The sequence below is a fragment of the Triticum aestivum genome, chromosome 7A, assembly GCF_018294505.1.
Source record: "Triticum aestivum cultivar Chinese Spring chromosome 7A, IWGSC CS RefSeq v2.1, whole genome shotgun sequence".
Classification (NCBI taxonomy): Eukaryota; Viridiplantae; Streptophyta; class Magnoliopsida; order Poales; family Poaceae; genus Triticum; species Triticum aestivum.
In genome coordinates, this window is record NC_057812.1 from 163834278 (window position 1) to 163906366 (window position 72089).

Below are 72089 nucleotides of genomic sequence, written 5' to 3' on the forward strand. Positions count from 1 at the left end.
TCCGTGTTACTCCTCACTTCGGATTATGGCTCAAGACTTTTGGAGTGGAGCCGAAGATGATCGAGGGACGGCACGCAGAGTGCGGAGGTGCTGTCATAAGTAAGAATGCCGATGCTCCATGGCCCGAGGGCTCCTTTCAAGAGGAGCTCGGCTTGTGGCAACGAGAGTGGTTCTATATCACCGCTCCCAGGAGTGCCAAGTGGGTGGCACCTCCTGCCTTTCGCTCGGGTCCCCCACCACGGCTAGCGTCATGGGTCAACAAAGGATTAGATTGGGGGTTATCCAAAGACGTGCCCTTGTTGCAGGGCCGCATTAGGGATCTCTTAGAAAGAGACCTCAACCTGGTCAAGGTGACGCAGGTCATGCTGATCCGCCGAACATTGCCCGGCAAACATCGCTCCCTTCGTGTGTGGGAGTTTAATCTGGAGGGACCACGAGCTCTCCAGCAATTTATGGGTGCAACGCCCGTGGAGATGTATAAAATGTTCTTCGGATCACAAGCAATGTGTCCGGATTTGACCGAGGACGCAGGTTTAAGCTGCAATCGCCCGGATACTCAAGTAAGTAACCTTGTGCCCGGACTCGCTATCCGTAAAATTGTCATAAATTCGCCCCTAAAAGAGCTGTCCTTTTAAACAGGAGTGGATAGCGAAGGCGAAGCTGATCAGGTGTCCGGCTCCCCTTCCTGAGACCAGGCCGGATCCCGTGCTAGTCAGGATGTTGAAGATCGTGCCTTTGGAGGGAAGTGAGGGGGAGGACAAGGAAACTATGGCCTCCTCGAAGGAGGCTGCTCCGAAGGGAGGAACCGACAATTCCTCTCCTAAGGGGAAGAAGAGGGCCGCCTCTGACGACCCGGAGACCATGGCCTCAAAGCGGGGGAAAAGTCCTCGTCAGAGGGTCCGACGCCGGGGAGATCCTCGGCCGAACTACGCCCTCAAAGGGATCAGCCCTCCAGCGAGCCGTAAGTAGAGAAAGATTTTCCTTTAGAGGGATGAGAGAAATCCTTGCTTTTTATCTGAGAAGATTAACCGAAATTTTACTTTGTAGCTCGGACCTCAGCCCTTCTCAGCAGAGCTCGTCTTCGGGGGATCTTCTTCCGGAGATGATGGAGAGTGGAACGCCTCCCCCTGCCGTACCGCCTGGCGAGGCGGGCGACCCTGAGGTGTCGTCGCGGAGGGTTTCTCCGAATCCGGCAGGGGTGGAAGGTAGCCATATGTCCCCCCAAGGTTCTCCGCGTCCGGCCTTCGATGGAGGTCATAGGACGAGTCCGGCACCGTCCGATGCGCGGTCGGAGGAGCTGATGATTCTGCTGGGGCGAGCTTCTATCTCAGAGGAGCACCGTGCATTGATGGGTACGGTGATTGGAAGGATTTCGTCCGCGGAAAGCGGATTGCATGAGGCCGTCAGAAGTTTGCTGACGGGTTTTGAGGTACGTTTGATAATGTACTTCTTTGTCAGTTGCGCATAAACAAGATGCGCCCTGTGTAGATAGTAGCCCCTGAGACTCTGTGCGTTGTCAAAATTGACGGCGCGCAGAGGATCATAATCCCAGGTCTAAAATGTCGCCTTTGTATACAGGTGGCGAAGTGTCCGGAATCGAGCCGAACTGATGATTTTGCCGAACTAAAGCGGCAACTTGACGTGGCAGATGCCGACATCGCGCTCGTCAACGAGCGGCTTGATGAGGCTCAAGGTATGCAATTCCTCGGGCGGCATCTGGTAAGAGGAGCTTTATGCCAGTATCTTACAATGTGTGTGCTTGACGCAGATGGTGCGGCCGCCGTGGAGAGTCTTCGGGCGGAACTTGCCCGAGCTAAGGAACAAGCCAGGAAAAGTGATGCGGCTGCCGAGAAGGCCCTTGAAGAGCTGAGAGCCGAACAGGCTGCTCACTGCCGAAGCAAGAAGGAGATGGCCGGATGGCCGTGAAGTTAAAAAGTGCTGCTGACCGTTGCAAGTTTCTTGAGAAAGAAGACCGGGCGAGACAGACGGACTTAGAGAAGGCCGTTGCTGATGCCAAGGACGCTCGCTCTGCGATGAGAGCTGCGAAGGAGGAGCTGCGTCAGGCCGGACAGATTGCGGCTGGAAAGCCCTTTATGCTGCGGAGGAAGTTTTGCGATCCGAAGTTTGCTCCGTTGGACCGGATGTGGAGTGCGGAGGACACCTATCTGGATTTGGCAGCGAGTGCTGCTGATGCGACCGAATACTTTCGAGATCAAGAAGATCGCGAAGTGGAAAGGCTTTTCTGGTCGCAGTTCCAGAATCCAGAGCGTCCACTGGCAGTGGACGATCGTCTGGCTCAATGGGCCGAACTGAATAGATTGTCCGGACTCGCCATGAAGTACGTCATGGGTCATCTGTGGCCGGGGAGATCGGAGCCGAAGAGTTATTTCAGCTTGGTGCAGCAATTCCTTGACGCGGTGCCACGTATCAATGCGATGAAGAGGTCAGCATGCATAGAGGGCGCACGGATGGCTCTTGCCCGTGTCAAGACATACTGGGCAGAGATGGAGACCACCGTTGTTGCATCCCGAGATTCGGACAAAAGCCGAGTACCCTCCGAGCACTATTTTCAGGAAGTCCTTGAAGGCGCTCGTGTAATAGAGACGCAGTGCTCGAAGGATGCTATGTTCTGATAGCATATGTAATTATAAAGCAATATTTTGATGAATTGTAGTAGCCTTTTATACTTGTGCCTTCAAGTATTTGGAACACCTCCTGTGCGGCCGTTTTAAGATATATATACAAAATCTGAAAGATTGCAGTCGTTGGCTTCAGCCCCCACGCACATAGTGCGGGGGTGCTCGCAGAAGGCGCATTTTCACACTTAATCCAACGTCTTGGTCCTACAAAGGAGGTGATAGCGCAGCGAGCTAGGCAACCGGACTATAATGCTTTAACACTTTCACTTAGCCATAGGAGCTTGACAATGGGACTATTTAGGTAGCCCCTGGTGGCGACTGCGCTCGCCCGAATTCGGGGCGCGTATGTGCCTGGCCGGGAAACGGCCCTTCGTTAATGCGGAGGAATCCTACAGATTCCGGAGAGTCATCGAGTGGTTGACCAGTCTCACGCCATATCATGACAGTCGGTTTTCGGCTTTCTCTACTGAGGTGCTCGCCTGGCCGAACCAGGGCACAATCGTAGTAGTTCTCCTGGTGCCGCCTTAGCCGATAGAGCGGAACGTAAGGCGGCCGAACACAGGAGCTGGGAAACCCAACATTTGACCAAAATCATGACTCGGAGCTGATGCATATAAGGCCAAACTCGCGACGCCGAACACTCCCTAAGGTATTCGGTCTTTATGAGAGCGGGCAAGGTAACGCTCTGAGGTATAAGCCCCTAGTGTCCAGGTACGCGCAAGAATTCTGACGTGGCCACATGCCAAGACGCCAGCCTCCTCCTTGGTCATAGAACCAGGGGATGTGTATCAACAAGAGATAGTAAAAAAGGTTTACGCAGGGTCTTAATCCGAAAAGAATCCTTGGAACGGGTCCCTACTGCACGTCTGCGCCTGTGTCTCCGTTGTGCCGTATCCTGGACGGGCGCAGCACGACGTTCATCTGTAAAAAGAGAGCAACTAAGTTGAAAAAGGGGCGTGCCGAACAAAAGTTATATGAAATAAACAAAGTGTAAAGTAAAATATGAAAATTGAGCTTTATTGTCTCTTATTTTATACGTGTGAAGCCCCTAGTGCAGGGGTATATGGCCACTAAGCCTTTATCAACGATACTTTTGTGCCGGACTCGTCTATCCGTGTCCGTGGTCTTAATGACCTGTTCCGATGTTCTGGCTGGTGAAGCCATTGTATTGTGGGGCTGTTAAAGCGGCCGCACAATCCTCCGCTTGGGGGAGGTGTCTTCACTGCTTCCCCTTTAAGGAGATGATGCCGCGTGGACCGGGCATCTTAAGCGTAAGAGATGCATAATGCGGTATTGCGTTAAAGCGGGCGAAAGCTTCGCGTCCCAGTAGTGCTTGATAGCGACTTGAGAATGGGACGATGTGGAAAGTCAGCTTTTCGCGATGGAAGTTATCGGCAGAGCCGAAAATAACCTCGAGCCGGAGAAAACCCATGCAATGGGTGTCCGGACCTGGCGTTACTCCTTGAAAGGAGGTTTTGCTGTGGCGAATTCTTTTTGGGTCGATCCCCATGTGGCGGATTGAGTCCTGATATATCAGGTTGAGTCCGCTGCCACCGTCCATAAGGACATTTGAAAACTGGAGTCCGCCAATTATTGGATCGAGTACCAGGGCAGTCCAGCCTGGGTTCCTGATACTTCTAGAATAATCCAGATGATCGAAGATGATTGGTTTTGACAACCAGTGGCGGGATTCCTTTGGGATAGGCCGTGGGGCGCGTACCTTTATGGGCGCCGCACGTTTTGTTATGTGGAGTAAGTTTACTGTTTTTACTTCTTGTGGGAAATTCTTTTGTTTCCTGGTACTCTGCTTTTGGGGTTCGTCCTCGTCTTCGCTTGGTGTGTCGAGCCCCTTGTGTTCGGCGTTGAGTCTGCCGGATTGTTTGAAAACCCAACAATCTCTGTGGGTATGGTTAGCAGGCTTTCCGGGAGTGCTGTGTATTTGACATATCCTATCCAAGATTTTGTTTAGGTTGGATAGGTCGTCCCTGTTATCTTGGAGGGGCGGCTTTTTCTGATTCTGTCGTGAGCTTTTGAATCCGGCGTTGACTGCCGTGCTCTTCGGACTTTTTTCCTTAGTCCGGCGACGGTCCTTATTGCGTCGCGGTTTTCCGTTTCCATCCCTAGTTTCGGATGTACTTGGGTCACTGGTGCTGCATCTTGCCAACCAGCTGTCCTCTCCTGCGCAAAAGCGGGTCATGAGGCTTGTTAGTGCGGCCATTGTTCTTGGCTTTTCTTGGCCGAGGTGTCTGGCGAGCCATTCGTCTCGGACATTATGCCTGAAAGCCGCTAAGGCTTCAGCGTCCGGACAGTCGACTATCTGATTCTTTTTAGTAAGAAATCTATTCCAGAATTGCCGAGCTGACTCTCCGGGCTGTTGAGTTATGTGACTAAGATCGTCTGCATCCGGAGGGCGGACATAGGTCCCTTGAAAATTTGCTCGGAAAGCGTCCTCGAGCTCTTCCCAACTTCCGATTGTGTTTTCAGGAAGGCTTTTGAGCCAATGCCGGGCTGGCCCTTTAAGCTTGAGGGGTAAGTATTTTATGGCGTGGAGGTCATCTCCTCTAGCCATATGTATGTGGAGGATATAATCCTCGATCCAGACTCCAGGGTCTGTTGTTCCATCATATGCCTCTATGTTTACGGGTTTGAATCCCGCTGGAAATTCATAATCCAGGACCTCATCGGTGAAACATAGGGGGTGTGCGGCACCCCTGTATTTGGGTGTGCCGGATTCTGATAATGGCTTTATTGCATTGCTTACGAGAGCTTGCTTTCTTGGCCCGTAAATGGACCTGGCTGGGCCATGATGCGAATCCTTAAGTGGGTCGCATGCCGGCTTAAGTGCGGCGCTGCTTGCCGCTTTATGCTGGCCATGGGGTCGTCTATCCGACCGTGTGGCTTTCTCACTTTTGGAATGCGAGGGCTCTAAGGCCTCCTCGTCGAATTCAGGCAGTAGCTTTCTCTTCGGATAGCTTTTAGTGCGGCGACTGTCGCCGTATTTGTCTGCGGTATTGATTACTTTACTCCATCTGATCCTGAGTGCATCTTCCGCAGTTTTTAGCTTCCGCTTCTGCTTTTTCAGGCTGCGTGCGGTTGCAACGAGCCGTTTGTGGAGGTTCTTCTGCTTCGTGGGCTTGTCCGGCGTAGGGTCGTCCGGAATGCCATTTTCGCCGGGGGAGGATGTTCGGTTTCTCTATCCGGGTTGTCCTGTTGGGACGGTTGCTCTAAGGCATGCTCGTCGTCTACCGGCTCATCCTGCTCTATGGCTGGGTCTTTATCGAGGCGGGGCTTGGGTCGGCGTTTACGCCGACGCTTTGATTGTTTTTCGAGAGATCGATCCCTCTTCCATCCCCGTTTTCCTCGTTGTTGCTTCCTTTAGGGGTATCCACCATGTACACATCGTGAGATGAGGTGGCTGTCTAATGCCCTATAGGCGTTGGTTCTTGGTTGTCTCCTGCATCGTCGTCCATACCGTCGATGTCTTCGGAGTCGAAGTCGAGCATGTCGGTTAAGTCATCGACAGTGGCTACGAGGTGGGTGGTGGGTGGGTTTTGAATTTCTTCATTGTCTGTATCCCAACCTTGCTGACCGTAGTCCGGCTAGGGCTCTCCTGATAAAGAGAGAGACTTTAGAGAATTCAGGATGTCGCTGAAGGGCGAGTGCTGAAAGATGTCCTCGGCGGTGAACTCCATTATTGGCGCCCAATCAGATTCGATCGGCGGGGGCGTGGGGGGCACGGAGTTCGGAGAGGACGGCTCTTCGGAGTCACGGGCCATGCGGAGTGCGGGGCTGGAGTTCGGCTCGATCGCCTCTAAGATTGCAGCCCCTGAGGCGGCATCTAACCGCCGATCCTCGATCGGCGCAGTAGGCTCTGAATCAATGGTCGGAACCAGTGCGTGTGCGGCCTCCAAAATGCTGCTCGGCGGCAGAGCTATATCATGCCCATCGAGACAGTGCGGCGCGCTTGGCTGTGGCTCGAATCCGTCGAAGAGCAAGTCCCCGTAGATGTCAGCCGTGTAGTTTAGGCTTCTAAACCTGACCTGATGGCCAGGGGCGTAGCTTTTGATCTGCTCAAGGTGGCTAAGCGAGTTGGCCTGCAGTGCGAAGCCGCCGAAGACAAAGATCTGTCCGGGGAGAAAAGTCTCACCCTGGACTACATCGTTGTTGATGATCGAAGGAGCCATCGGGCCTGAAAGCGACGACACAGAGGAACTCTCAACGAAAGCACCAATGTCGGTGTCAAAACCAGCGGATCTCAGGTAGGGGGTCCCGAACTGTGCGTCTAGGCCGGATGGTAACAGGAGACAAGGGACACAATGTTTTACCCAGGTTCGGGCCCTCTTGATGAAGGTAAAACCCTACGTCCTGCTTGATTAATATTGATGATATGGGTAGTACAAGAGTATATCTACCACGAGATCAAGGAGGCTAAACCCTAGAAGCTAGCCTATGGTATGATTGTTGTATGATGAAGTTGTCCTACGGACTAAAACCCTCTGGTTTATATAGACATCGGAGAGGGTTAGGGTTACACAAAATCGGTTACAATGGTAGGAGATCTTGAATATCCGCATCTCCAAGCTTGCCTTCCACGCCAAGGAAAGTCCCATCCGGACACGGGACGGAGTCTTCAATCTTGTATCTTCATAGTCCTGGAGTTCGGCTGGAGGTATAGTCCGGCTACCCGAACACCCCCTAATCCAGGACTCCCTCAGGGGCCATCCTCCGCTTTCTCGTCGCCATTGGCTTCGCTAGGGGTGTCCACCATGTACACGTCATGTGATGAAGTAGCGGTCCAACGCCCTGTGGGCGGTGGTTCCGGTTCGTCTCCGGCTTCGTCGTCCATACCATCAAAGTCTTCGGAGCCGAAGTCGAGCATGTCGGTTAAGTCGTCAACAGTGGCTACTAAGTGGGTGGTGGGTGGGCAGCGAATTTCTTCGTCGTCCGCATCCCATTCTAGCCGGACATAGTTCGGCCAAGGTTCTCCTGACAGGGAGAGAGACTGTCGGTGTCAAAACCGGCGGATCTCGGGTAGGGGGTCCCGAACTGTGCATCTAGGCCGGATGGTAACAGGAGGTAGGGGACACAATGTTTTACCCAGGTTCGGGCCCTCTTGATGGAGGTAAAACCCTATGTCCTACTTGATTAATATTGATGATATGGGTAGTACAAGAGTAGATCTACCACGAGATCAGAGAGGCTAAACCCTAGAAGCTAGCCTATGGTCTGATTGTATGTTGTCCTGCGGACTAAAACCCTCTGGTTTATATAGACACCGGGAGGGGCTAGGGTTACACAAGGTCGGTTACAAAGGAGGAGATATGCACATCCGTATTGCCTAGCTTGCCTTCCACGCCAAGTAGAGTCCCACCCGGACACGAGACGAAGTCTTCAATCTTGTATCTTCATAGTCCAACAGTCTGGCCAAAGAATATAATCCGGCTGTCCGGAGACCCCCTAATCCAGGACTCCCTCAGTAGCCCCCGAACCAGGCTTCAATGATGACGAGTCCAGCGCGCAGATTGTCTTCGGCATTGCAAGGCGGGTTCCTCTCCAAATTCCGTGTACCTATTGAAATAGTGTCCGGCCTTTTACGAATGTTGCACTCCTTGGCTTCCATGCCCCATAATGGCTACTTTACATGTGTTGAGCGAATGTGAAGAGCCAGGGTGTTTTTACATTTACCCTCCTAGCTGTGTGAATGAGCCGCCTATTAAAAAGACGAGGATTCGGATCCAAATCACACCATCCTCCCTTGGCGAGCCTTCATCGGAGCGCATCCGACAGAGATCCATTCCATCATGGCCGGTCGAGCAGCTCCTCCTCTCGCTCCCCTAGCCCCAAGCCTAGAGATTGGGGGAGATGTTCCGTCCCGCACAACAAATTAGTGATGCTTCAGACCAAGGGATTTCTTCCCCTAGCGTACATGGTCCCGGTTCGAGCCAGGCTCGCCACCTATAATGGCGGAGAGCAAGCGGAGAGCCTTCCCAATCCCTCCAAGGGAGAGCGGGTATGCCTTGTCCCTCACTTAGTAAGAGGGCTCAGATTTCCAATTCATCCGTTTCTCCGGGGGCTCCTTGAGTTCTACGGCCTCCAGTTGCACAACCTTATGCCTGCCTCCATATTGCATATAGCGGGATTCGTAGCCCTTTGCGAGCTGTTTTTGGGCTGTGAGGCTCATTTCGCGTTGTGGAAGAAGCTGTTCTGCCTTGTGCCCCGTTCTCAGAAGGGGTCAATATATCAAGTGGGCGGAGCCGAAGTGTGGCGTATTGCCGGGACCGGATATCTGTCCGGAACCCCAAAGAAGACGTCTGAAGATTGGCCTTCAGAATGGTTTTATATAGAAGACGTCCCCCTCCTGGATACTATTCGAATCGGCCTTCCTGAGTTCGACAACGCTCCTTTGAAGAAGCACCGGAGCTTGCATCCATGGAGCTCCCTAGAGGAAGATGACATGGACGTTCTTTACCTGATGAGCCGGATAAGTTTGTTAGCTCGATCTGGATTGACCATGATCGAGGTCATGGCCACATGTATTATGCGGGGGGTGCAGCCGCTTCAGTATAGAGGCCACCCCATGTGGGATTTCAATGGGGAGGATGACACCACCCGCTACGGCCGTAAAGGGCTGGGAACGATTGATGATCTAATAAAGATCTTATCCACTTTGTACAAGGGAGAAGAGGAGGAATTCCTCCATGTCAACCCGTAGGGTGGATTTTCTATGTACAATCCTCCGAGCTGGGTAAGCGGAGACTTTTTCTCACCCATCCGTTTCATATTCCCATAGTTAAGTATTCAGCCTAGCGGTTTCAACGCAGGAGCTGCGCCAGGCTGTAAGGGAGATAAACAACCCCCCTCCACAGCCTGAGGACCCGAAACGGTCCCTTGACCCGGCCTCCCTGGAGGATCCGGACATATCTGTGGAGCTGATCGATGGGGTATTTTACCAATTGAGCAATGACAGCGCCTTGGTAGCCATTACGTCCGATTACCCTGGGCTACTTCTAGCCTCACAAGTAACTGAGACCGAAGTCCCAGCACTTTGAAAAGGGATCCGTCCTTGCGTGTTTTTGATTACCGTATAACAACCGTGTTTTGCAGGGGAGGTCCTCGAGGCGGAAGGCCGAGCCTACGGCGACTAGCCAACAAGGGGCCGCGAGGCCAGGCAGGCTGAAAAAGACCCACAGTCTAGATTGAGACACCGGCGCAGCGGTACAGCGCGTCGTCTTTATTCCAAGACATTATTCTCAGAGGCATATTAACGCCCATACCTTCTTTTTAGGAAAAAGAGCGCTCGCCGGACTATACCCGGAGAGGCTACTAATCGCGCCTCCACCAGCCAGGCTCCAAGGCCGGATTCGGAGGCGGGAACGAATACGAGGCATGCGCCGGGCGCTCCTCCGACAGAGGATGCGGATAAACTGTCCGCCACCAATTCCGATGTGGAAAGTGCCATGAACCACAGGCGTCGCCGGACTGTTCTTCGTGATGCTTGTTTCTCCCAAGAGGCATTGGATGCCTTCAACTCGGGAGATGCGTACCTCTGTGCCACTCAAAATGGTCTAGCCAGAGCCACGGAGCAGTATGTAAAAGACATACGGGTGAGAAAATTTGGTGGTTATATATATCAGTAGCCCCTGAGACTTGAAACAGTTAGAATAACTGATTTAAGGATCATTTGTTATGCAGGTTCTTACAGAAAAGAATACCCAACTGTCCCAGGAGCTGGAAGAGTGCAAAGCCCAACTTCAGGCCGCAGCAGGGGAGCCCAAAGAGACCCCCTCTGGTAATATATCCTTCAAATGATAAGTATCATATAGAATGCGGCGTATATGCAGATCTGACGATAAAATTGCAGATGACGCTGGAGTAAATCTGGATAAGCAACAGCTCCTACGCCAGCTGAAGGCCAGTGAGAGCGTGCTTACGAGGGTAAGGCAGGATAAGAATGATCTCCTAGATGCCAACACCAAGCTGGGCGTGGAACTAAAAGATGTTCATGCCCAACTGTCGAACTCTGTTAAAGAGAATCGACGGCTTCGATGCAGCATATTTAATAAGTGCTTGAACGAAATTTGAAAAAGTGTTCGGCGAGGAAGCTGGCTGACAGAGTTATGTCTGTAGGTATGCTAACAGGTCGTCCTGCCGAGGAAATGCCCCGGTTCTACGGGTGATCTTCTTCTCGAGCTCTCACAACTGCACGAACGAGTTCGGCAGGTGATGCAAGGCGTCGCCCAGGCCTTGTGGCCATCCATCTCCATGCCCGAAGGCCTTGGAGAGCTTGCGGAGAAGCTGAAGGAAGCGCGGCGGCGCTTCCGATTATGGAAGATATCGGCCTGCCGTCAGGGCGCCAGGGAAGCCTGGGCAATGGTGAAGACACGGTACACGAAGGCTGACCCGAACCACATGGCCGAAGTCAGACCTGTGGGGCCCGATGGGAAGGAGATCCCTGTGAGCTTAGTGTACGGCCAAGTAGAATTGGCCGCAAAGTATTCCCAACAGGACTGTAGACTAGACAGCCTATTGGATGGTATTGAAGAGGAATTCAACCAGTCAAATTGACTATGTAATTTAAAGTGACATGTATAATGCCTTCTAGCCGGATTGTAGATCGTTTGTCGTGGCGGACCTTTTCGCTTCAACCTTGGGACCTGACGGTCCGGAGTGTATCCGAATACCCTCTCGGTTATGTAAGAACCGGGGCATGCATGGAGACCAGGCATAGGGGTCATTAGTGCTTTAACGGACAAGTGCCCAACTAGTTATGTTATATTACATGGTTAGTAAGAAACATCTTCCAGGGAGAATAGTTCCGTTAGGGGTTCCTTTCCTTGGGAGGCATGCCCTAAAGTGCATGTCCGGACAGCGAGAAGAGACGAAGAAAAAACATCTGGGGGCGCATAAGTAAATAAGTGAAAAATAATCTTTAGTTCACCGACCGAATATTCCCTTAAGAACGCTAGCTTTCGGCTTCACCCAGTCTGAGGTACACATCCGGCTGACCCGACAGTAACAATCGCAGAGGTGCTCCCCTTATGCCCTAGCTTAATTAACGGGAACGTAGGGCATAAATACAAGAGCCAGGCAACCCAGCTTGGCCAAAACTTAAGTCATATCGATGCATATAATGGTGAATAAAGGGTACATGCGGAAGGATAACACATGTGTTGGGCATAAAGCCCGTATGAATAAGCTTCTGTTAAAGAAGCCCCCAGGTGTAATGAGCGCGGATAGCGCGTCAGTTGCGTGCAAACAAGGCACGAATGGGCCCCTAAAGGCTGTGAGAGAAAAGAAAAGGAGAAGGAGAAAAATATAAGATAGATAGTGTATAAAAAATGGACAGAGGAAGGAGACGAACACAGAGTCCGGCGTTAGGCATAGAATCTTCGAAGTCAGGCTGCGTTCCATGGGTTCGGCTCGAGTCGATTATCCGATGCATCCCGGAGACGGTACGCTCCACCAGTCAGGACTTGGTCAATGATGAAGGGACCTTCCCATTTGGGCTTGAGTTTGTCCTTTTTCTTATCCGGCAGGCGTAGAGCTAACTCGCCAATATTGTAAGTTTTGGCCCGTACTTCTCTGCTTTGGTATCTTCAAGCTTGTTGTTGATAGAATGCGGAACGGGCTTTTGCCACGTCACGCTCCTCCTCCAAGGCGTCCAAACTGTCCTGCCGATCGAGCTCGGCTTCTCTTTCTTCGTACATGCGCACTCGAGGTAAGTCATGAATAATGTCGTAGGGCAGAACCGCCTCTGCGCTGTATACCATAAAGAATGGTGTGTATCCGGTAGTGCGATTCGGCATGGTCCGCAACCCCCAGAGTATGGAGTCGAGCTCCTCTACCCAATGCGTGTTAGATTCCTTGAGGGACCGCACTAATCGGGTTTGATGCCGCTCATGATAAGACCATTTGCTCGCTCGACCTGACCGTTAGTTTGTGGGTGATAGACTGAAGCATAATCAAGCTTGATGCCCATGTTTTTGCACCAGAGTTTTACCTCGTCGGCCGTAAAGTTCGTGCCGTTATCAGTGAAGATGCTGTGGGGGACGCTGTAACGGTGTACGACCCCGGATATGAAGTCTATCACCGGTCTGGATTCGACCGTCTTAACAGGCTTGGCTTCTATCCATTTGGTGAACTTATCCACCATGACTAGTAAGTAGTTTTGCTTGTGGGTTCCTCCTTTAAGGGATCCAACCATGTCAAGCCCCCAGACCGCGAAGGGCCAGGTGATGGGGATAGTTTGGAGGGCGGTGGGTGGCATATTGCTTTGGTTAGCAAAAAGCTGGCAACCAACGCATCATTGGACTAAGTCTTGAGCGTCTGTCTGGGCCGTCGGCCAATAGAAGCCTGTATGGAAGGCCTTGCTTACAAGGGACCGGGCCGCCGCGTGGTGACCGCCGAGTCCGGCATGGATTTCAGCCAGAAGATTCCGCCCTTCCTCTTCGGAGATGCACCTTTGAAGGACTCCGGTGGTGCTTTTCTTATAAAGCTCTCCCTCATGCACTTTATAGGCTTTAGATCGCCGCACTATGCAGCGTGCCTCATTTTGGTCCACGGGAAGTTCCTGCTTAGTTAGTAGGCTAGGAATGGTTCTGTCCACGGGGCGATGACTGCCATTATTATGTGGGCTGAAGATGTTATTTCGTTGGCAGAACCTCCAATTATGTCAGAACATTCGGTGTCGGGCAGTGCGGTTTGGTCCGGGCTGTTATTTCCGGGTTCCCCTTCCCATACTATGGATGGCTTAAACAACCTCTCCAAGAAGATGCTGGGAGGGACGGCATCGTGTTTTGCGCCGATGCGTGCCAGGACGTCTGCTGCCTGATTGTTTTCCTGGGCTATATGGTGAAATTCGAGCCCCTCGAACCGAGCTGACATTTTTAGGACGGCATTGTGATAAGCTTCCATTTTCGGATCCTTGGCATCAAAGTCTCCATTTATTTGGGATATCGCGAGGTTCGAATCCCCGCGCACCTCTAGCCGTTGAATGCCCATGGATACTGCCATCCGGAGACCATGTAGAAGGGCCTCATATTCGGCTGCGTTGTTGGAGTCCGTATACATTATCTATAGTACGTATTGAACTGTATCTCCTGTTGGGGATGTCAAAATGACGCCAGCCCCCAGACCAGCCAACATTTTGGAGCCGTCGAAGTGCATGATCCAGTTTGAATATGTGCCGTACTCTTTAGGGAGTTCGGCTTCCGTCCACTCGGCGACGAAGTCGGCCAAAACTTGTGACTTAATAGCTCGCCGTGGCTTGTAAGTTATGTCGAACGAGAGGAGCTTAATGGCCCATTTGGCAATCCGGCCCATCGCGTTGCGGTTGTTTATAATATCGTTAAGTGGTACTTCTGAGGCTACCGTTATCAAACACTCTTGAAAGTAGTGTCGCAGCTTCCGGGATGCCATAAATACCGCGTACGCTATCTTTTGATAATGCGGGTACCGTGACTTGCATGGAGTAAGGACAGTGGACACATAGTAAACCGGTTTTTGAAGGGGGAATTTGTGTCCGTCCGTTTCTCATTCGACGACGAGCACTGCGCTTACTACTTGATGAGTTGTCGCAATGTATAATATCATTGGTTCGCCAATGTTTGGCGCGGCCAGGACTGGGTTTGTTGCCAATATGGCTTTTATTTCGTTGAGTCCGGCCGTGGCGGCACCCGTCCACTCGAAGTGTTCAGTGCGCCGGAGGAGGCGATAAAGGGGTAATGCCTTTTCTCCCAAGCGGGAGATAAAGCGGCTTAGAGCCGCCACGCATCCGGTCAATTTTTGTATTTGTTTGAGGTCCTTTGGGATGTCCAATTGTGATAGAGCTCGGATCTTGGCTGGATTTGCTTCAATTCCTCTACCGGATACAGTGAAGCCCAAGAGCTTTCCGACTGGTACGCTGAAAACGCATTTTTCTGGGTTGAGCTTGATGTTGTATGTTCGGAGGTTATCGAATGTGAGCCTCAAGTCGTCTACTAGAGATTCGACATGCTTGGTTTTGACGACCACGTCATCTACACATGCCTCCACTGTTTTGCCGATCTGGTTTGCCAGACATGTCTGAATCATGCGTTGATATGTTGCGCCGGCGTTTCTGAGCCCGAAGGGCATTGTGTTGAAGCAGAATGGGCCGTACGGTGTGATGAATGCCGTTGCGGCTTGGTCTGGCTCTGCCATTCTAATTTGATGGTAGCCGGAGTATGCGTCGAGGAAACACAATGAATCGTGTCCTGCGGTAGCGTCGATGATTTGATCGATGCGGGGGAGGGGGAAGGGATCCTTTGGGCAGGCCTTGTTAAGGTCCTTAAAATCGACGCACAAGTGCCAGGATTTGTCCTTCTTTGGTACCATCACCAGGTTTGCTAGCCAGTCCGAATGTTTTATGTCTTTGATGAATCCGGCCTCCAATAGCTTGGCTAGTTCCTCTCCCATGGCTTGTCTCTTAGGTTCGGAGAAACGCCGAAGAGCCTGCTTGACTGGCTTGAATCCTTTGAGGATATTTAGGCTGTGCTCGGCCAGCCTACGTGGGATTCCTGGCATGTCTGAAGGGTGCCAGGCAAAAATGTCCCAGTTCTCATGTAGGAACTCTCGTAGTGCAGCATCGACATCAGGGTTTAATTGTGCCCCGATGGAAGCTGTTTTTGTAGGGTCCGTTGGATGGACTTGGAATTTGACTATTTCATCCGCCGGTTTAAAGGGGGTGGACTTGGATCTTTTATCGAGTATCACGTCATCCCTGTTCACCATGGAGCGCAGCGCAGTCAGTTCCTCGGCCGCTAGGGCTTCGGATAGTGCCTCGAGGGCCAGTGCGGCTGTCTTATTTTCGGCGCGGAGTGCTATGTCCGGATCACTAGCAAGAGTGATGATTCCGTTGGGCCCGGGCATTTTGAGCTTCATGTACCCGTAATGGGGTATGGCTTGGAAGATTGTAAACGCCTCCCGCCCTAGTAGAGCGTGGTATCCGCTGCTGAACGGGGCCACTTGGAATGTTATTTCTTTGGACCTGTAATTATCCGGCGTGCCGAATACCACATCTAGTGTGATTTTCCCAGCACAGCGTGCTTCCCGACTGGGGATGATTCCTCTAAAGGTTGTGCTACTTTGCTCAATGCGGCTCCAGTCTATTTCCATCTTTTGAAGAGTTTCCTCATAGATGAGGTTTAATCCGCCGCCGCCGTCCATGAGTACCTTGGTGAGTCGAAAGCCGTCCACGATTGGACTGAGGACCAGTGCGGCTGGTGCTCAGGCTGTTCGGAATTTAGGTTCGTCACTGGCATTGAAGGTAATAGCCGAGTCACTCCAAGGATTTATTGCTACTACGTGGCAGATTTCAGCCATGCTGCGGAGTGTTCGCTTGCGTCTATTATTTGACGCAAAGGTCTCAAAGACCATTAACACCGTATTGTTGTCCACGAGATGGTGCTCTGTGGTATTTGGGAGGAGTAGATCCTCACCACTTTTGGCCACCTGCCGGAGTATCCAACATGCTCTAAGGCTGTGCGTTGGTATTGCATCCGTTGTACTATGAATTTTGCAGGGTCCGTTGAGCCATCCCTCCAGTACGGTTCCTTGCCCCGTAGAGGGCTTTTGCTTTTTGGTAGTTAACCCGGGTGTATTGTGATAGTGCACCCTTTTATTTCGGACTGGGTTTGTGTTCAGGGCCGGATTATCCCAAAAGTTTGTTTCGGTTTTCCAGGCACTTTCCATCACACAATACTTTCGTACTATGGACACCAAGTCAGCGAAGCGTGTTATCTCACGGTGATTTATGGTGTTAAGGATTCCCTTGTCCATGCAATTATTGCGGAAAATAAGATTGCGTCTTCCTCGCGACAGTCCTTAACCTTGCTCATCGCAAGGAGGAATCTGGCCCAGTAGTGATGTACTGTTTCCTGGGGCTCTTGCCTAATTTGGGATAGATCGCTTATGTTTGGGTGGGTGGGCGGAATTGAATCCGAATCCTCACCCAATCTGAGACTCAGGGGCAAAGGAGTTTCCGAACTCAGAAGTTTGGATTCTTGGATGTTTTCCAATAAATCTAGCCCGCTGCCTGACTCTAGGTTCAGGTCTTGAGTGACGTCCTCCCCTCCGCGGGTATCCGACTTGGAGGGATCGTGAATCCGGACATAGCTAGTCCTTAAGATAGATGAAGGGTTGCCGCATTGTTCCTCCACCACTGCAACGTGATGGGTGACCCGGGGAGAGTTGATCTCTCTCAGATCGGGTTCAGGCCCAATTTGATCGTAGTCTATAGCGACTCCCAGGGCGGCGATGCGAGCCAAGAGCTCATTTAGGGAAGAGAGCTCCATTGTATCTAACTGCTCGGCGAGTTCCGAGTCGACGTGAAGATTGCTTTCGATGACCCGAGAAGTCATCGTCGGCGCAGAGGCCGAACAAGCGGTCATAAGAAAACCACCTAGCCGGAGAGTTTGGCCGACGGCCAAAGCTCCCTTAGCAACAGTGCCGTCTTTAAAGACGGGATGAGGCATCCTTCCTGATGGCGACAGCACAGCGGAACTCTCAATGAAAGCACCAATGTCGGTGTCAAAACCGGCGGATCTCAGGTAGGGGGTCCCGAACTGTGCGTCTAGGCCGGATGGTAACATGAGGCAGGGGACACAATGTTTTACCCAGGTTCGGGCCCTCTTGATGGAGGTAAAACCCTACGTCCTGCTTGATTAATATTGATGATATGGGTAGTACAAGAGTAGATCTACCACGAGATCGGAGAGGCTAAACCCTAGAAGCTAGCCTATGGTCTGATTGTATGTTGTCCTACGGACTAAAACCCTCCGGTTTATATAGACACCGGGAGGGGCTAGGGTTACACAAGGTCGGTTACAAAGGAGGAGATATGCACATCCGTATTGCCTAGCTTGCCTTCCACGCCAAGTAGAGTCCCACCCGGACATGAGACGAAGTCTTCAATCTTGTATCTTCATAGTCCAACAGTCCGGCCAAAGAATATAATCCGACTGTCCGGAGACCCCCTAAACCGGCGGATCTCGGGTAGGGGGTCCCCAAGTCTTCAGAGCCGAAGTCGAGCATGTCGATTAAGTCGTCGATAGTGGCTACTAAGTGGGTGGTGGGTGGGCAACGAATTTCTTCATCGTTCGCATCCCATTCTAGCCGGAAATAGTTCGGCCAAGGTTCTCCTGACAGGGAGAGAGACCTTAATGAATTTAGCACATCTCCAAAAGGTGAGTGCTGAAAGATATCCGCGGAGGTGAACTCCATGATCGGCGCCCAGTCGGACTCGACGGGCACGGATACGAGCGGCTCGGAGTCCGTGGCCGAAGATGAATCCAGTGGTTCAGCAACACGGCTCTCGTAAGGGGTGAAGTCAGTATCCGGCTCTATCACTGCTGAGAGTGCGGCCTCCATGGTGGAGTCCATCCCTCCGCTCTCGGATTGCGCGACTTGTTCCAGGTTAAAAACCGGAGTAGCTACGGATGCGATCTCCCGAACACCGTCCGACGGTAGAGTTACGTCTTGCTCGTCGTGACTGCGTGGCGCCTCCGGCATGGGCTCAAATCCGTCAAAGATCAAGTCTTCGTGGACATCGGCCGTATAGTTCAAGTTTCCAGATCTGATCTGATGGCCAGGGGCGTAGCTCTCAATCTTCTCCAGATGGCCAAGCGAATTGGCCCGAAGTGCAAAGCCGCCGAATATGAAGATATGTCCGGGGAGGAAAGCCTCACCCTGGACCCCATCGCTAGCGATGATCGAAGGAGCCATTGAGCCTTGTGGTGACGACACAGTGGAACTCTCAATGAAAGCACCAATGTCGGTTTCAAAACCAGCGGATCTCGGGTAGGGGGTCCCGAACTGTGTGTCTAAGGCGAATGGTAACAGGAGGCAGGCGACACGATGTTTACCCAGGTTCGGGCCCTCTTGATAGAGGTAATACCCTACGTCCTGCTTGATTGTTCTTGATGATATGAGTATTACAAGAGTTGATCTACCACGAGATCAGAGAGGCTAAACCCTAGAAGCTAGCCTATGGTATGATTGTATGTTATCCTACGGACTAAAACCCTCCGGTTTATATAGACACCGGAGGGGGCTAGGGTTACACAAGGTCGGTTACAAAGGAGGAGATATGCATATCCGTAGTGCCTAGCTTGCCTTCCACGCCAAGTAGAGTCCCATCCAAACACGGGACGAAGTCTTCAATCTTATATCTTCATAGTCCAACAGTCCGGTCAAGGGATATAGTCCGGCTGTCCGGAGACCCCCTAATCCAAGACTCCCTCACATGCCTACATTACATCGATGAATTGGAGCTAGTTCTGTGTCACCCTAGGTTATGACTGTTACATGATAAACCACATCCGGCATAATTCTCCATCATTGATCCATTGCCTACGAGCTTTCCATATATTGTTCTTCGCTTATTTACTTTTCCGTTGCTATTGCTATCATCATTACAAAATACCAAAAACACTACTTTTGCTACTGTTACCTTTTGCTATCGTTAGCACTACTATCATATTACTTTGCTACTAAATACTTTGCTGCAGATATTAAGTTTCTAGGTGTGGTTGAATTGACAAGTCAGCTGCTCATACTTGAGAATATTCTTTGGCTCCCCTTGTGTCGAATCAATAAATTTGGGTTGAATACTCTACCCTCAAAAACTGTTGCGATCCCCTATACTTGTGGGTTATCAAGACTATTTTCTGGCGCCATTGCCGGGGAGCATAGCTCTATTCTTTGAGTCACTTGGGATTTATATCCGCTTATCATTATGAAGAACTTGAGAGATCCAAAAACCAAGATTTATCCCTCAACTACGAGGGGACGTAAGGAACTGCCATCTAGCTCTGCACTTGATTCACCTTCTGTTTTGAGTAAGCTCGCGACACCTAAACCTGCTTCTGCTATTCGTTCTGATATGTCGCATGTTATTGATGATGCCACTTCTGTTATGCATGATACTTATGATGAAACTACTTCTATGCTTGATAATATTGTGCCACTTGGTGAATTTCTTGAGGAACAACTTGCTAGGGTTAGAGAGAGTGAGAATATTGAATCTGATAATACTGATGAAAGTGATGATGAAGACTCACCTGTTATTCCTGAGGGTTATATTTTTGATAAAGAAGCTTCTTTAGCTATTTAGCTTGCAAAGATAGATACGAACTCAAGAGGTTATTAGCTAAATGGAAGCAGCAATCTCTAAATGCTAGAATGAAACCTGACCCCACTTTTGCTACTTCACCTATCTGTGTTACTGATAAGGATTATGAATTCTCTGTTGATCCTGATATAATTACTTTGGTTGAATCCGATCCTTTTCATGGCTATGAATCTGAAACTGTTGTGGCACATCTTACTAAATTAAATGATATAGCTACCCTGTTCACTAATGATGAGAGAACTCGTTACTTTTATATCCTTAAATTATTTCCGTTCTCATTAAAGGGTGATGCTAAGATATGGTTTAATTCTCTTGATCCTGGTTGTGTGCGTAGTCCCCAGGATATGATTTATTACTTCTCTGCTAAATGTTTCCCTGCTCATAAGAAACAAGCTGCTTTAAAGGAAATATACAACTTTGTGCAAATTAAAGAAGAGAGTCTCCCACAATCTTGGGGGATGCTTCTCCAATTACTTAATGCTTTGCCTGATCATCCTCTTAAGAAAAATGAAATACTTGATATCTTTTATAATGGACTAACCGATGCCTCCAGAGATTACCTGGATAGTTGTGTTGGTTCTGCTTTCGGGGAAAGAACACCGGATGAAGCTGAAATTCTATTGAATAATATGTTGACAAATGAAAATAATTGGACACCTCCCGAGCCAGTTCCTGAGCCTATTCCTAAACCAACTCCGAAGAAGAGAGGTATTCTATTTCTCAGTTCTGAAGATATGCAAGAGGCAAAGAAATCTATGAAAGAAAAAGGTATTAAAGCTGAAGATGTTAAGAATTTACCTCCTATTGAAGAAATACATGGTCTTAATTTACCGCCTGTTGAAGAAACATATGATCTTAATCCATTACCTATTGAAGAAACTCATGGTCTTGATAACCCGACACAGGTAGTAAAGGTAAATTCTCTCTATAGATATGATAAAGTTGAAATCCCATTTACTAAATTTGCTAGCCCATGCTTAGATGAGTTTTATAAATTTATGGCTAAGAAAGAAGACTTTAATGCTTATTTTGGTAGACAATTGAAATACAATTCAAATATGCTTGAACACTTGGGTGATTATATGGCTAATGTCAAAGGTGAACTTAAACTTATTAGTAAACATGCTTCTATGGTTACCACTCAAGTAGAACAAGTACTTAAAGCTCAAAATGATTTGCTCAGTGAATTGAATAGTAAGAATAATGATAATGCTATTAGAGTGGCTACTAGAACTGGTAGAATGACTCAGGAACCTTTGTATCCTGAAGGCCACCCTAAGAGAATTGAGCAAGATTCTCAGAGAAATAATGTAGATGCACCTAGTCCTTCTAATAGGAAGAAAAAGAAAATGATAGGACTTTGCATGCTTCTAGTAAACCTATTACTGAAACACCTGAGAATCCAAATGATACTTCTATCTCTAATGCTGAAACACAATCTGGTAATGAACCTGAAACTAGTGATAATGTTAACAATAATGTTCATGATGATGCTCAACCTAGTAATGATAATGATATAGAAATTGAACCTGCCGTTGATCTTGATAACCCACAATCAAAGAATCAACGTTATGATAAGAAAGACTTTGTTGCTAGGAAACACGGTAAGAAAAGAGAACCTTGGGTTCAGAAACCCATGCCTTTTCCTCCCAAACCATCCAAGAAAAAGGATGATGAGGATTTTGCGTGCTTTGCTTAAATGATTAGACCTATCTTTTTGCGTATGCGATTAACTGATATGCTTAAAATGAATCTTTATGCTAAGTACATGAAAGAAATTGTTACTAATAAAAGAAAGATACTGAAAGCTGAAATTTCCACCATGCTTGCTAATTATACTTTTAAGGGTGGAATACCAAAGAAACTTGGAGATCCAGGAGTATCCACTATACCATGTTCCATTAAAAGAAACTATGTTAAAACTGCTTTATGTGATCTTGGAGCCGGTGTTAGTGTTATGCCTCTCTCTTTATATCGTAGACTTGATTTGAATAAGTTGACACCTACTGAAATATCTTTGCAAATGGCTGATAAATCAACTGCTATACCTATCGGTATTTGTGAGGATGTGCCTGTTGTAGTTGCAAATGTTACTATTTTAACGGACTTTGTTATTCTTGATATTCCCGAGGACGATAGTATGTCTATTATTCTTGGAAGACCCTTTTTGAATACTGCAAGGGCTGTTATTGATTGCACTAAAGGCAATGTCACTTTTCATGTTAATGGTAATGAGCATATGGTACACTTTCCGAGGAAACAACCTCAAGTCCACAGTATCAATTCTATTGGAAAATTCCATGGATTATATTTGGAGGTTTTGAATTTCCTCTTCCTGCTGTCAAGAAGAAATATGATATTCTTATTATTGGGGATGTTCATATCCCCGTTGAGGTAACATAGTGTTATTCGAAATTTCTTTGGTTCCATGTTATTCGGAATGAGTTCGTTAACAAGACTTGATCAACCTTGTTAGTGGATTCCTTTTGATGAGCATGAGATGGATGAAACTAGAAGTTACAACCTTCTGTACCCCACTTTTACTTTCTATTATTTATATTAAATAAAATAAAATAGTATTTTTCTGTCTGTTATCTGATTTATCCGTGCTATATAAAAATACCCCAAAAATAAAAGTTCTCCAAATGCCCTGAAATTTAAATATGATTTTTTCTGGAATATTTGAGAATATTTGGCACTGAGAACACAACAGGAGGAGCTGGCACCTGGCCACAAGGGTCAGGGGCACGCCCTACCCCCTGGGCACGCCCCTACCTCGTGGGCCCATGGTGGCCCTACTCCACTTATCCTTTCACCCACACATTCCTTCTTCCTCCCGCAAACACGAATATCCAGCTCAAACCCGAGTCCAAGCTCATTTTGCTGCCATTTTCGATCTCCTTGCTCAAAGCACTTCTCACAAAACTGCTTGGGGAGATTGTTCCTTGGTATGTGACTCCTCCATTGGTCCAATTAGTTTTTGTTCTAGTGCTTTATTCATTGCAAATTTGTGCTGCCTAGGTGACCATGTTCTTGAGCTTGCATGTCAAATTTATATGGTTCCAAGTAGTTTTGATGCATGGTATAGGCTCTAGGCACTTGTATGAGTAGCTGCTATCAATATTATTGAGTTTGGCTTACTTTTATTTTTGAAGTTGCTAAAAATTTCAGAATTTTTCAGAAAATGATAAAGAGATTTTTGAGGGGCTCATCGAGCCGAAGCTCAAGGGAAAAGAAAAATGAAGAGGCACAAAAGCCCAAGTATAATCTGCCTCGCACCGTGGAGGTTAGGCTGTGTGAATGGCCCTCCAATGAATTCTTGAGAGCAACCGGGATTTATGAGGATTTTTATGAATTGGCTAAGAAGGCAGGCCTCACCGACTTCCTCCACGACCAACGCGAGCAGTATCTCTTACTCACCAATACTTTTGTGCAAAACTTCTACTATTATCCTAGGGAATCACCTCCTTTAGTAGAGTTTCATTTATATGATGTGGTTAAGAAGATGTCACTTTATGATTTTTGTCGGGTTTGTTTGATCCCTTTCGAGGGAAAAATAGAGGAACCACATCGTGACGATGTGGATGGGTTTATTGATACCATCATCGTTGGGGAAACGAGGAAGGTTTCCGATGCACGAATCACTAGCATACATTTTCCTGTTTTACGCTACTTTGCAATATTTGCTAGTCATTGCTTAATTGGTCGCGGAAACTATGGAAACCTTAGTGTTCATGATATTATTATTTTGTTCCACGGGTTATTCTGTGATAACTCTGTGAGTATGGGCAGCGTAAACCGGCCGGAAGTATAACCCGTCCGGACTAGGCGTTTCATTGGTAAACCGCCAGAGGATTGGTGACTTACGTGTCTGGCGGTTCACTGGTATGACGATTCACGAGCCTGAAGACTCATTGGTGACCCGGCGCGTGTTCCAGATGGATGACAAGGCCCAAGGCCCAGCATGCCGGTTTATGTTAATGGTGGGCCGGTTTAAGAGGAAAGGCATGAGGAACATTTATCTTACAAGGAGTTAGGACCTGGACTTGTATCCGGTTTGTATTAGAGATAGATTAGTCCTAATCCTAATAGGACTCTACATGTAACCCGCCCCTCCAACATATATAAGGAGGGGCATGGCTCCCCAAAAGGGACAAGATTGACAAGTTCCACAAGTTGGACAAGTTAGGTTTAGACGATAGCTCTCGAGATAGAGCACTCTTGTAACCGTGATCATCATCATCAATATCAATGAAGCAGGATGTAGGCTTTTACCTCCACCATGAGGGGCCGAACCTGGGTAAAACATCACGTCACTCGTCCCGCTCAACCCCTCTCAAGCTACCACATAGATGCGTTGGCCTCGCGACTAAGTCCTGACACTAAGGACATCTGCCATGACAATTCCACGACAGTTGGCGCCCACCGTGGGGCCTGCGCACGGTGGTGTTGAATTCTTGGAGGGATCTCTCCTAGGATTGAGGAGCTCAGGATTAAACCCGATGAAGAAAAAGAATGGCTCAAGAAGATGCGGAAAAGATCACACAAGGAGAGCCGGCAACAGGAGCCTGCAAATTCATCGTTTTGTGATCAAAGATTGTGATTAACCTGGAGCTGGCATGTACAAGATTAGATCAAGATTTGAGATCAAGAAGTTAGGGTTCCATCATCCACACCGCCGGATGTAACAAAGCAATTCGTCGAAACTGTTTATATGCCAAGACCGAGGTCGACAAGGAGTTGATCCGCTGTGCATATGCGTTGAAATTGTTCCAAGGTTACGGCCAGATCTGTCAAGTCCCGAGAAGGCCAGACGTGACGAGGCAATCATCCAAGTTTACCTGTGTACAACCGGGCCAACCATCGGATCTCCGTGGTCAACCTCGATCGGTTGTTGAAAAAAAAGGCCACGACCCGGAAACGGAGCCGGCCACAATCCAGATTCCTCCTGCGCCCACGACCTCGTTTCGAGGCGCCCATCTCCACTGCCCTGAGCCGCCAGGCCTTCCCCGCCCGCTCGTTGATGGTGCGCGACTCGTCCGCATCCGCGTCTGATCCGCCAGGTCGTCTCCCCTGCACCGCGTGCCTGCTACGCGTCAGACCACAATCGCCGCGAGCCGCCCGTGGCCTCTGCCACCTCTTCTACTGCGGTCCAAAACCGAGCCGCCTATGTGCTGTTCCAACTAGCCAGTCTCCATGGAAGCAACCCGCTTCCTTCAAGGTTCTATCTGCGGTCCGCGCGCGCACAAGCTGGCTTGCCGACTGCATCCGCTTCACCTCGAGCACGGCTCTACCACCTCGCTGTTGCCGCAAGCCGCCGCTGCCCTTGTGCTTTACCTTTTCAGCCAGCGCCTCGCCCTGTTCGGCCTTGCTCTTCCACGACAGTTGGCGCCCACTGTCAAGCCGCCGTCGCCTCCGTTCTTTGCCACGCGCCGTGAGCTGCCTTGAGGTTGTGCCAAGCCGTCGCAGCTGCACCAGCCTCCGTCTCCGCCGGTGGTCGCGGACGCGCCAAGAGCTACTGTACTGCCTTCACTGTCGCGCCACGAGCTAGTCCGCAGTCGCGTGGTGAGCGGCCTTGCTGCCCCAGCACCAGTATCCATGATCATCCGGCAAAAAATACTAGGTGATATCCCTATTTTTACCAGCACATATTATTTTCTTCAAAGAACAATTACTCTGTCCTGTAATAGTTTTACACAGGACAATTTTTATACCATTCACGGACACGCGTATCACGGTCCGGTTTACATCAACGCGTCGGCCGACTCGCCCGTCTGCACCACCTTACAACACCACGGACGACTCACCCGTCCGCCCTGGCCACCGGTTCATGCGTCCGCACCGGTTTACAACGCGGAGGACAACTTACTCGTCCGCACAGGTTTACAACGCCGCACCAGTTCATTCGTCTGCTCATATGGCCGACTTGTCCATGATTGATTTCAGCTTCACCACGGTGATCGTCAACTCCGTGGTGGATATTTTCTGGCTAACATATCAGGTGAAATCCATCCACTATATTTTCATATTATATATTGCTTTCTTTAAAAAGAGCAAATACTCTGGCTTGCAAATTTTCCAATGGAGGTCAAATTGTCTATCACAAAAAAGGATTATTATATTGCTGAGCTATTGGATAACCCATGCCGGTTTATATTGCGATCCAGTCCGCATCAACTCGTAAGGATCGTGCAAATTACCCAATAATGCATGCACAGGCTGCCATCCCTGTAGTCCGGTCTACATCAGCATACGGCTGATTTCCCCCTTCTGCACCGGCTTACAATGCCGCGGCCGACTCATCTGTCCGAGCTGCCTCTGATGCCGCGGTTGTCTTTGTCATCCGTCTCTCGCGGCCTGGTCTACATCATCATACCAGGCCGCACCTGTCTGCATGAGCTATTTATTGAGTATGAACAAGTCATAGCTTGGGTAGCCTAGTTTTTCTTTCAACAAAATGGAGGGAAATTATCATATACTATCAACCGCCGTCTGCACTGGGTGGTTCAACGGGCAGGCGCACAAAGTCATCGCCACTGCAGTTTTGGTTAAACTTCAAATCGCCAGTTGGAAGGAACCATTGGCCGAGTTGCTGACACGGCTCATATGGGATCATTTATAACCCGCCGCAGTCACCTCAACCTTCTGTGGATTCACATCATGCTATCAGCGCCAATGATATACAAGTTATGCCGGTTTATATCATGGTTAAATATGGAGAGCCTCAAGCCAACTCCTCGAGTCACCTTTGAGACTCGGGGGCTACGATGACATGACTTAGCAAATCTTGCCAGTTTCAGCCGGTTTAAGAAACCCAGGACAATGGAGGGAAAGATAACCCAGTCCCGGAGGCTACTATTATATTGATGAAAATTTAAAGGCCGTCAGAAAATTTCCGGCTTAGAAAGTATATGACAGTTACAAAATCCCGGCTCAATGAAGAAGATCCGGGTCATCAGAAAGGATTCCGGTTTAAAATCCGGTTCAAAGGAAATCTGTTCTCCCACAAAGCTCTGGAGCACTCAAATCGGGTTTAACAATGTCCGGTTCAAAAAGGAATTAACTTCTCGCAAACTCGAGTTTAAAGGTCGTCAGAAAATTTTCCGGCTGAAAATGAAGATTCCGGTTTAAAATCTGGTTTAAGGGAAAGATGTCTCCCACAAAGCTTTGAAGCTCTCAATATCCAGTTCAAGATCCCGGTTCAAGAAGAATTTATCTCTTGCAAAAAGTTAAAAATTGCCGAAGAGGACCTGCTGCCACGATGCGCGGTTCAAACATGGGTATCCCGCCTTATTGGCCTGATATATTATTGATCACATGGGGGCTTCTGCTTCATAAAGCGGGGTCTCTGTTCTTTTACATCATGTGTGGTTACACGAAGTTGTTCTAAAGCGGCCTCCGGTTTACCCCTTGAGTTTGCTTTTTAAAAGCACCATGTTATATCACTTGGAGGTTTGGTCGTGTCCGAACCAATACCATACCTCTTGATAGGCGAGAGCCACTAGATCACTTGGGGACTTGGTCACATCTGAACCAGTCATGCCTCTTGATCGGTCTAAGGCGACAGAATCACTTGGGGGCTTGGTTGAACCCGAACCATTGCCATGCCACTTGGTCGGCATAAATGCCACAGTTTCATTTGGGGACCTGGCTGACTAGAACCATAGTTACATCTAACGGGAGCTTGGTCGTGTTCGGCCATGGTAACACCATTTGATCAGCTCAAACAAACCTTTTTTGCAAACGTTTTTGTCTTTGCTTTTGCTTCGCACTTTTCTTTGCAAGATACTTTTTTCTTTTTATTGCGTTTTTTAAACCGACAAAGTTTTCAACCAATCAATTGACGGAACACAGTTCACGTCAATCCGGAGACTATTTGCCCGGTTTGATCCTTGTTGTTAACATCCTCTTATGGAGTAATACGGTGTTTATCACAACCCAACACGGTTTTATCATAAACCGGCACAATATGGAAGGAGTTATCAGTACTCGAGATTTGGGTTATCACCCTTACTACAAAAAGTTGGTAAAACCAACAATGTGATTCAATGTCACAGGTATGATATATTTCATATTTGATTATTCTTTAGTGCAGCCTTGGTTATAAACCCGGGTTATATGTTGGGCATTATGACCCGTCCGGCGGTAAACTGCCAGGACACTTTAAACTTGTTGTATGCAGAAACAGGTTTGTTAAACCGGCCTGGCTTTGGACTATAAGTCGCCAGTATATATATATTTGGATTGCGCCATTGGAATCATGCACTCATAAATCATTGGGTTATATTATTCAAATAGCCAAGTTTGGCTGAATTTTCATTATGGTATTGAATGAATAAGGTTTTCACCGGATTATGTTATCTTAAATAGCCAACATGGCTGGATTTTATTATGGTTATCAGTAACCAGTATTATGATTAAGGTTTTCAAAGTCGCGTTAGTGCAATGTCTATTATATTATCAATGGATATGATTTATTGAAGGAATAGTCCCGAGTCGCTGCAGGCTTACGACTCGACACTTGGGGGCTAATGCAAAATCATTTTTTGCTCATGTTATTGAAGACCCGACTCATCACATTGTAATGAGCCGGCCCTTGGGGGCTACCAATTGCTCCTGTCAACAATTCAAGGTACACAAGTTTTTATCCATTATATTGAAGGGTCCACTCCTCAGTTGGTAAAGCACAAAGCTCTTAACCTTGTGGACGTGGGTTCAAGCCCCATGATGGGAGTTACATCATATGATGTTATTTTCAATGAAGTATATATAAAGTCCCAGCTCAATATTATCTTACTGAACCGGCCCTTGGGGGCTACACTGATTGAAGTTTTTATAAGCAATTACAAGTCCCAGGTTGCTGCAAGCATGACAACCCGGCACTTGGGGGCTTCATATATGGAGTATTCAGTTTATATAATTGAGATGAACAAACCAGATTTCTTCAAGGTTGAAACACTTATTGGAGCAAGTCTTAAGTTATCACTATGTTCTCCTCTTAAGACTTGGGGGCTACATGTATTATGAATATAAAGGAGGAACATCTTCATTTTATCAGTTTTAGGCAAATCAGGAAGATCAATTACATGACCCGGTGTCGACAACAATTATGACCCGGTGCCATCAATATTTATAAACCGGCCATTTTGGTGATATTAAACCGGCAAGTTTTACATCTTCAAACCGGCTGAATATCAGATAAGTACTTCAAGGCCCATATTTCTTAAACCGGCGCTTTGGAAGCCGACTCAAGTGGATTATTCTTTACAATATTTCTCTGTGAGAAACCAATGTCAACAAATTGAGTATGAAGCTGGCTTGTTAACCCGGATTTTCTAGAAGGAGGAAATGACAAGGACTTAAGGATCATCAGATGCCGGTTTACAAGAATTCTTAACCCGGAGCACAACTTTCTTCTTGTGTTTATTTTGCAGTATAAGTTTACCATGGATAAATCCAAGCTAAACTTGGGGGCTAATGTCGGGGATATACCCCGCGGCGTAAACTGGCCGGAAGTATAACCCGGCCGGACTAGGCGTTTCATTGGTAATCCGCCAGAGGATTGGTGACTTACGTGTCTGGCGGTTCACTGGTATGACGATTCACGAGCCTGAAGACTCATTGGTGACCCAGCGCGTGTTCCATATGGATGACAAGGCCCTAGGCCCAGCATGCCGGTTTATGTTAATGGTGAGCCGGTTTAAGAGGAAAGGCATGAGGAACATTTATCTTACAAGGAGTTAAGACCTGGACTTGTATCCGGTTTGTATTAGAGATATATTAGTCCTAATCCTAATAGGACTCTACATGTAACCCGCCCCTCCAACATATATAAGGAGGGGCATGGCTCCCCAAAAGGGACAAGATTGACAAGTTCCACAAGTTGGACAAGTTAGGTTTAGACGATAGCTCTCGAGATAGAGCACTCTTGTAACCGTGATCATCATCGTCAATATCAATGAAGCAGGATGTAGGCTTTTACCTCCACCGTGAGGGGCCGAACCTGGGTAAAACATCACGTCTCTTGTCCCGCTCAACCCCTCTCAAGCTACCACATAGATGCGTTGGCCTCGCGACTAAGTCCTGACACTAAGGACATCTGCCGTGACAATTCCACGACAGGCGGTATTATTGCTAAACGGTTGAGTCTGAACCATACAAAGGGCCCCATCTTTGGTGGTATCTATGCTTCAGGCCTAGCTGCACATTTTAACATACCTATTAGGCATTATGAGAAGGAAGAAAAATTGCTGCTTCGTGTTTATTTAGATTATAAGAGTATGGTAGCACATGATTTCATTATAAAGAACAGGGAAGGGGAGCTTAAATACAAATTGTTCTTTGATAAACATCATCCGGAGACTATTACCTTGCCTGCTCCTTCCTTGTTTGATTTATATGCAGGCCAGTACCTCGTCTCGCCAGAGGACATTCACGCCTACCGGAACCCTGCACCAGCCACAGAACCAGAGTCGGAACCACCAGTTGATCCTCCGCGACAGTCTAATTACCAGTGGGATCCGGAGATGATTTCCAACCAGTGGCAATCAGAGTCTTCTTCATCACAGTACGACCCCAACTACTATTATGGATATCCGCCAGGCCAGCCGTGGCCATAGACCAACTTAGGCCAAAAGCCTAAGCTTGGGGGAGTACGTATTTCTCACCGACATTACATTTATGTTCACACACTCATTGCTAGATGTCGGTGCTCATACTTTTTCATTGTATCATCCATGCTAGTTTATTTCCTTTTTAGGCTTTCTTCTTGTGTGTTTAATAAACCTTAAGAAAAACCAAAAAAATTAGTTGTAGCTTTTAATTAGTTTACTTTCCATGCTTGTAGTAGTAATTAAAAAGAAAACCCAAAAATATTTCCTGCTCTTCTTTTGCTTGTTGGGAGCTTTCCCGTGTAAATAGTTTTATTTCTTTTCTTTTCTTTGGGGGTCGATAGGAGAAGACCATAATTAAATTGTCGAAGTGGCTCTTATATGCATAATTGTTGATCTGACAAAAGAGCCCATATTGCCTTGTCTTCTCCTGTTTATTGAATGCTTACAGATTCCAGCTTAGTCCAATGCACGCGCACTATTATTATTATTCACATCATTCGGTCGTGCAAGTGAAAGGCAATTATGATGGTATATGATGGACTGACTGAGATGAGAAAAGCTGGTATGAACTCGACCTCTTTTGTTTTTGTAAATATGATTAGTTCATCGTTCCTGATTTAGCCTATTATGAATAAACAGGTTTGCAGTGACAACTAGAGATCATAGTTTCTTGTGCCATGCTTGATTAGCTGGGAGCTTATAATGGTTTACCTTGCGCGCCAACATGCTATTAAAATGGTTGTGATGTGGTATGATAGGATGGTATCCTCCTCTGAATGATTTAAGTGACTTGACTTGGCGCATGTTCACGCATGTAGTTGAAACAAAATCAACATAACCTTCACGATATTTATGTTCATGGTGGATTATATCCTACTCATGCTTGCATTCGGTGTTGATTAATTTTAATATGCATGTCCATGACTGTTGTCGCTCTCTAGCTGGTCGCTTCCCAGTCTTTTGCTAGCCTTCACCTGTACTAAGCGGGAATACTCCTTGTGCATCCAACTCCATAAACCCAAAGTTATTCCATATGAGTCCACCATACCTACCTATATATGGTATCTACCTGCCGTTCCAAGTAAATTTGTATGTGCCAAACTCTAAACCTTCAAATAAATATCCTATTTTGTATGCTCGAATAGCTCATGTATCAACTAGGGTTGTCCATATCTTCCATGTTAGGCGGGTTATTCTCAAGAGGAGTGGACTCCGCTCCTCACTCACGAGAAAGTGGCTGGTCACCGGGATGCCCAGTCCCATGCTTTATGCAAACTAAATCAAAATAATTGCTAACAAAACTCCCCCTGGGACTGTTGTTAGTTGGAGGCACTCGTTGTTTCGAGCAAGCCATGGATTGATGCTTGTTGGTGGAGGGGGAGTATAAACTTTACCATTCTGTTTGGAAACCTCCTATAATGTGTGTAGCATGGAAGATATCGCCATCTCTTGGTTGTTATGTTGACAATGAAAGTATACCACTCAAAATATTATTCACCTCTATTTCAAAACCGAGCTCTGGCACCTCTACAAATCTCTGCTTCCCTCTGTGAAGGGCCTATCTATTTACTTTTTATGTTGAGTCATCATCCTCTTATTAAAAAGCACCAGTTGGAGAGCACCGCTATCATTTGCATTCATTATTGTTAGTTTACATTGATTATGACTTGACTGGATCTCTTTTACCATGAATTACAATGTCTAGTCAGTCCTTGATCTTTAAAGGTGCTCTGCATTTATGTTTTGCGGTCTCAGAAAGGGCTAGCGAGATACCATCTTGTTATATCATATTATGATTGTTTTGATAAAGTGTTGTCATCCGAGATTTATTATTATTGCTCGCTAGTTGATTATGCCATTGATATGAGTAAACTTGAGGCCTAAGCGTGATTGTGAATATGGTTAGTTCATAATCTTTGCTGGAAACTTGAATGCTGGCTTTACATATTTACAACAACAAGAGCAAACAAAGTTTGTAAAAGTTTTTCTTTATCACTTTCAGTTTGTCAACTGAATTGCTTGAGGACAAGCAAAGGTTTAAGCTTGGGGGAGTTGATACGTCTCCGTCGTATCTACTTTTCCAAACACTTTTGCCCTTGTTTTGGACTCTAACTTGCATGATTTGAATGGAACTAACCCGGACTGACGCTGTTTTCAGCAGAATTGCTATGGTGTTATTTATGTGCGTAAACAAAAGTTATCGGATTGACCTGAAACTTCACGGAACATCTATTCAAAAAATATAAAAAACTGTTTCAAAAGATGAAGACCAGGGGGCCCACCACCTATCCACAAGGGTGGGGGGCGCGCCCCCTACCTCGTGGCCCCGCTGGAACTCCTCCGACCTCAACTCCAACTCTATATATTTGCTTTCGGGGAGAAAAAAAATCAGATAGAAGAATTCATCGCGTTTTACGACATGGAGCCGCTGCCAAGCCCTAAAACCTCTCGGGAGGGCTGATCTGGAGTCCGTTCGGGGCTCCGGAGAGGGGAATCCGTCACCATCATCATCATCAACCATCCTCCGTCACCAATTTCATGATGCTCACCGCCGTGCGTGAGTAATTCCATCATAGGCTTGCTGGACGGTGATGGGTTGGATGAGATTTATCATGTAATCGAGTTAGTTTTGTTAGGGTTTGATCCCTAGTATCCACTATGTTATGAGATTGATGTTGCTATGACTTTGTTATGCTTAATGCTTGTCACTAGGGCCCGAGTGCCATGATTTCAGATCTGAACCTATTATGTTTTCATCGATATATGAGAGTTCTTGATCCTATCTTGCAAGTCTATAGTCACCTATTATGTGTTATGATCCGTTAACCCCGAAGTGACAATAATCGGGATACTTACCGGTGATGACCATAGTTTGAGGAGTTCATGTATTCACTATGTGCTAATGCTTTGTTCCGGTACTCTATTATAAGGAGGCCTTAATATCCCTTAGTTTCCATTAGGACCCCGCTACCACGGGTGGGTAGGACAAAAGATGTCATGCAAGTTCTTTCCCATAAGCACATATGACTATATTCGAAATACATGCCTACATTACATCGATGAATTGGAGCTAGTTCTGTGTCACCCTAGGTTATGACTGTTACATGATGAACCGCATCCGGCATAATTCTCCATCACTGATCCATTGCGAGGGAGTCCTGGATTAGGGGGTGTCCGGATGGCCGGACTATACCTTCAGCCGGACTCCTGGACTATGAAGATACAAGATTGAAGACTTCGTCCCGTGTCCGGAAGGGACTTTCCTTGGCGTGGAAGGCAAGCTTGGCGATACGGATATGCAGATCTCCTACCATTGTAACCGACTTTGTGTAACCCTAACCCTCTCTGGTGTCTATATAAACCGGAGGGTTTTAGTCCATAGGACGACATACACAAGAACAATCATACCATAGGCTAGCTTCTAGGGTTTAGCCTCTCCGATGTCGTGGTAGATCTACTCTTGTACTACCCATATCATCAATATTAATCAAGCAGGACATAGGGGTTTACCTCCATCGAGAGGGCCCAAACCTGGGTAAAACTTTATGTCCTTTGCCTCCTATTACCATCCGGCCTAGACGCACAGTTCGGGACCCCCTACCCGAGATCCACCGGTTTTGACACTGACATTGGTGCTTTCATTGAGAGTTCCTCTGTGTCGTCGCCGTCAGGCTCGATGGCTCCTACGATCATCAATGGCGATGCAGTCCAGGGTGAGACCTTCCTCCCCAGACAGATCTTCGTCTTCAGCGGCTTCGCACTGCTGGCCAATTCACTTGGGCATCTGGAGCAGATCGAAAGCTATGCCCCTGGCCGTCAGGTCAGATTTGGAAGTTTAAACTACACGGCTGACATCCGCGGGGACTTGATCTTCGACGGATTCGAGCCACTGCCGAGCGCGTCGCACTGTCACGACGAGCATGATCTCACTCTGCCGCTGAACAGCGCCCTGGAGGCCGCACCCGCATCGGCTTCGACCCTTAATTCGGAGCCAACTGCGCGATCGAGGATGGGTGGTTGGACGCCGCCTTGGGGGCTGCGATCCCACTGGCGATCGAGCCGAACACCAACCCCGCACTCTGTGAGACTCGTGACTCCAAGGAGCCGAACTCCTCTCCGGACTCCGAACCCTCCGCGCCCCTACCGATCGAATCCGACTGGGTGCCGATTTTGGAGTTTACTGCCGCGGACATATTTCAGCACTCGCCTTTCGGCGATATTCTGAAGACACTGAAGTCTCTCTCTTTATCAGGAGAGCCCTGGCCGGACTACGGTCAGCAAGGTTGGGATTCGGACAATGAAGAAATTCAAAGCCCACCCACCACCCACTTTGTAGCCACTGTCGATGACTTAACCGACATGCTCAACTTCGACTCCGAAGACATCGACGGTATGGACACCGATGAAGGAGACGATGAAGAACCAGTGCCTATCAGGCCCTGGAAAGCCACCTCGTCATATGACATATACATGGTGGACACCCCAAAATAAGGAGATGGCGATGGAATAGCGGAGGATGACCCCTCCAAGAAACAACCTAAGCGCCGGCGTTAGCGGCGCCGCTCAAAATCCCGCCAAAACAAATACGGTGATTCCAGCATGGGAGATAATAATACTCCAGAAAGTGCCAAAGAAAATCCCTTCCAGCAAGATTTAGCACAAGAGGATGGAGAAACCAACCCTCATGAGAGAGCGGCAGACAGAGAGGTCGAGGATGATAATTATATGCCTCCCTCCGAAGACGAGGCAAGCCTCGACGACGACGAATTTGTCGTGCCAGAGGATCCCGTCGAGCAAGAGCGTTTTCAACGCAGGCTTATGGCCACGACAAGAAGCCTCAAGAAAAAACAGCAACAGCTCAAAGCTGATCAAGATTTGCTAGTCGACAGATGGACTAAAGTCCTCGCGGCCGAAGAGCATAAACTCGAACGCCCCTCCAAGAGCTACCCAAAGCGCAGGTTGCTACCCCGATTAGAGGAGGAAGCACTTGATGCGGCCGACCGGCCACCTCGTGGCCGCGACAGAGAGGCCTCTGGGCCTCCACTCAAGCCGCACCCCGTACCAAGGCACGGGAATACGCGCCGGACTTACGAGATATGTTGGAGGACAAGGCAAGGCAAACAAGATCGATCTACGGATCGCGTGGGCGCCCCACGGCTCGAGACGGTAACCGTCACGCCGGCCACAAATTCGGCAGGGCCGAACACAGTAGACAAAGCTCATTGGAGCTACGTCGTGATATAGCCCAGTACAGAGGCGCCGCACACCCACTATGCTTCATAGACGAAATAATGGATCATCAAATCCCCGAGGGTTTCAAACCCGTAAATATCGAATCATATGATGGCACAACAGATCCTGCGGTATGGATCGAGGATTATCTCCTTCATATCCACATGGCCCGCGGCGATGATTTCCACGCCATCAAATACCTCCCACTCAAGCTTAAAGGACCAGCTCGGCATTGGCTTAACAGCTTGCCAACAGGATCAATCAGTTGTTGGGAGGACCTGGAAGCCGCATTCCTCGACAATTTCCAGGGCACTTATGTGCGACCCCCAGACGCCGATGACCTAAGTCACGTAATTCAGCAGCCAGAGGAATCGGCCAGGCAATTCTGGACACAGTTCCTAACAAAGAAAAATCAAATAGTTGACTGTCCGGACGCTGAGGCCCTAGCAGCCTTCAAGCACAATATCCGTGACGAGTGGCTTGCCCGGCACCTTGGACAGGAAAAGCCGAAGTCTATGGCAGCACTCACGACACTCATGACCCGCTTTTGCGTGGGAGAAGACAGCTGGCTTGCTCGTAGCAACAATATGACCAAGAACCCTGGTAATTCGGATACCAGGGACAGTAGTGGCAGGTCGCGTCGCAACAAGCAGAAGCGCCGCATTAACGGTGACAATGCTGAGGATACGACAGTTAATGCCGGATTCAGAGGCTCTAAATCCGGTCAGCGGAAAAAGCCATTCAAAAGGAATCCTAGGGGCCCGTCCAGTTTGGACCGAATACTCGGCCGCTTGTGCCAGATACATGGCACCCCCGAAAGCCGGCCAATCACACCAACAGGGATTGTTGGGTGTTCAAGCAGGCAGGCAAGTTAAACGCCGAAAATGAAGACAAGGGGCTGCATAGCGATGACGACGAGGAGCCCCGGCCGCCGAACAACAGTGGACAGAAGGGTTTTCCCCCACAAGTGCGGACGGTGAACATGATATACGCAACCCACGTCCCCAAAAGGGAGCGGAAGCGCGCGTTAAGGGACGTATACGCGGTAGAGCCAGTCGCCCCAAAGTTCAACCCATGGTCCTCCTGCCCGATCACCTTTGATCGAAGGGACCATCCCACTAGCATCCGTCATGGCGGATTCGCCGCATTGGTTCTAGACCCAATTATTGACGGATTTCATCTCACTAGAGTCCTTATGGACGGCGGCAGCAGCCTGAACCTGCTTTACCAGGATACAGTGCGGAAAATGGGCATAGATCCCTCGCGGATTAAGCCCACCAAAACAACCTTTAAAGGCGTAATACCAGGTGTAGAGGCCAACTGTACAGGCTCAGTCACACTTGAAGTGGTATTCGGATCTCCGGATAATTTCCGAAGTGTGGAGTTAATCTTCGACATAGTCCCATTCCGCAGTGGCTATCACGCACCGCTCGGGTGAACCGCATTCGCCAAGTTCAATGCGGTACCGCACTATGCATGCCTTAAGCTCAAGATGCCAGGCCCTCGAGGAGTAATTACGGTCAATGGAAACACCGAACGCTCCCTCCGAACGGAGGAACACACGGCGGCCCTTGTAGCGGAAGTACAAAGCAGCCTCTCCAGGCAGTTCTCCAGTCCGGCCATTAAACGACCGGACACCGTCAAGCGCGCCCGGAGTAACCTACAACAAGACCGCCTGGCACGATTGGAGCAGGCGTAGCAATGCGGCCCCAACCCCAGCCCTCGCAAAAATGCGACACTAGTACTTCGCGTACATAACTATGCTCTAGAAATACCATGGGTACAGGGGGAGGGGCACCATCACGGCATGCCCGAAACACGGCTTAAACCGCACCAGGGGCTGCCGATTTTTTAATTTTCTCTTACTTTCAGGACTCCACTCTTCGGAAGGCCTGTTCGGCAGTTCAATTGCCGCACAAACGATGCAAGAACCAGGGAAGCAGACAAGCCACGCCGCATTACGGAACTCCCAGGTGGTCTCTATCACGAGCAGTATACCTGTTTCGCATACTATTCCACAGCTTGCCCCTGGAACGGACATGTTACATAGTCCAACCTTTTGCTTATCGCATTATTTGTATCGTTCTGCTTTGATCGCAGCCCTCTTTAATAAACAGTGCATAGCTTTTGTCTATTTTGCATTACTCTTTTTTTATTTATATATGTTCCTTAACGACATATTACACCCGTACACTTTGGTACAGCCTAAATACGCCAGGGGCTTTAGTACCCCTCAATATGGTGTGAGAAGTCCGAACACTTTAACAAGTGCGGCACCCCGAACTTATAGCATTATATGCATCGGCTCCGAATCATGTCTTGGGTCAATAGTTGGGTTTGCCCGGCTCCTATGTTTTGGTGCCTTACGTTCCGCTATATCGGCTAAGGTAGCACTAGGAGAACCACTGTGATTGTGCCCCAGTTGAGCTAGGTCGAGCACCTCAGTGGAGAAAGCTAAAACTGACTGTCATGATGAAGCGAGAGCTGGTCGCTGTTCGAGAGGTTTTTCGAGTCCCTAACGACTTATGCCGCTTAGAGCGAGGATCCGGCTCTGTCCGGCCAAGGCGTGGATAGCGCCCCGAACTCGGTCTTCCGAATACCAGGGGCTTCGCCGAAATTTAAAATTATAGAATTCTATGGCTAAGTGAGAGTGTTCACGCATTATAGTCCGATTGCCTCGTTCGTTGGGCTGAGCGCCTCCCTCGAAGGACCCAAACATGGGAAAAAGAGCGCTCAGGTTTATCCTCGAACACCCCAGCACTAGCGGCACGGGGGTAGAAGCCGACGCTCTCAGAATTGATAAACAGCCGCAAAGAAGGTAATATTTTAAATTCCAAACAGCATTGCTTAGCGCATATGAACAAGTTTTCAGCGCACAGGACAAAACGAGCAAGTTTCACTCAAAAATTACATCCCTAGAACATTCATCCGCCACAAGGCAGGCACCCTTCAGAACATCCTTATAATAATTCTTGGGCTTGCGATGCTCTTTCCCCGGCGGTGGCCCGTCCTTCACAAGCTTCTCAGCATCCAGCTTGCCCCAGTGCACCTTAGCACGGGCAAGGGCCCTACGGGCACCTTCAATGCAGACGGAGTGCTTGATGACTTCGAGCCTTGGACAGGCCTCCACCAGCCGCCGCACCAGCCCGAAATAGCTCCCAGGCAGAGCCCCTCCAGGCCACAGCCGAACTATGAGGCCCTTCATGGCCTGTTCGGCCGCCTTGTGGAGCTCGACCAGTTGCTTCAGCTGGTCGCTCAGGGGCACGGGGTGTCCGGCCTCAGCATACTGAGACCAGAACACCTTCTCTGTCGAGCTGCCCTCCTCGGCTCGATAGAATGCGGCGGCATCGGACACACTCCGGGGAAGATCTGCGAACGCTCCTGGAGAGCTCCGGATTCGGGTAAGTAACAAGTAACTCACGTTTATGTGTTTGCTTTGCATAAAGAATGCCTTACCCGCCGCTATCTTCTTCACCTCATCCAACTCCTGGAGGGTCTTCTGGGATTCGGCCTTGGCAGACTTGGCATTTTCAATAGCCACCGCGAGCTCGGACGCTCGCGTCTTTGAGTCAAGCTCCAAACTCTCATGTTTTTCCATGAGAGCCTGGAGCTCTTGCCGTACCTTGCCAACCTCGGCCCCATACTTTTCCCGCTCGGTGCGCTCTGTGGCCGCCCTCTTCTCGGCCTCGACCAGCGCTTGCTTAAGGGTCGCCACCTCAGACGTGGCCCCTACAATAGCCACGATAATCCTGTTATTTTTTGCAATTGCACCTTTTTATATATATTTAAAAACAAGGTATTTCTTACCTTCATTGTCCTCGAGCTGCTTCTTGTCACGCCCGAGCTCTTGCTCGGACCACTCGAGGTTCTGCTTTAGCGTGTCCACTTCCGCAGTCAGTGCGGCGGACGCAAGCAGAGAAGCCTGCATACGCATATTGACTCATGTTTGTTAGACTCCTACGAATTTTATTTGATCCTCTATTCGGCTTTTCTTCCCGAATGCCAAGCATAGCATCAGGGGATACTGTCTATGCGGTAATATTATTTACAAATTCTTTACTTACCTCAAAGCCTGTTAAAAGGCTAGTACAAGCTTCAGTCAGTCCGCTCTTGGCAGACTGAACCCTCTGGACCACCGCACTCATAATGGTGTGGTGCTCCTCGTCGATGGAGGCGCCTTGGAGCGCCTAAAACAGATTGTCAGGCGCCTCCGGTTGGATGGGGGTCACTGGCACGGTGGGCTTGCTCCTCTTGGAAGGAGGTCCCCCGCCGGACTCTGGAACCTTTGAAGGTTCCGGAGCGGTGTCCGGCCTAGAGCCGGACTTGGAGCCCTGGGGGGTCTCATCCCCTTTACTCCTGGAGTCCGGGAGGTCGCCTTGCGGCGCCTCCAGGACCACCTCCTCCCGGCTTGGAACCTGTTGGGACAACACTTCGGTGTCGTCCGTAGGGCGGGGGGAGGAAGCCGTCGGAAGCGAGTTCACATCCGACGAGTCCAGTGAGCCGCTCGACGACCCGTCAAGTTGGTCTTTGGGTGGGCTGCATAAACATATTCGACATAAGGGAAAGCTGTGCAATGAACGAATACTATGAATTACTCTGGTATCCGGATACTTACGATTTTGCCAGGGGCTTGGCCCTAGGCGGCCACTCCTCTCCGTCGTCGTCGGCGTCGGTGGAGTAGTCCGGAGGAAGGGTTTTCCCCTTCTTGGACCCTCCGGCCTCCCCAGAGAGGGCGGCCTTCCTTTTCTTCTCTCCTCCCGCTGGAGGGGGAGAGGTCTCTTCTTCTTCCTTCTTGTCTTCACGGGAGGAATGCGCCTCGGAACCGTCGGATGATGGATCCAATACCTCCTGGCGCCGGGCACTCTTTCGAGTCCCCGTGGCCTTTTTCACGGCCTTCTTCTCCGGCACCATGTAGGGTGCCGGAACCAGCAGCTTCGCCAAGCGAGCGTCCGCTGGGCCTTCGGGCAAAGGAGCCGGATAGTTGATCTGTCCGAACGTCACCTGCCAATCCTGTCAAAGGTAAGGGAGCTTAGATCCCTCATGGAGTCAAACTATGAAAAACTGATACCCTGTAAAAGGAAAAAACAGCTTACCGCATGAGCGTGACGCTGCGTACTGAATCCGCGATCCTCGGTAGCGGATGCGGGGGCCTCGGCGCCCTTGAAAAGCACCTTCCGGGCATCTTCGTATGTCGTGTCGAAGAGCCTGCTCAGAGTTTGGTGCCGCGTCGGGTCGAACTCCCACAGGTTGAAAGCCCGTTGTTGACACGGGAGGATCAGGCGGATGAGCATAACCTGGACAACGTTGACAAGTTTGAGCTTCTTGTCCACCAGGGTTTGGATGCATGTTTGGAGTCCGGTCAACTCTCCTTTTTTACCCCACGACAGGCCCGTCTCCTTCCAGGAGGTGAGCTGCGTAGGGGGTCCGGATCGAAACACGGGGGCTGCGACCCATTCGGGGTTGCGCGGCTCGGTGATGTAAAACCACCCCAATTGCCACCCCTTCAGAGTCTCCACAAAGGAGCCCTCGAGCCATAGGACATTGGCCATCTTACCCACCATGGCGCCTCCGCACTCCGCCTGGTTGCCGCGCACCACCTTCGGCTTGACGTTGAAAGTCTTGAGCCATAGGCCGAAATGGGGGCGGATGCGGAGGAAAGCCTCGCACACGACGATAAACGCCGAGATGTTGAGGACAAAGTTCGGGGCCAGATCGTGGAAATCCAGGCCATAGTAGAACATGAGCCCCCAGACAAATGGGTGAAGAGGGAAGCCCAGTCTGCAGAGGAAATGGGGGAGGAACACCACCCTCTCATGGGGCCTAGGGGTGGGGATCAGCTGCCCCTTTTCGGGAAGCCGGTACGCAATGTCGTTAGACAAGTATCTAGCCTTCCTCAGTTTTTTGATGTGTCCCTCCGTGACGGAGGAGACCATCCACTTGCCTCCCGCTCCGGACATGGCTGGAGAAGGTTGAGGTGGGGAGTGCGGACTTGGGCGCTGGAGCTCGAGTGCACGAGAATGGATAAGCAAGGGAGGAAGAAGGTGTAGGTGAAAAGGTGGATCCCTGTCCCCTTATATGGGTGGACGCGACTACGTGTCCCCACCAGCCTGGTAAAACTCGCTTATCTCCAAGCGCCGTAATCAATGGCGCGGTTGAGTTACCCACGCCCGTATTGATGAGAATCTCAGAATAAGGGGACACGATCTCTGCTTTAGCAAGACGTGCCAAGGAAACCGCCTCGCATGACGCGCTGAGGTGGGATAATGAAACGACTCGGATAAAGGCTTGGCCGTGGTGTGTCACACTATGGAATACGTTAGCAGATTAGATTTGTGTAAATATTATTCTCTCTATGGCAATATGTGGAAACTTATTTTGCAGAGCGGGACACTATCTTTGTGTTCAAAATCTTCTATGAAGTACTTGGAGGAGGAACCCGCCTTGCAATGCCGAAGACAATCTGCGCGCCGGACTCGTCGTCATTGAAGCCTGGTTCAGGGGCTACTGAGGGAGTCCTGGATTAGGGGGTGTCCGGATGGCCGGACTATACCTTCAGCCGGACTCCTGGACTATGAAGATACAAGATTGAAGACTTCGTCCCGTGTCCGGAAGGGACTTTCCTTGGCGTGGAAGGCAAGCTTGGCGATACAGATATGCAGATCTCCTACCATTGTAACCGACTTTGTGTAACCCTAACCCTCTCCGGTGTCTATATAAACCGGAGGGTTTTAGTCCGTAGGACGACATACACAACAACAATCATACCATAGGCTAGCTTCTAGGGTTTAGCCTCTCCGATCTCGTGGTAGATCTACTCTTGTACTACCCATATCATCAATATTAATCAAGCAGGACGTAGGGTTTTACCTCCATCGAGAGGGCCCAAACCTGGGTAAAACTTCGTGTCCTTTGCCTCCTGTTACCATCCGGCCTAGACGCACAGTTCGGGACCCCCTACCCGAGATTCGCCTGTTTTGACACTGACACATTGCCTACGAGCTTTCCATATATTGTTCTTCGCTTATTTACTTTTCTGTTGCTATTGCTATCATCATTACAAAATACCAAAAACAATACTTTTGCTACTGTTACCTTTTGCTATCTTACCACTACTATCATATTACTTTGCTACTAAATACTTTGCTGCAGATATTAAGTTTCCAGGTGTGGTTGAATTGACAACTCAGCTGCTAATACTTGAGAATATTCTTTGGCTCCCCTTGTGTCGAATCAATAAATTTGGGTTGAATACTCTACCCTCGAAAACTGTTGCGATCCCCTATACTTGTGGGTTATCAAGTATGATATCCGTGACATGAGACCAAAGGCATGACCATTCAGATAAAAGGGGTAAGAAGAATCATGATATGTACCCATACAACAGTGTTTGGATAACTGACCATGAAACATTTAGCATTGTGCTTTCAATGTTCTTATTGAAAATCGGAGTACCACAGACATGCTTCGAGATAACATAGATATGGTCTTCAAGCAAAGATCAGACTTTGGATACACAAAGGACCCATCTGGAACAACTTATATAATAAGTCTTACAACTTCCTCATGGAAGAATGGCTAACCTTGCTAAAATGGAAACTATAACAATAGGTCCTCCGACCAGGTGAGCTAGGCATGACATCACCTTATCGGGTTGAAGACCAATGTTATAACTCTTGGCAATATGTTCCAACCATCATATCTAACCAAGATTCAGATCTGATTGGTGTCAGGATACCTCATACTCATGATGCCTGAGAAGGAAGGGGTGCAACACAATTTGACAAGATGGCGTTGTAAGATTCTCGGGAAATGAAAAATGGAAGTAAGTTCTGAATCATGAGTTCATCATTAAACCAAGGAGAGGATGAGGAGGTGGCTGATGGACTTAGCGACAATTCATTGAGAGTTCCAAAAGATGGACCTCCACAATTATGTTAACAAGGAGACAACATTTGTCATATCAAATGATATAATGATGTATGCTTGAGGAAAAACATACACAATTAAACATTGGTTGAAAGGTGCACCCGAAATATGGGCTTAGGTAGCATGATCAATGTTAGAATGGTGATTCAATAACCAATGGTCTAAGAATGAAATGTCGACCATTAACTTCAAAGCAATAGTGTTGCTAGAAGTTTTGGATTCGGACATCATAATTCAATTGTCGGTTTTCCGGTTAGAAACAACACATGGACCAAGGAATGAACGGAGATGGCAAGAAGTATCACTTGTATCAAGAATTCTTAAGAGGTGGTGAAATTCTCACGACATTCTTGGCATAAAAGATGGTAATACTCCATGGTAAAGAAGAACAAATGCTGGACAACAAGGAACTCAAGGTATACACAAAACACAAACAAGTTTGTGTTGAACGGAAGGCAATAAAGTGGTCGATGATAATACAAATCATCAAGGGAAAGGATGGTATTTCTCATCATGAATTCAATTGTTATCCTGGAAGAGCTCATAATGCTGATGATGATCACGTCACATTTGTCGAGAAATTTCATGAAGATGCAATCGATCGGCGATGACATCAAGTCAAAGGAATGATGAAGCGAAAGGTTCTTGGAACCGTGGGTATGACACAAACTCGAAATCAAATTTGTTGTTCAAGGAGAAATGATATGACGAGGAAGATCAACGTAATATTAGCTCACCCTCGAAATTTGTGCCCCGGGAAGAAGAACCAGGCAGCATAGTTAAATTTAGCACGATAATGATGTAGCCGATAAGGCTAGGAATGATGTGATCGACTCCAAACCTGTAAGCAATGATGATTAATAAGAGTTGGTGAATCATATTGTGGACTCGGTTCAATTATCAGTGTTCTCGAGTGACTAATAACTCAGAACCCAGGGGGATTGGAATTGATGAGAACAATAGTTGATGAAGAACTCATAAGAAGTTATGTAGTTCTGTGATATTCTCGAGATAACAGAGGTAAAACTCGACGGTAGGTTAGGATAGTAACTAAACTAGATTGTTGACTTGCGATATTAGATACTTTAAACTTGTCAAAATAGACGAGGCACCGGAATGGTTTCCTTTCAGAAATATATTAAATAAAGTTAGCATGGTCGGAACAATAGCTATCAGGGATCCAATATAACGACACCGGAAGAATTATTCAAATGATTAAATATTTTTGCAAGAAGCTTCCATGATAAGTTCCACATCGGTTCCATGGGCATGAACACAAGGGTTCAAGGTCGAGTCCCACTTCTTCAGTGCCTAACCTTGCTTCTCGTCCTCGAAGAAGTTGTATGGTAGAAAATTATTTGGTGAAACACCAGAAGGGTATGAATTGTGAAAACCTTCGGATTCATACGATTTTAGGGAAGGTATGGGTTCAACCCGTCGGGGCATCTTAGAAACATATACCTCAAGCTTCAAGAGTAGATATCACCAGCTCGAAAGTAGAGCATGGTTGGCCAAATCAGAGAATAGGATTTACCAATGGCATTATGTATCAGGGTAAAAACTCATAAGGTAATTTGAATATGAATGACACTATCGAATAATAAACCAACAAAGGATTTGACAGTCCACAAAGGATCTGGAATGAGTATTGGTACTCTGTCAGAAGAAGAAGAAAAATGCAAAGGCATTGGATTACAGAAATAACTGACTAATTTAGAACTCCAATGCAAAGGAATTATGATTTCCAAATCAAGGGATCATAAGAAAACGCTCCGATTAAGGATGGATAATTTGAGTAGGCTTAGGGGTACAATTGATGGCAACTTGATTGGTCGAGATCCATCTCGTGTTTAAAATGACGTCTGAGACGGAAGGATGAATTCTAGGATTTGATTGAGGATGGCAAGCATTCACAATTGAATCAAGGGACTCGAAATGACAGTGACAAAGGATGTCAACAGAGATTGCTAGAAATATAGAATTAACCATAGTGCCGAAAGGCAAGGAATTCAGGAGCAATAGGCTACTGAGGATTTTCAGAAAACTGAATAGTATTTCGAAGACTTCTATGAAATACATGAATCAACTAGGGATGAGAGGATACTCGATAAGTGTAATAAATTATCCGTAGGGGTATCCAGGTGGCAAAGAACTGCAAGGCAGTATGCTCAAAGTATTCTCGGAACAATAGAGAGAATTTCGGGGTATTTTGTAATAACAAGATCAACTGGGAATAAAAGTAAGAACCACAGGTGTATGTATTTATCCATAGAGATATTTTGGTGGTAGGTGAGGGAGTCCTGGATTAGGGGGTCCTCGGACTGCCGGACTGTTGGACTATGAAGATACAAGATTGAAGACTTCGTCCCGTGTCCGGGTGGGACTCTCCTTGGCGTGGAAGGCAAGCTTGGCAATTCAGATATGTAGATCTCCTCCCTTGTAACCGACTCTGTGTAACCCTAGCCCCCTCCAGTGTCCATATAAACCGGAGGGTTTAGTCCGTAGGACGACAACAATCATAATCATAGGCTAGCTTCTAGGGTTTAGCCTCTATGATCTCGTGGTAGATCAACTCTTGTAATACTCATCTCATCAAGATCAATCAAGCAGGAAGTAGGGTATTACCTTCATCCAGAGGGCCCGAACCTGGGTAAACATTGTGTCCCCCGCCTCCTGTTACCATCCGCCTTAGACGCATAGCTCGGGACCCCCTACCCGAGATCCGCCGGTTTTGACACCAACATTGGTGCTTTCATTGAGAGTTCCACTGTGTCGTCACCATAAGGCTTGATGGCTCCTTCGATCATCGGTAACGATCAGGGTGAGGTTTTTCTCCCCGGACAGATCTTCGTATTCGGCGGCTTCGCACTGCGAGCCGACTCGCTTGGCCATCTGGACCAGATCGAGAGCTACGCCTCTGGCCATCAGGTCAGGTTTGGAAGCTTGAACTATACTACCAACATCCGTGGAGACTTGATCTTCGATGGATCCGAGCCCATGTCAGGTGCGCTGCACAGTCACGACGATCATGACTTAGCTCTGCCGTCGGACGGTGTTCGGGAGATCACACCTGTGGCTACTCCGGCCCTCAATCTGGAGAAGATCGCGCCGTCCGAGGAAGGGTGGATGGATCCTGCCACGGAGGCCGCACACTTAGCAGTGATAGAGCCGAATACTGACTTCACCTCCTATGAGACCTGTGTTGCCGGACCCTTGGATTCATCCCCGGCCACAGACTCTGAACCGCCTGTGTCCGTGCCTATCGAATTTGATTGGGCACCGATCATGGAGTTTAGCTCCGCGGATATCTTTCAACACTCGCCCTTAGGCGACGTGCTAAATTCATTAAGGTCTCTCTCCTTGTCAGGAGACCCTTGGCCGAACTATGTCCGGCTTGAGTGGGAAGCGGACAGCGAAGAAATTCATTCCCCACCCACCACCCACTTAATAGCCACTATCGATGATTTAACCGACATGCTCGATTTCGACTCCAAAGACATCGACGGTATGGACGACGATGCAGGAGAGGAACAGGAACCACCACCCACAGGGCGCTGGACAGCCACTTCATCACACGCTATATACATGGTGGATACTCCCAAAGAAAACAATGATGAGGAACAGAAGGATGCAACGGAGGATAATCCCCTCGAGAAGCAACCAAAGTGACGACATAGGCGTCGCTCCAAATCCCGCCTCGGCAAAAACAACAATAATAGCGCTGGAAAGAATAATACCCCGGTCGACTCCCAAGGAAACGACGACCACATGGACCCAGCAACAAAGCAGGATGAACCAGCGGACGGTGAACATAGTACGGAGCCGCTGCCCAATCACGGCGACGCCTAGGGTAAAACTAATCAACCTGTCTCCGGAGAGGAGAACAGTCCGGACAACGATGCACACATCATCCCGGAAAGGCACTCGGAGCAAGAGAACCTCCATAGAAGGCTTATTGCCACCGCGAGGAGTCTAAAGAAGCAGAAGCAAAGGCTTAAAGCCGCGCAAAATACACTCAACAGTAGATGGAACAAAGTGCTCGACACTGAAGAAAAGTACGGTGGCAGTCGCCACACAAAGAGCTATCCAAAGTGCAGGCTGCTGCCCGAATTCGATGACGAGGCTTTAGAGTCTACACAGCCGAAAAATAAAATGGCCAATTAGCCGGATCGACCACCCCGTGGCCGTGATAGGGCGACTAACGATGTCGAACATAAGTCAGTACATGATTTACGTGAGGACTTGCACCAAAAAGCCGGTCTGACCAGGTCCATCTACAGATCTAGGAAGCATGCTCCGGCAAAGAATCAAAACCGAACACTATAGCCGTTAGAACGCCATGATACATCCAAATACAAGGGTGCCGCGCACCCCCCATGCTTCACCGATAAGGTGCTGGATCACGAATTTCCCGAGGGATTCAAGCCCGTGAACATAGAGGCATACGACAGAACGACAGACCCTGGGGTCTAGATCGAGGACTTTATCATCCATATCCACATGGCTTGCGGAGATGATCTCCACACCATCAAATACTTGCCCCTCAAGTTGAAAGGACCAGCTCGGCACTGGCTGAAGAGCCTCCCGAAAACTCAATTGGAAGTTCGGAAGAGCTTGAGGATGCTTTTAGGGCTAATTTTCAAGGGACCTATGTCCGACCTCCGGATGCAGACGACTTAAGTCACATAATTCAACAGCCCGGAGAGTCAGCCCAAAAGCTTTGGAACAGATTCCTCACTAAGAAGAATCAAATTGTTGACTGCCCGGACGCCGAAGCCTTAGCGGCTTTCAAACACAGTGTCCGGGACGAATGGCTCGCCAGACACCTCAGCCAGGAAAAACCAAGGACAATGGCAGCCCTAACAAGCCTGATGACCCGCTTCTACGCGGGCGAAGATAGTTGGCTGGCCTGCAGCGGCACCAGCGACCCAGGCACATCCGAAGTCGGGGATGGCAATGGAAAACCACGATGCAATAAAAGCAAGCGTCGAAACAATGAAGACATCCCAGACAACACAGCGGTAAACGCCAGATTCAGGGGCTCTCGACCTGGTCAATGGAAAAAGCCATTCAAAGGCAGCAGAGATGGACCATCCAGCCTAAACAAGATTCTAGATAGATTATGTCAGATTCATGGCACCTCCGACAAACCTGCAAATCACACCAACAGAGAATGCTGGGTCTTCAAGCAGGCTGGCAAGCTAAACGCCGAACACAAATGGAGGGAGACACCAAGTGAAGACGAGGATGAGCCTCGCCAGCCGTACACTGGGGGACCGAAAAAATTCCCACCGGAGGTCAAAACAGTGAACACGATTCACGTAACGAAAAGGAGGAGCAAACGCGCACTCCAAGACGTATGCGCCATAGAGCCCGTCACCCCCAAGTTCAATCCCTGGTCAGCCTACCCGATCACTTTCGATCGCAGGGATCACTCGACTAGTATCCGGCACGGAGGATCGGCTGCCTTGGTACTAGACCCAATAATTGACGGATACCATCTCACCCGAGTCCTTATGGACGACGGCAGTAGTCTTAATCTGATATATCAGGACACAGTGCGCAAAATGGGGATAGACCCGACAAGAATCAGCCAAAGAAATACTACCTGTAAAGGAGTAATACCAGGCCCAGAGGCCCGCTGCACGGGCTCTCTAGTACTAGAGGTTGTATTTGGTTCTCCCGACAACTTCCGAAGTGAAAGGTTAACCTTCGACATCGCTCCATACCGAAGCGGCTATCAAGCACTACTCAGAAGAACGGCCTTCGCTCGTTTTAATGCAATACCGCATTACACTTATCTTATGCTTAAGATGCCCAGTCCACGTGGCATCATCATAGTTAGTGGAAACATAGAGCGTTCCTTACATGCAGAAGAATGTGTGGTGGCTTTAGCAGCCGAACATGGAACGACCTCTACAACCAGAATAAATGATCGGTCGTCAAGACCGCGGACACGGCTAGACGAGTCTGACGCACCCCTAGCTGTAACAGCTCAGATAAACCTGAGATTGGGTCGAGGGATATACCCCCATAGGTGGCGCTAGGGGCTTCCCGCATGTAAAAAGGCCTACAGTTCTGCTTGACCTTATTTAGATTAAATTTTAATGGTTTATTAAGAATAACCAATTTTTCGCACACAGACTTTCACCTAGGTTTTTCTCTTTTACACATGATAATCGTGCTACACCCTTCCAGGATACGGCACAATGGAGACACAAGCGCAGACGTGCAACAGGGCCCCGTTCAAAGGTTTCTTTTTAGATTAAGACCCTGTGTAAACCTTTTTTACTGTCTCTTGTTGCTTCACACCCTCCAGATACTCAACATAACCAAGAGGATGCTGGCGTTCTTGACATTTCATCACGTCAGACTAATGCACGTACCTGGAAATTCAGGGCTTATTATCGAGGGCGTTACTCAGCCCAATATACGTTGTAAAGACCGAATACCTTAGGGAGTGTTCGGTGTCGCGAGTTTGGCCTTACATGCATCAGCTCCGAATCATGTCTTTGGTCAATAGTTGGGTTTGCCCGGCTCCCGTGTTTTTTACCTTACGTTCCGCTCTATCGGCTGAGGTGGCACTGGGAGAACTACTGCGATTGTGCCCTGGTTCATCTGGATGAGCACCTCAGTAGAGAAGGCCGAAAACTGACTGTCATGATAAAGCGCAAGACTGGTCAACCACTCGAGGACTCAGCGGAATCTTCGCGATTCCTCCGCATTAACGAAGGACCGGTTTCCTGGTCATGTATGTACGCACACCGTATTTGGATAAGCGCGGAAGTACCAGGGGCTATATAGTAGCCCCACTATCAAACTCCTATGGCTAAGTGAAAGTGTGAAAGCAATGTAGTCTGACTGCCTTGTTCGCCACGCTAACACCTCCTTCATGGACCAAGACGTTGGATCAAGTGTGAATACGCGCTTTTCTGAACACCCCCGCATTATATGCGTGGGGGCTGAAGCCGACGACTGCAAACTTTTAGGTTATATACATACATAAAATGGCCGCACAGGAGGAATCATAATACTTTCAGGCAAAAGTATAAACACAACCTTTATAAATCCAAATAGCATTGTTTTTACAATTAGGATACATGTCACTTGAACATGACACTCTTCGAGCACTGAGCATCTATTAAACGAGCACCTTCTAGGACTTCTTCAAAATAGTGCTCGGCCGAGACTTGGCCAACGGCCGGACCCCGGGTTGCAATAGCGGTGGCATCCATCTTTGCCCAGTATGTCTTAACACGGGCAAGAGCCATCCGCGCACCCTCTATGCACGCCGACCTCTTTACAGCGTCGATATGCGCCATAGCACTAAGGAATCGTTGCACTAAACCAAAATAACTATTCGGCCTTGGTCCTTCCGGCCAAAGATGATCCATGACAGACCTCATGGCAAGCCTGGACAACCTACGGAGCTCAGCCCACTCGGCCATTTGCTCATTTAACAGCAGCGGACGCGTTGGAACACTGAACTGCGACCAGAACAACTTTCCCACTTCGTGATCTCTTTGATCTTTGAAAAACTCAGTCGCATCAGCAACACTTGTTGCAAAGTCCACGTACGCGTCTGTAGCACTCCATAATTGATCCAGAGGGGCATACTTCAGATCTCCAAACTTCGTCCGCAACAAAAAGGGCTTCCTAGCCGTGATATCTCTGGCTTGACGAAGCTCCTCCTTTGCCGCTCTAATTTCAGAGCGGGTTTCCTTGGCTGCTACCATGGCTTTCTTCAGGTCCGCCGTTTTCGCGTGGCTTTCCTTTTCAAGAAGCTCATACCGGGCGGCGGCATCCTTCAGCTCAACAACCATCTTGGCTATTTTATCTTCGCTCTTATGATGAGCAGCCTGTTCGGCTCTTAAGTCTTCGGCCGCCTTTAGGGCGGCCGCATCACTCCTCCTGGCTTGTTCCTTGGCTCGGGCAAGTTCCGCCCGAAGGGTCTCCATGGCGGCAGCTCCATCTGCAGTCACAACATATTATAGAAACTAGCATCATGCTCCTCTTAATATTTGTTGACCACCCGAAAATACATACCCTGTGCCTCGTCAAGCCGCTTGTTCACAAGTGATACGTCTCCAACGTATCTATAATTTTTGATTGCTCCATGCTATATTATTTACTGTTTTGGACATTATTGGGATTTATTATCCACTTTTATATTATTTTTGGGACTAACCTATTAACCGGAGGCCCAGCCCAGAATTGCTGTTTTTTTTGCCTATTTTAGGGTTTCAAAGAAAAGGAATATCAAAAGGAGTCCAAACGGAATGAAACCATCGGGAACGTGATTTTCTCAACGAACATGATCCAGTAGACTTGGACCCTATGTCAAGAAACAAAGGAAGAAGCCACGAGGTAGGGGGGAGCGCCTACCCCCAGGCGCGCCCTCCACCCTCGTGGGCCCCCTGTTGCTCCACCGACGTACTCCTTCCTCCTATATATACCTATGTACCCCCAAATGATCAGATATGGAGCCAAACCCTAATTCCACCGCCGTAACTTCCTGTATCCACAAGATCCCATCTTGGGGCCTGTTCCGGAGCTCCGCCGGAGGGGGCATCCATCATGGAGGGCTTCCACATCAACACCATAGCCTCTCTGATGAAGTGTGAGTAGTTTACCTCAGACATTCGGGTCCATAGTTATTAGCTAGATGGCTTCTTGTCTCTTTTTGGATCTCAATACAATGTTCTCCACCTCTCTTATGGAGATCTATTCGATGTAATCTTATTTTTGCGGTGTGTTTGTTGAGACTGATGAAATGTGGGTTTATGATCAAGATTATCTATGAACAATATTTGAATCTTCTCTGAATTCTTTTATGTATGATTGGTTATCTTTGCAAGTATCTTCGAATTATCAGTTTGGTTTGGCCTACTAGATTGATCTTTCTTACAATGGGAGAAGTGCTTAGCTTTGGGTTCAATCTTGCGGTGTCCTTTCCCAGTGACAGTAGGGGCAGCAAGGCACGTATTGTATTGCTGCCATCGAGGATAACAAGATGTTTTTTTATCATAGTGCATGAATTTATCCCTCTACATCATGTCATCTTGCTTAAGGCGTTACTCTGTTTTCATGAACTTAATACTCTAGATGCATGCTGGATAGCGGTCGATGAGTGGAGTAATAGTAGTAGATGCAGGTAGGAGTCGGTGTACTTGTCTCGGACATGATGCCTATATACATGATCATACCTAGATATTCTCATAACTATGCTCAATTCTGCCAATTGCTCCATAGTAATTCGTTCACCCACCGTAAAATACTTATGCTCTTGAGAGAAGCCACTAGTGAAACCTATGGCCCCCGGGTCTATCTTCATCATATTAATCTTCCAATACTTAGTTATTTCCTTTGCTTTTATTTTATTTTGCATCTTTATCATAAAAATACCAAAAATATTATCTTATCATATCTATCAGATCTCACTCTCATAAGTGACCGTGAAGGGATTGACAACCCCTTATCACGTTGATTGCGAGGAGTTATTTGTTTTGTGTAGGTACTAGGGACGCGCACGCAGCCTCCTACTGGATTGATACCTTGGTTCTCAAAAACTGAGGGAAATACTTACGCTACTTTGCTGCATCATCCTTTCCTCTTCAAGGAAATCCAACGCAGTGCTCAAGAGGTAGCAAGAAGAATTTCTGGCACCGTTGCCGGGGAGGTTCGCGCAAGTCAAGATTTGACTCCCGACAACGAGCCATTTCTGGCGCCATTGCCGGGGAGTCTATGCAAAAGTCAACATACCAAGTACCAATCACAACCCTTATCTCCCACATTACATTATTTGCCATTTGTCTCTCGTTTTACTCTCCCCCACTTCACCCTTTCCGTTTTATTCGCCCCCTCTCTCTCTATCCTCCCTTTCTTTCTCTATTTGCCTCTTCTTGCCCGCTTGCTTTTTGTTTGCTTGTGTGTTGGATTGCTTGCTTGTCACGATGGCTCAAGATAACACTAAATTGTGTGACTTTACCAATACCAACAATAATGATTTTATTAGCACCCCGATTGCTCCTCTTACCGATGCTGAATCTTGTGAAATTAATGCCGCTTTGCTGAATCTTGTCATGAAAGATCCGTTTTCCGGCCTTCCTAGTGAAGATGCCGCTACCCATCTAAATAGCTTCATTGATTTGTGTGATATGCAAAAGAAGAAAGATGTGGACAACATATTGTTAAATTGAAGCTATTTCCTTTTTCTCTTAGAGATCGTGCTAAAGCTTGGTTTTCGTCTTTGCCTAAAAATAGTATTGATTCTTGGAACAAGTGCAAAGATGCTTTTATCTCTAAGTATTTTCCTCCTGATAAGATCATCTCCCTTAGAAACGATATTATGAATTTTAAGCAACTTGATCATGAACATGTTGCACAAGCTTGGGATAGGATGAAATTAATGATACATAATTGCCCTACTCATGGTTTGAATTTGTGGATGATTATACAAAATTTTTATGCCGGATTGAATTTTGCTTCTAGAAATCTTTTAGGTTCGGTCGCGGGAGGCACTTTTATGGAAATCACTTTAGGAGTAGCTACTAAACTCCTAGATAATATTATGGTTAATTATTCTCAATGGCATTGTCGGTGTCAAAACCAGCGGATCTCGGGTAGGGGGTCCCGAACTGTGTGTCTAAGGCGGATGGTAACAGGAGGCAGGGGACACAATGTTTTACCCAGGATTCGGGCCCTCTTGGTGGAGGTAAAACCCTACGTCCTGCTTGATTATTCTTGATAATATGAATAGTACAAGAGTTGATCTACCACGAGATCGGAGAGGCTAAACCCTAGAAGCTAGCCTATGGTATGATTGTATGTCGTCCTACGGACCAAAACCCTCCGGTTTATATAGACACCGGAGGGGGCTAGGGTTACACAAGGTCGGTTACAAAGGAGGAGATATACATATCCGTATTGCCTAGCTTGCCTTCCACGCCAAGTAGAGTCCCATCCGGACATGGGACGAAGTCTTCAATCTCGTATCTTCATAGTCCAATAGTCCGGCCAAAGGATATAGTCCGGCTGTCCGGAGACCCCCTAATCCAGGACTCCCACAGTAGCCCCTGATCCAGGCTTCAATGACTATGAGTCCGGCGCGCAGTGTTGTCTTCGGCATTGCAAGGCGGGTTCCTCCTCCGAATATACCACAAAAGAGTTTGAATACAAGGATAGTGTCCGACCCTGCAAAATAAGTTCCACATACCACCGTAGAGAGAATAATATTTCCACAAATCTAATCTGCTGACACGTTTTGGCGGCATGACATCATGCCATGGCCCGGTAATTATTCGAACCATTTTTCTTTAACCAGCCCCGCACATAACGTGAGGCGGTCTCTTGACATGTCTTGTCAAAGCAGAGATCGTGTTCCCCTTATTACGGGATTCTCATCAATGTGGGCGTGGGTAACCCATCCGCACCACCAATTACGGCGCTTGGGGGATAAGCGAGTTTTACCAGGCTAGTGGGGGGCGCATAGTTTCGTCCGCCCTTATAAAGGGATAAGGTCTCACATTTTCCTACCCACGCCTTCTTCCTCCTTGCTCATCCATTCTCGCGCACTCGAGCTCCAACGCCCAAGTTCACATCCTTCTCCTCAACTCTCTCCAAACATGTCCGGAGCGGGAGGCAAGTGGATGGCCTCCTCCGTCACGGAGGGACACATCAAAAAGCTACGCGGAGCCGGATACTTAGCCGCGGATATCGCGCACTGGCTGCCAGCCGTGGGGCAGATCGTCCCTACCGTGGAACCTCACGAGCGGGTGGTTTTCCTCCCCCACTTCATCCGCGGACTGGGGTTTCCCCTCCATCCATTCGTCCGCGGCCTCATGTTCTATTATGGGCTGGACTTTCATGATCTGGCCCCGAATTTTATCCTCAACATCTCGGCGTTCATCATCATGTGCGAGGCTTTCCTCCGCATCCGGCCCCACTTCGGCCTATGGCTGAAGACCTTCAATATCAAGCCGAAGGTGGTGGGCGGCCAACAAGCGGAATGCGGCGGAGCCATGGTGGGCAAAATGCCCAACGTTATATGGCTCGAGGGCTCCTTTGTGGAGACCGTAAAGGGGTGGCAATCGGGGTGGTTCTACATCACCGAGCCGCGCGACACCAACTGGGTGGCGGTCCCCGAGTTTCGATCCGGAATCCCCACGCGACTCACTTCTTGGAAGGAGAAGGGCCTGTCCTGGGGTTCATTGGTGGAGCTGGACGGACTCTAGAAATATATCCGGAACATGATAAGCAAGAAACTTAAGCTTGTCAACATAGTCCAGGTCATGCTCTTCCGCCGGATCCTCCCGTGTCAACAACAGGATTTCAACTTATGGGAGTTCGACCCGGCCCAGCACCAGACTCTAAGCGAGCTCTTCGACACGACGCATAAGGATGTCTGGAGGGTGCTGTTCAAGGGCGCCGAGGTCCCTCCTTCTCTTACCGAGGACCGCGGGCTAAGCGCGAAGCGCCCTGCGAATCCGGTAAGTTCTGTACATCTGGTAGGGTTTTTATTTCCCATAGCTTAACCATGTGCGGGGTCTGAGCTCCCATGCCTTTGACAGGACTGGGTGGAGACATCGGAGCAGATTAACTGTCCGGCCCCTCTCCCCGAAGACACCGCGGACGCTCTCCTGACGGAGATGCGGACTCCGGCTCCTTATGAGGTGCCGGAGAAGACCAAGAAGAAGGCCAAGGGAACCCGAAAGAGTTCCCGGCGCCAGGTGGTATCGGACTCATCGTCCGATAACACCGAGACACACTCCTCCCGTGAAAACGAGGAGAAGGAAGATAAAGATTCTCCCCCTCCAGCCGGGGGAGACAAGAAAAGGAAGGTCGCCCCAACCGGGGAGGCCGAAGGGTCCAAGAAGGGAAGGACTCTCCTTCCGGACTGCTCCACCACCGCCGCCGACGGCGAAGACGAGTGGCTGCTCAGGGCCAAGCCCCTGGCGAAGTCGTAAGTATTCGGATACGAGAGTATCTCATAGCATACCTTTGTCGCACTACTTATCCTAACGTCGAATATGATTATGCAGTCCGCCCCAAGCCCATACCGATGCATCATCGTCGGACGGTTCCTTGGACTCGTCGGACATGAATGGTGACACACTTCCAACCGCCTCCTCCCCTTGCCCTAGGGACAATGCCGAGGTATTGTCTCAAGGGGCACCAAGCCGGGGGGAGATAGTCCTGGAGGCGCCTCAAGGCGACCTTCCAGACTCCAGGAGCAAAGGGAGCGAGGCTCCCGGGGGCTCCAAGTTCGGCTCTCAGCCGAACACCGCGCCAGAACCTCTAGTGGTTCCGGACTCGGGCAGGCGGCCCCCTTCCAAAAGGGGCAAGACGCCCATGCCGGTAACCTCTGTCCATCCAGAGGCACCGGACAACCTGCTGGGAGTGCTTCGCGGCGCTTCCATCGACGAAGAGCACCGCACTATTATGAGTGCGGTGATCAAGAAGGTTTAGTTCGCCAAGAGCGGACTGACTGAAGCCTGTGCCAGCCTTCTAACAGGCTTTGAGGTAAGTATTTAAAATATAGGGAAAATATTACCGCATAGACAGTAGCCCCTGATGCTCTGTTTGGTGTTCATAAAGAAAAGCCGAATAGAGGATCAAATAATATCTGCAGGAGTCTAATATAAGTATGCCTGTATGCGTATGCAGGCTTCGCTGCTGACCTCTGCCGCACTGACTGCGGAGGTCTCCGCATTGAAGCAGGACCTCGAGAGGTCCGAGAAAGAGCTCGGCCTTGCCAAGAGGCAGCTCGAGGAGAACAAAGGTAAGTAATACCTTGTCTATATATAAAAGAAAATGTGGTTGCGAAATGACAGGATCATCATGAATTTGCTAGGGGCCACGACCGAAGTGGCGACCCTGAAGCAAGCGCTGTCCAAGGCTGAAAACAAAGCGTCCAAGGAGCGCACTGAGCGGGAAAAACAAGAGGCACGGGTGGGCGGGGTGCAGCAAGATCTCCAGGCTCTCGTGCAGAAGCACGAGGCTTTGGAGCTTGACTCGAAGACGCAAGAGTCCGAGCTTGCCGCGGCCCTCGAGAGCACAAAGCATGCCAAGGCTGAAGCCCAAAACGCCCTCCAGGAAATTGAGGCGATGAGGAAGATAGCGGCGGGTAAGGCATTCAATATGCAAAGCAAGCATGTGAAAGTAAATTACTTGTTACTTACCCGAGTCCGGAGCTCTCTAGGAGCATTCGTAGATTTGCCCCGCAGCGTGTCGGATGCCGCAAAATATTACCAGGCCGAGGAGGGAAGCTCGACGGAGAAGTTGTTCTGGTCTCAGTATACTGGGACCGAACACCCGATGCCTATGAGCGACCAGCTGAAGCAACTGGTCGAGCTGCACAAGGTGGCCGAACAGGCCATGAAGGGCTTTATAGTCCGGCCGTGGCATGGCGACTCCCTTCCCAACAGCTACTTCAGCCTAGTGAGGCGGCTTGTGGATGCCTGCCCACGGCTGGAAGTCATCAAGCGGTCCATCTGTATCGAAGGTGCCCGCCGGGCTTTTTCCCGTGCAAAGGTGCACTGGGCCAAGATGGACGCTGAGAAGCTGGTGAAGGAGGGGCCGCCGCAGGGCAAGGAGCATTGCCACCCCAAAATGTATTATGAGGGCGTCCTAAAGGGTGCCCGTCTTGTGGCGGATGAGTGTGCGAAGGATGTAATTTTTGAGTGAACTTGCTCGTGTGATCCTGTATTATGAAAACTTGTTCATATGCGCTATGCAACGCTTGTTTGAATTTAAAATATTACCTTCTGTTCGGCTGTTTATTAAATCTGAGAGATGGCTAGTCGTCGGCTTCTGCCCCCATGCCACGAGTGCCGGGGTGTTTGGGATAAACCTGAGCACTCTTTTTCCCATTTTTGGGTCCTTCGAGGGAGGTGCTCAGCACAACGAACAAGGCAATCGAACTATAAAGCTTTATCACTCTCACTTAGCCATAGAATTCTACAATTTTAAATTTTGGCGAAGCCCCTAGTATTCGGAAGGCCGAATTCGGGGCGCTATACATGCCTTAAGCCGGACAGAGCCGACTCCTCGCTCTAAGCGACATAAGTCTTTAGGGACTCGAAACCTCTCGAACAGCGACCAGCTCTCGCCTTATCATGACAGTCAGTTTTAGGTTTCTCTACTGAGGTGCTTAGCCTAGCTGAACCGGGGCACAATCGCAGTAGTTCTCCCAGTGCTACCTTAGCCGATATAGCGGAACGTAAGGTACCAAAACATGGGAGACGGGCAAACCCAACTATTGACCCAAGACATGATTCGGAGCTGATGCATATAATGCTATAAGTTCGGGGTGCCGTACTGTCAAAAGTGTTCGGACTTCTCACGCCGTATTATGGGGTATGCTTAAGCCCCTGGCGTATTGGCCGTACCAGAGTGTACGGGTGCTGAATGTCATGAATGAACATATATATATATATATATATATATATATAAAGGAAGAATAGAGAATGCGATAATAGTCTAGTGCTATGCATTGTTTATTCAAAAAGGTGCGTTAAAGCAGAATAATACAAGTAGTGCGATAAGTAAAAAGTAGGACTATTTGATGTCCCCTCCAAGGGCAAGCTGAGGAATGGTATTTAAAGCAAATATTTCACTCATTATCGGGATCCACCTAGGAGTTCCGTGGTGCGACGTAGCTTTCTGCCTCCTTGGTTGCTGCATCATGTGTCCGGCAATCATACTGCCGGACAGGGTTTCCAGAGATTAAAGTCCTGAAAGAGAAAAAATAACAAAGCGGAAAGCCCCTAGTGCGGTTGAGTCGCGTCTTGGGGCGTGCCATAGTCGTGCCCCTCCCCACCTATGCCCATGCTATTTTCAATGCATAATTATGTACGCATGGCACGGATTTCGCTGTTTGGCTGGGACTGGGGTGGGGGCCGCATTGCTATGCGAGCTCGGAACGTGGCAGGCGGTCTTGTTGCCGATTACTCCGGGCGCGCTTGAAGGTGTCCGGGTCCTTAATCGCCGAACTGGTGGATTGCCTTAAGAGGCTGCTTTGCGCTTTTGCTGCGAGGGCCGTAGTGTGCTCCTCCGTGCGGAGAGAGCGCTCTGTGTTTCCATTAACTGTGATGACCCCCCGAGGTCCTGGCATCTTGAGCTTGAGGTATGCATAATGCGGTACCACATTGAATCTCGCAAATGCGGTTCGCCCGAGCAGTGCATGATAGCCACTGCGGAACGGGACTATATTGAAGATTAACTCCTCACTTCGGAAGTTATCCGGGGATCCGAAGACCACTTCTAGTGTGACTGAGCCTGTGCAACGGGCCTCTACACCTGGTATGACGCCTTTGAAGGTCGTTTTTGTGGGTTTGATCCTTGAGGGGTCTATACCCATTTTGCGCACTGTGTCTTGATAAAGCAGGTTCAGGCTGCTGCCGCCATCCATAAGGACTCGAGTGAGGTGAAATCCGTCAATGATTGGGTCTAGGACTAGTGCGGCGAATCCGCCATGACGGATACTAGTGGGGTGGTCCCTGCGATCGAAGGTGATCGGACAAGAGGACCATGGGTTGAACTTTGGGGCGACTGGCTCCAACACATATACATCCTTTAGTGCACGCTTCCGCTCCCTCTTGGGGATGTGGGTTGCATATATCATGTTCACCGTCCGCACTTGTGGGGGGAACCTCTTCTGTCCTCCGGTGTTCGGCTGTCGGGGCTCCTCCTCGTCATCGCTATGTGACCCCATATCTTTGTTTTCGGCATTTAACTTGCCAGCCTGCTTGAACACCCAACAATCCCTGTTGGTGTGGTTGGCTGGCTTGTCGGGGGTGCCGTGTATTTGACACGAGTGATCGAGGATACGGTCCAAACTGGACGGGCCTGGGGGTATCCGGACAACCGGATTATGACTTTTGGCTGGACTGTTGGACTATGAAGATACAAGATTGAAGACTTCGTCCCGTGTCCGAATGGGACTCTACTTGGCGTGGAAGGCAAGCTAGGCAATACGGATATGTATGTCTTCTCCTTTGTAACCGACCTTGTGTAACCCTAGCCCCCTCCGGTGTCTATATAAACCGGAGGGTTTTAGTCCGTAGGACAACATTACAATCATACCATAGGCTAGCTTCTAGGGTTTAGCCTCTTCGATCTCATGGTAGATCAACTCTTGTACCACTCATATTATCAAGAATAATCAAGCAGGACATAGGGTTTTACCTCCATCAAGAGGGCTCGAACCTGGGTAAAACATCGTGTCCCCTGCCTCCTATTACCGGATACCCCCTAATCCAGGACTCCCACAGGCATACTGAAAGATCTACTAATAAAAAGGTGCATGCGATAGAAGAAATTAATGTCTTGAGTAGAAAGATGGATGAACTTATGAAATTATTTGCTAGTAAGAGTGTTTCTTCTGATCCTAATGATATGCCCTTGTCTACTTTGATTGAGAATAATAATGAATCTATGGATGTGAATTTTGTTGGTAGGAATAATTTTGGTAACAACGTGTATAGAGGAAACTTTAATCCTACGCCTTATCCTAGTAATCCCTCTAATAATTATGGTAATTCCTACAACAATTCTTATGGAAATTATAATAATATGCCCTCTGATTTTGAATCTAATATTAAATAATTTATTACTTCACAAAAGAATTTCAATGCTTTGATTGAAGAAAAATTGCTTAAGATTGATGATTTGGCTAGGAACGTTGATAGAATTTCTCTTGATGTTGATTCTTTAAAGCTTAGATCTATTCCTCCTAAGCATGATATCAATGAGTCTCCCAAAGCCATGAGAATTTCCATTGATGAGTGCAAAGAAAGAACCGCTAGGATGCGTGCTAAGAAAGATGCCTTTATAAGAGCGTGTTCTTCTATTTCCTATGAAAATAAAGATGAAGATCTAAAAGTTATTGATGTGTCCCCTATTAAATCTTTGTTTTGCAATATGAATCTTGATAATGATGGGACTGAATATGATCCACCTCTACCTAGAAGGCGTTCCAAAAATTTGGAGTTTTTAGATCTTGATGCTAAATTTGATGAAAGTGGGATTGAAGAAATTAAAACCCTAGATGTTACTAAACCCACTATTTTGGATTTCAAGGAATTATTTATGAAAATTGCTCTTTGATTGATTGTATTTCCTTATTGCAATCCGTGCTAAATTCTCCTCATGCTTATAGTCAAAATAAAGCGTTTACTAAACATATAGTTGATGCCTTGATGCAATCTTATGAAGTAAAACTTGAGTTGGAAGTTTCTATCCCTAGAAAGCTTTATGATGAGTGGGAACCAACTATTAAAATTAAGATTAAAGATCATGAGTTCTATGCTTTATGTGATTTGGGTGCTAGTGTTTCCACGATTCCAAAGACTTTGAGTGATTTGTTAGGTTTCCGTGATTTTGATGATTGCTCTTTAAACTTGCACCTTGCGGATTCCATTATTAAGAAACCTATGGGAAGAATCAATGATGTTCTTATTGTCGCAAATAGGAATTATGTGCCCGTAGATTTTATTGTTCTTGACATAGATTGCAATCCTTCATGTCCTATTATTCTTGGTAGACCTTTCCTTAGAATTATTGGTGCAATTATTGATATGAAGGAATGAAATATTAGATTCCAATTTCCATTAAGGAAAGGCATGGAACACTTTCCTACAAAGCAAATTAAATTACCTTATGAATCTATTATGAGAGCCACTTATGGATTGCCTACCAAAGATGGCAATACCTAGATCTATCCTTGCTTTTTATGCCTAGCTAGGGGCGTTAAACGATAGCGCTTGTTGGGAGGCAACCCAATTTTATTTTTATTCCTTGCTTTTTGCTCCTGTTTAGTAATAAATAATTTACCTAGCCTCTGTTTCGGTTGTGTTTTTTGTGTTTAATTAGTGTTTGTGCCAAGTAGAACCGTTGGGAAGACTTGGGGAAAGTCTTAATATCTTGCTGTAAAAAACAGAAACTTTAGCACTCACGAGAACTGCTGCCATATTTATTTGGAAAGTTATATTTAGTTAATTATTTTTGAAGATTATTAATAGATAAATTACTCACGTCCAGCAATTTATTTTAGAATTTTTGGGGTTCCAGATCTTTCTCTAGCTACAGATTACTACAGACTGTTCTGTTTTTGACAGATTCTGTTTTTCGTGTGTTGTTTGCTTATTTTGATGAATCCATGGCTAGTAAAATAGTTCATAAACCATAGAGAATTTGGAATACAGTAGGTTTAACACCAATATAAATAAATAATGATTTCATTACAGTACCTTGAAGTGGTCTTTTGTTTTATTTCTCTAACGGTGCTCACGAGATTTTCTACTTTAAGTTTTGTGTTGTGAAGTTTTCAAGTTTTGGGTGAAGATTTGATGGATTATGGAGCAAGGAGTGGCAAGATCCTAATCTTGGGTATGCCCATGGAACCCCCAAGATAATCTAAGGACACCTAAAAGCCAAAGCTTGGGGATGCCCTGGAAGGCATCCCCTCTTTCGTCTACTTCTATCGGTAACTTTACTTGGAGCTATATTTTTATTCACCACATGATATGTGTTTTGCTTGGAGCGTCTTGTGTTATTTGAGTCTTTATTTTCTAGTTTACCACAATCATCCTTGCTGTACACACCTTTTGGTAGATCCATACATGATTTGGAATTTGTTAGAATACTCTATGTGCTTCGCTTATATCATTTGAGTTATATAGTTTTGCTCCAGTACTTCAGTTATATCTTTTAGAGCACGGTCGTGGATTTGTTTTATAGAAACTATTGATCTCTCATGCTTCACTTAGATTATTTTGAGAGTCTTAAATATCATGGTAATTTGCTTAAATAATCCTAATATGGTTGGTATTCAAGAATAGTAAAAGCTCTCTTATGAGTGTGTTGAATGCTATGAGAAGTTTGATGCTTGATAATTGTTTTGATATATGAAGATGGTGATATTAAAGTTGTGCTAGTTGAGTAGTTGTGAATTTGAGAAATACTTGTGTTAAAGTTTGTGATTCCCATAGCATGCACGTATGGTGTACCGTTATGTGATGAAGTCAGAGCATGATTTATTTTTTGATTGTCTTCCTTATGAGTGGCGGTCGGGGACGAGCGACGGTCTTTTCCTACCAATCTATCACCCTAGGAGCATGTGCGTAATACTTTGCTTTGATAACTTGTAGATTTTTGCAATAAGTATATGAGTTCTTTATGACTAATGTTGAGTCCATGGATTATACACACTTTTCTTCCTTCCACCATTGCTAGCCTCTCTAATACCGCACACCTTTCGCCGGTATCATACACCCACCATATACCTTCCTCAAAACAACCACCATACCTACCTCTTATGGCATTTCCATAGCCATTCTGAGATATATTGCCATGCAACTTTCCACCGTTCCATTTATTATGACACACTCCATCATTCTCATATTGCTTAGCATGATCATGTAGTTGACGTCGTATTTGTGGCAAAGCCACCGTTCATAATTCTTTCATACATGTCACTCATGAGTCATTGCATATCCTGGTACACCGCCGGAAGCATTCATATAGAGTCATATTTTGTTCTAAGTATCGAGTTGTAATTGTTGAGTTGTAAGAAAATAAAAGTGTGATGATCGAGCATTGTCCCAGTGAGGAAAGGATGATGGAGATTATGATTCCCCCACAAGTCGAGATGAGACTCCGGACGAACAATAAAAAAGAAAGAAAGAAAGGAGGCCATAAAAAAAAAGAGAAAAGGCCCAAATAAAAAATGAGAGAAAAAGAGAGAAGGGGCAATGCTACTATCCTTTACCACACTTGTGCTTCAAAGTAGCACCATGATATTCATGATAGAGAGTCTCTCTCATTTCGTCACTTTCATATACTAGTGGGAATTTTTCATTATAGAACTTGGCTTGTATATTCCAATGACGGGCTTCCTCAAAATTCCCTAGGTCTACATGAGCAAGCAACTTGGATGCACACCCACTTAGTTTATTTTTGAGCTTTCATATACTTATAACTCTAGTGCATCCGTTGCATGGAAATCCCTACTCACTCACATTGATATCTATTAATGGGCATCTCCATAGCCCGTTGATACTCCTAGTTGATGTGAGACTATCTTCTCCTTTTTTGTCTCCTGCACAACCACCATTCTATTCCACATATAGTGCTATATCCATGGCTCACGCTCATGTTTTGCATGAAGATTGAAAAAGTTTGAGAATGTCAAAAGTATGAAACAATTGCTTGGCTTATCATCGGGGTTGTGCATGATTCAAATACTTTGTGCGGTGAAGATAGAGCATAGCCAGACTATATGATTTTGTAAGGATAACTTTCTTTGGCCATGTTATTTTGAAAATACATGATTGCTTTGTTAGTATGCTTGAAGTATTATTATTTTTATGTCAATATTAAACTTTTATCTTGAATCTTTTGGATCTGAATATTCATACCACAATTAAGAAGAATTACATTAAAATTATGCCAAGTAGCATTCCACATCAAAAATTCTGGTTTTATCATTTACCTACTCGAGGACGAGCAGGAATTAAGCTTGGGGATGCTTGATACGTCTCCAACGTATCTATAATTTTTGATTGCTCCATGCTATATTATTTACTGTTTTGGAAATTATTAGGCTTTATTACCTACTTTTATATTATTTTTGGGACTAACCTATTAACCGGAGGCCCAGCCCAGAATTGCTGTTTTTTTGCCTATTTTAGGGTTTCGAAGAAAAGGAATATCAAACGGAGTCCAAACGAAATGAAACCTTTGGTAACGTGATTTTCTCACCGAACATGATCCAGGAGACTTGGACCCTACGTCAAGAAACAAAGGAGGAAGCCACGAGGTAGGGGGCGCGCCTACGCCCCCAGGCGCGCCCTCCACCCTCGTGGCCCCCCTGTTCCTCCACCGACGTACTCCTTCCTCCTATATATACCTACGTACCCCAAACGATCAGATACGGAGCCAAAACCCTAATTCCACCGCCATAACTTCCTGTATCCACAAGATCCCATCTTGGGGCCTGTTTCGGAGCTCCGCCGGAGGGGGCATCCATCACGGAGGGCTTCTACATCAACACCATAGCCTCTCCGATGAAGTGTGAGTAGTTTACCTCAGACCTTCGGGTCCATTGTTATTAGCTAGATGGTTTCTTCTCTCTTTTTGGATCTCAATACAATGTTCTCCCCCTCTCTTGTGGAGATCTATTCGATGTAATCTTCTTTTTGCAGTGTGTTTGTTGAGACCAATGAATTGTGGGTTTATGATCAAGATTATCTATGAACAATATTTGAATCTCCTCTGAATTATTTTATGTATGATTGGTTATCTTTGCAAGTCTCTTCGAATTATCAGTTTGGTTTGGCCTACAAGATTGATCTTTCTTGCAATGGGAGAAGTGCTTTGATACGTCTCCGTCGTATCTACTTTTCCAAACACTTTTGCCCTTGTTTTGGACTCTAACTCGTATGATTTGAATGGAACTAACCCAGACTGACACTGTTTTCAGCAGAATTGCCGTGATGTTGTTTTATGTGCAAAAAACAAAATTTCTCGGAATGACCTAAAACTCCACGGAATATCTTACAATAAATAATAAAAATCCTTGCCAAAGATGAAGACCAGGGGGCCCACACCCTTCTCACGAGGGTGGGGGGCGCGCCCCCTACCTCGTGGGCCCCCTGGAGACCCCCTGACTCCAACTCCAACTCTATATAACCGCTTTCGGGGAGAAAAAAATAAAAGAGAATAAATCATCGCGTTTTACGATACAGAGCCGCTGCCAAGCCCTAAAACCTCTCGGGAGGGCTGATCTGGAGTCCGTTCGGGGCTCTAGGGAGGGGGATTCGTCGCCGTCGTCATCATCAACCATCCTCCATCACCAATTTCATGATGCTCACCGCCGTGCGTGAGTAATTCCATCATAGGCTTGCTGGACGGTGATGGGTTGGATGAGATTCACCATGTAATCGAGGTAGTTTTGTTAGGGTTTGATCCCTAGTATCCACTATGTTCTGAGATTGATGTTGTTATGACTTTGCTATGCTCAATGCTTGTCACTAGGGCCCGAGTGCCATGATTTCAGATCTGAAGCTATTATGTTTTCATCAATATATGAGAGTTCTAGATCCTATCTTGCAAGTCTATAGTCACCTATTATGTGTTATGATCCGTTAACCCCGAAGTGACAATAATCGGGATACTTACCGGTGATGACTGTAGTTTGAGGAGTTCATGTATTCACTATGTGCTAATGCTTTGTTCTGGTTCTCTATTAAAAGGAGGCCTTAATATCCCTTAGTTTCCATTAGGACCCCGCTGCCACGGGAGGGTAGGACAAAAGATGTCATGCAAGTTCTTTTCCATAAGCACGTATGACTATATTCGGAATACATGCCTACATTACATTGACGAATTGGAGCTAGTTCTGTGTCACCCTATGTTATGACTGTTACATGATGAACCACATCCGGCATAATTATCCATCATTGATCCAATACCTACGAGCTTTCCATATACTGGTTTACGCTTATTTACTTTCCCGTTGCTATTGTTACAATCACTACAAAATACCAAAAACATTACTTTGCTACTAAACACTTTGCTGCAGATACTAAGTTTCCAGGTGTGGTTGAATTGACAACTCAGCTGCTAATACTTGAGAATATTCTTTGGCTCCCCTTGTGTCGAATCAATAAATTTGGGTTGAATACTCTACCCTCGAAAGCTGTTGCGATCCCCTATACTTGTGGGTTATAAGACTAATTTCTGGCGCCGTTGCCGGGGAGCATAGCTCTATTCTTTGAGTCACTTGGGATTTATATCTCCTGGACACTATGAAGAACTTGAGAGATCCAAAAACCAAGATCTATCCCTCAACTACGAGGGGAGGTAAGGAACTGCCATCTAGCTTTGCACTTGATTCACCTTCTGTTATGAGTAAGCTTGCGACACCTACACCTGCTTCTGCTATTCGTTTTGATATGTCACATGTTATTGATGATGCTACTTCTTCTATGCATGATACTTATGATGAAACTACCTCTATGCCTGATACTACTATGCCACTTAGTGATTTTCTCGAGGAACGACTTGCTAGGGCTAGAGAGATTGAAAATATTGAATCTGATTATGAAGATGAAAGTGACGATGAAGAATCACTTGTTATTCCTGTGGGTTATTTATTTGATCAAGATGCTTCTTTAGCTATTTTAGCCTGCAAAGATATATATGAACTCAAAAGGTTATTAGCTAAATGGAATAAGCAATCTCCAAATGCTAGGATGAGACCTGACCCTGCTTTTGCTACTTCACGTATATGTGTTGCTGATAAGGATTATGAATTCTCTGTTGATCCTGATATAATTACTTTGGTTGAATCTGATCCTTTTCATGGCTATGAATCTGAAACTTTTGTAGCACATCTTACTAAATTAAATGATATAGCCACCCTGTTCACTAATGATGAGAGATCTTGCTACTTTTATATCCTTAAAATATTTCCGTTCTCATTAAAGGGTGATGCTAAGATATAGTTTAATTCTCTTGATCCTGGTTGTGTGCGTATTCCCCAGGATATGATTTATTACTTCTCTACTAAATGTTTCCCTGCTCATAAGAAACAAGCTACTTTAAAGGAAATATACAACTTTGTGCAAATTAAAGAAGCGAGTCTCCCACAAGCTTGGGGGAGGCTTCTCAAGTTACTTAATGCTTTGCCTGATCATCCTCTTAAGAAAAATGAAATACTTGATATCTTTTATAATGGACTAACCGATGGTTCCAGAGATTACCTGGATAGTTGTGATGGTTCTCTTTTTAGGGAAAGAACACCGGATGAAGCTGAAATTTTATTGAATAATATGTTGACAAATGAAAATATTTGGGCACCTCCTGAGCCAGCTCCTGAGCCAGCTCTTGCTCCAATTAATGATCCTATTCCTAAACCAACTCCAAAGAAGAGAGGTGTTCTATTTCTCAGTCCTGAAGATATACAAGAGGCAAAGAAATCTATGAAAGAAAAAGGTATTAAAGCTGAAGATGTTAAGAATTTACCTCCTATTGAAGAAATACATGGTCTTAATTTACCGCCTATTGAAGAAACATATGATCTTAATCCTTCATTTATTGAAGAACCTCCAGACCTCGATAACCCGACACAGGTAGTAAAGGTAAATTCTCTCTATAGATATGATAAAGCTGAAATCCCTCCTGCTAAAATTGCTAGCCAATGCTTGGATGCGTTTGATAATTTTATGTTTAAGCAAGAAGACTTCAATGCTTATTTTGGTAGACAATTAAACAAGATGCTGATATGATTAAATACTTGGGTGATTATATGGCTAATATTAGAGGTGAACTTAAACTTGTTAGCAAACATGCTTCTATGGTTACCACTCAAGTAGAAGAAGTACTTAAAGCTCAAAAAGAATTTCTCAATGAGATGAATAGTAAGAAAAATAATTATGCTGTTAAAGTGGCTACTAGAACTGGTAGAATGACTCAGGAACCTTTGTATCCTGAAGGCCACCCTAAGAGAATTGAGCAAGATTCTCAGAGAAATAAAATTGATGCACCTAGTTCTTCTAAAAAGAAGAAAAAGAAAAATGATAGAACTGTGCAAACTTCTAGTGAACCTATTGCTGAACCACCTGATAATCCAAATGATATTTCTATTTCTGATGCTGAAACTCAATATGGTAATGAACATGAACCTAATGAAAATGTTAATGATGATGTTCATAATAATGCTCAACCTAGTAATGATAATGATGTAGAAATTGAACCTGTTGTTGATCTTGATAACCCACAATCAAAGAATCAATGTTATGATAAGAAAGACTTTGTTGCTAGGAAACATGGTAAAGAAAGAGAGCCTTGGGTTCAGAAACCCATGCCTTTCCCCCCAAACCATCCAAGAAAAAGGATGATGAGGATTTTGAGCGCTTTGCTGAAATGATTAGACCTATCTTTTTGCGTATGCGATTGACTGATATACTCAAGACAAATCCTTATGCTAAGTACGTGAAAGATATTATTACAAATAAAAGAAAGATACCGGAAGCTGAAATTTCCACCATGCTTGCTAATTATACCTTTAAGGGTGGAATACCAAAGAAACTTGGAGATCCAGGAGTACCTACTATACCATGCTCCATTAAAAGAAACTATGTTAAAACTGCTTTTTGTGATCTTGGAGCCGGTGTTAGTGTTATGCCTCTCTCTTTATATCGTAGACTTGATTTGAATAAGTTGACACCTACTGAAATATCTTTGCAAATGGCTGATAAATCAACTGCTATACCTGTCGGTATTTGTGAGGATGTGCCTGTTGTGGTTGCAAAAGTTACTATTTTAACGGACTTTGTTATTCTTGATATTCCCGAGGACGATAGTATGTCTATTATTCTTGGAAGACCTTTTCTTAATACTGCAGGGGCTGTTATTGATTGCAACAAAGGCAATGTCACTTTTCATGTTAATGGTAATGAGCATACGGTACACTTTCCGAGGAAACAACCTCAAGTTCATAGTATCAATTCTATCGGAAAAATTCCATCGATTATATTTGGAGGTTTTGAATTTCCTCTTCCTACTGTCAAGAAGAAATATGATATACTTATTATTGGGGATGTGCATATCCCCGTTGAGGTAACCTAGTGTTATTCGAAATTTCTCCGGTTTCATGTTAATCGGAATGAGTTTGTTAACAAGACTTGATCAACCTTGTTAGTGGATTCCTTTTGACGAGCATGAGATGGATGAAACTAGAAGCACAACCTTCTGTACCCTCTCTATACTTTCTGTTATTTAGTTGAAATAAAGTAAAAATAAATAATTTTCTGTCTGTTATCTGATTATCCGTGCAATATAAAAATACCTCGAAAATAAAAGTTCTCCAAATGCCCTGAAAATTAAATATGATTTTTATAGAATATTTGAGGATTTATGGAACAAAGAACACACCAGGGGGCCAACCACCTTGCCACGAGGGTGGAGGGCGCGCCCACCCCCCTAGGGCGCGCCCCCTGCCTCGTGGGCCCACGGTGGCCCTCCTCCACTTATTCTTCCAGTCACACACTTCATCTTCATCCCCCAAACACGAAAAACCAACTCAAACCCGAGTCCAAGCTCGTTTGCTGCCATTTTCGATCTCCTTGCTCAAAGCACCTGTCACAAAACTGCTTGGGGAGATTGTTCCTTGGTATGTGACTCCTCCATTGGTCCAATTAGTTTTTGTTCTAGTGCTTTATTCATTGCAAATTTGTGTTGCTTAGGTGACCCTGTTCTTGAGCTTGCATGTCAAATTTATATGGTCAAAAGTAGTTTTGATGCATGCTATAGGCCCTAGGCACTTGTAGGAGTAGTTGCTATCAATATTATTGAGTTTGGTTTACTTTTATTTTGAAGTTACTAAAAAATTTCAGAATTTTTCAGAGGAAGAAATATGCTTAGGAAAATGTTCCAAGGTGGTTCTTCAAAGAAGCAAGGACCCAGGCTTGCAATGCGTGATGCTGATGAAGAGCCACCAAGAGACGCTCCAGTGCGTCCTTGTGAATGGCCTTCTGAAAATTTTATGGATCGAGCGGGAATTAAAGAAGAATTTAACGCATATTTGCATAATGCCGATCTTGAGGACTTTGAGGCAGACAAATGCCCCCAGTATCATGAGCTCACAAGCTCTTCTGTGAGGAGGTTTGAGTATTCATCTTCGTGTAATTCTCCTTCAGTCATGTTTGATCTTTATGACAAATCTTATACCATGGACTTAGAGGATTTCACTTTTGCTTGCAAACTTCCACAATGGGGTAGTGTTAGGGATCCCCCTAAATCTGAATTTAGAAACTTTCTTGCTAGTATAACTGCAGGGGAATCTAGAGATATAACGCAAGCTACCATAGGGAGCATTCACTTTCCTGCTATACATTATTTTGCTCTCTCTCCATAGGTAGGTGCATAAATGCTAAGGATGAAGCATGTCACATGTGTGTCCCTGACCTTAGCATTCTCAGAAGTGCTGTGTCAGCAGACCAATCTTATCATATGGGAGCCATTGTAGCTCGTAGGTTGCATCATAATAGACATAATGGAGATTTATTTGGAGGAATTTATGCAACCCGCTTCGCTAAATTTCTTGAGATAGACATTCGTGAAGGAGACATGGAGTTGCCTCCTGCTTATCTAGATTTTGATTCTATGGTTTCCCACCATTTTGTTGAGAGGAACGAATCACCTCTCCAGTACCGACTAATCTTTGACAGACGCCGTGTTGTCCATATTACTCTCCCTGCTCCTACTTTCTTTGATTATCAGGCAAGAGGAGGATATATTATTACCAGAGAGGAGGCAGATGAGTACGAGAGGAGAGCGGAGGCTGCTCGTCGCCACACTGCAGCTCAGGAGGCGATAGCCGCTGCATCACAGTACGACCCCAACAACTACTATTATGGATATCAGCCAGGCCAGCCGTGGCCATAGACCAACTTAGGCCAAACACCTAAGCTTGGGGGAGTACGTATTTCTCACCGACATTACATTTATGTTCACACACACTCA